The sequence below is a fragment of the Hemibagrus wyckioides genome, linkage group LG19 (genome assembly GCF_019097595.1).
Source record: "Hemibagrus wyckioides isolate EC202008001 linkage group LG19, SWU_Hwy_1.0, whole genome shotgun sequence".
Lineage (NCBI taxonomy): Eukaryota > Metazoa > Chordata > Actinopteri > Siluriformes > Bagridae > Hemibagrus > Hemibagrus wyckioides.
The window spans coordinates 847,539-903,738 of NC_080728.1; the positions used below are offsets into that span (position 1 = coordinate 847,539).

At 40.0% G+C, this 56,200-nt stretch overlaps 1 protein-coding gene across 1 annotated transcript; it reads left to right on the forward strand.

Annotated features, from left to right (window-relative positions):
- Positions 1–324: 324 nt before the first annotated feature.
- LOC131369957 (NACHT, LRR and PYD domains-containing protein 3-like) lies at positions 325–33,461 on the forward strand. Its single transcript, XM_058416878.1, has 11 exons — positions 325–597; positions 5,558–5,692; positions 5,899–6,015; positions 9,272–9,325; positions 9,530–11,347; positions 18,158–18,352; positions 19,728–19,901; positions 22,998–23,165; positions 24,257–24,430; positions 30,468–30,641; positions 31,302–33,461. Exons 2-11 carry the CDS (start codon positions 5,640–5,642, stop codon positions 31,306–31,308), a joined length of 2,934 nt encoding a protein of 977 aa, XP_058272861.1. The 5' UTR covers positions 325–597; positions 5,558–5,639; the 3' UTR covers positions 31,309–33,461.
- The last annotated feature ends 22,739 nt before the right edge of the window (positions 33,462–56,200 follow it).

The window sequence follows — 56,200 nt, forward strand, 5'->3', positions numbered from 1 at the left end:
GTAATGTGTAGAATTTAATACTATAACCTGTAAGATAAAATAAAACATGTAATTTGTCTAGTATTATCCCTTTAAACCCACTGTTCTAACGCTACAGAAGACAGAAATCTGAATATGTAAATGTGAAACTAACTTTAAAACTCTCTTTCCTATGTAAGTTCACTACAGAGAGGATAAATTACTGATAGCGTGTTGCACTGTATGTGATTAAATGCATTAGAAAATTATTTTATCGAAAGGATTACAGGAGTTTAGATTTGCTCGTCAGCTCCAAAAAGATCCAATTCAAAGTGTCGAGTCGACTCATTCCCAAACGACTCATCACCTGTAATGACTCCTCCTTCCTAAAGTGAGAGAGTTTCTCACTCAGACTCGACTCCATTTTTGAAGTATTCGGAACATTTAAGGCAGAGACGGTGATTAATGTCACACATCAAGAACTAGTGACTAAACGTGAATGATTTTCTCTATTATAAATGACTTTACATAAGAAGAATCCGGAGATATTGTAAATAAAACTCGTGTAAAATCAGCAGTAGGAAATCTGCGGCGGTGAGGTACAGGTACAACCTTACCTGTAAAACAGGTTTATATCGGGTATGTACTCTTACAGGCTTCTCGGTTTCCTCTCTTCAATTTTACATGAATATCCAAAATGTTCAGAGAATATAGTTTTATGATTGTGTAACAAACATATTGTATTTAATTTTTACGATATTTGGTCACATTACTCTCAGTTGCAGTATGATATCAGTAGTTATAGTGTGTCTGTAGTCTGTAAACAGGTGTTGTATGGAGTGAAATCAGAGTCAGTGATGGAAAAGTGCAAATTCACACCGTCAAGAATTCACGGTTTAAGAAGCAGTTTCACGTTCAATGAGTGAAAAAACAACACGGTAAGGCTATCCGCCTTTTATTTCCTGGTGTGCCTGTTGTATTAAACAATGCGCGTCTTACACACAAGAAAACAGTGCAGAGTGTGCAAAACACTCCTAGTTAGATCTTATTTAAAAAAAAAAGTTATTTAAAAAAAGGGCTTGAAATAAAATATGGCTTTACCGTGTTAATAATAAAATAAAGCAATATAATAAAAAAAAAAAAAAATAATGAATTATTTTTTTAATTAACATGGAGTGACTTAAAGTAAACATTCAGGATTCCCAGAGAGAGGAGTCAGACTCTAATAGAACTCAATTCTGGCCAATCACAACACACCTGTGAGCTCATGAAGGCGGGGCTTCACTTATTAGTCATATTGTATTGTGAAGCAGTAAAGTGTCTGGTAGTCGAGAGACATTCCAGAATCAGAGGACAATTTAGGCACCAAAACAATTGAACCATTATTTGATCATTTTCTGTTGTGTATTAAAGAAAAACAAGTAATAATCTGTCAAATATCAACGGTACACTTTTTATGAGATATTTTATTTGTTGTGTGCTCTGCTTGGCAAAACACTCAGGAACCTGAAAAAAGTTATTAAAAAAATTAAAAGTTATTAAAAGTTATTGCTTAATAAACCTTTTACCCTTAAGTAAAGAAAGTCACATTCACATTGAATTCTCATTTAATTTCAGATAAGACTTGCATTATATTCATTTAAATGACTTTTGAAATCTATCTGTCTCAACTTTTTGGTAATCACACATTTATTTTTACTCATTTAATTATTTATTTTCAAATATTTGCTCAAACACATTATGCATGTAATCATTGAAACTTTTAAAATGACAGTAGCTTAAACCCTCACAAGCTTAGAAAAGCATTTAAGATTATTTTATTAAAAAATTGATCTGATTGAACTGATGATAACAGGGTTGAAATTAAAGTAACAGGGTTGAGTGGATACATATCTTTTGATTGTAGATCATGACATAAATGTGACAAAGGACGAATGTTATTTAATAATATTCAAGAGAATGAATTCTGTATGAATGAATGATAACAATCAACATGACCACAAACTGGATCCGATCAAATATTCGGACATAGATAAAAAATAGCCATGTTACACTAGGCTGAGGACCTGGCATTAAAATGAATCATCAAAAACGGGACTGAACAGTATGAACTGATCCATATTTTAGAAAGCATATGTTATAATGTTCATGTTTAATTTCCGTGGCTGGCCAGAGTATCCCATATCTCTCTTGCGATGGCCATTTGGCATGAGATAACATTCTCTGGCGGACGAATGAGGGTCAGCACATCGGTTTACCTGCACTCTGTGCATACTCTGTGGGTCTCATTAACCTCTTGGATGATTCCTGGGTAGATAGTGTGGTCATACATCAGGGCACACCATTTCCCCACAACTTCTGGACTATGCCACTGCAGTTCTTCTAGTGTGCTGTACATGGGGCCTTGTGTATGGTCATATGTGGTCAAAACTGAAGCAGTTGTTTTTTTGGCAGTCACTCTCCAGATTCCCTGTTGCAGAACACATGCAGCTGACATCACAGTAGATTATTTTCCCAGGTGAAAGAGTGACCACCTGGTGGAGCCTCATTGTGGATGGTACAGCTGGAAGGTCAGCTGGCATTTCTTTCACTGCATCCTCCACAGCTTGCTCCTGAGTGTAAAACAATTTCACCTTCAATTGTCCCTCACTCAGAGCTTGGTACAGTGAGAGTGGCGTGGGGATATCAACTCCTTGTCTGTCGGCCCTCCTTTTCAATGGGCCACCCACACTATCTGGGGCACCTTTACCATGGTTGGCTTCAAAGTAGTTCCAGGTTCCTTGTATAAACCCCTTCTTGAAAAGTTCAGTACAAAAGAGGTAAAAATTACCACGTTGCTTGTACTGTGTGCAGGGTCCATCGCTAAAAAAAATGGACAGTTGTCACATCTGGGAATTTCTCTCGGATTTCTCTCAGGATGGGTTCCAGGTGTTTCCATATAGCAGGTGGCCCCTTCAGTCTGGATGCCGATACAGTGCAGAAGGAGGTAGGGGCAGATGCCAAATAGTAAACCCCCAGTGTGTAACGTGGCCTGTTGGTGTGATGCAACAGCTTGTACGTCAGCTCTGAACTTGCAGTTGTAGTTCTCCGAGAAGTCAATATAGACTGCACATTCATTTCAATTCAATTCAGTTCAATTCAATTCAATTTATTTTATGTAGTGCCTTTTACAATAAAAATGGTCTCAAAGCAGCTTTACAAAAGAAGAGAAATGGAGAAAGGGGAGGGGGGAAAATACACTACTCACAAAAAGTTAAGGATATTTGGCTTTTGGGTGAAATTTCAGGATGCACCTAAAATGCACTATAACCTTTCCAGGTGAACTTAATTTGACCTTCTCTACACTTTTGAATGCACATGTCCAACTGTTCAGTGTTTCAGTACTTTTTGCAGAACTTGCTGTTCTCTAACAAGGTGCTTAACGGCAAAATTCACAACTGGTGTTTGATCCATGAATCCACCCATAAATTTTCTGGTTCCATTAGAATTGGTATTTAAACAGTCCTCTTCATCATGCTGTTCACATTTTAACATCATGAGACCAAGATGAGATACAGAGAGACTGGAAGAGTCACAGAAAGGCATAGAAGTGGACGTCTTTTGGCCACATCCCATGTTGGTGACCGCTTCATTGTGAACAGTGCCCTGCGGAACCGGATGATGAATGCCACTCAACTCCAGGCACATTTAAGGGAGGTGAGAGGAACCCAAGTGTCACGTCAGACCATTCGAAACCGTTTATATCAGCGTGGTCTGCGTGCTAGACGACCTGCAAGGGTACCTGACCACACCCCCAGGCACAGGCGTCAGACCAGGGAGTATTTATACTGGACGAGGGACCGGTGGGCCTCAGTGCTGTTCTCTGATGAAAGTCGATTCACGTTGAGCAGAAATGATGGCTGCAATGAGGTTGGAGACGTCAAGGAGAGCGCTATGCTTCAGCCACTGTTGTGGTGGTGTTACAGTCTGGACAGGTGTGTCCACTCAATACAGAACTGCCCTACATCTTGTGAATGGTACAGTGACAAGCCAATACTACCTGAATAACATCATTAATCCAGTCATTGTGCCCCTGCATGAACAACACAGGCCTAATTTCATCTTCATGGACGACAATGCTCCAGCTCATCGAGGAGCATCATTAGGGAACGGCTGCTGGAGGCTGGGGTACCTCAAATGCAGACAATAAGTCGACTCGTGAACAGCATGAGACGTCGTGGTCAAGCTGTAATTGATGGTCAAGGGCACATGACAGATTATTGAGACACTGACATTTTTTGTTGTGGTATACCCTCCACTGTTGTTGGCTTTTGTTTCAGTAAATTGTTTGAGATGAGGAAATCACCATTGCAGCTTCTACAAATCAGAAAACAAAACAACAAATCCAAAAACACAGACAATTTGGAAGACAAACTGGAAATGGTAGGTATAGTTTGTGAGTGGAATTCTTACCGCTGATTGAAAGAGACATCTCTCACTCAAGATATACAGGAAGCACAGCTCCTTATATCATTTAATTTAGAGTAGTTTTGTCTTCTAAACATACCTGTGTTCTTCAGGTGTGTTTTTAGAAATCACAAACTAATCTTTATGCCATGATACGCTATCAGTATATCCAAAATCACAACATATGAATGTCTTTCCTCAAAGTAGTAATTTTCTTAGATTAAAAGTTGCACTGTCGAAAAAATTGTTTAAAGTGAACTTCACACATGTACAAGAATTAATGTTGGATACAGTTTCCTACTTCTTGTAGTATAAAGAAAACACATGGCAGATCCTTTTAACCTAGAAGATGCTGGGAATTCGACAGCATTAGGGATAAAGCTACAATGCTGCAGTGAATTAATATATTCTGCTGCAGGAAGATGCAGGACCAGTGTGCTGTAGACATTTCTTATTAGCGCAGCTGGTGTTTCGGAGTAAATACTCCTTTAATATTTCACATTGTACATGTATATGAATGCCATAAAAATACTTATTAATTATTTAATGCCATAAAGTCCAATACAATGTCAGGTCTCTGTTTCCAAAATTAAAATCACCTTCAATATCAAAGCCATCCCCCCCCCCCCCTTTTTTTTTTTTAGAGAAAAAAGTATTTTCCAGCTTTTCTCAGGACAGCAGGGTGTGTGTCATGGGACTGTCAAGAACAATGTGCTGATAAATAACAGAATCCATGTTAGTGAAGGAAATGTGATAATAATAAGTGATAAATCTAGTCAGCAAACCCGTTGTGTTGAATCAGTTAACTCGATTCAACAATGAACAGGCTGCTTATGTTAATTTAAAATAATTTATTGCAAAATTTGACTTTAATATTGACTTTTTTTTAAAAGTTCACACAAAAATGTCTCATTCAGCTGGTTTGGTTTATGAGCTATGTAAATAAATGTTTACTAATAATATAAGACGGGTAGCTCTTGGCCACCTTCATTTTGTCAAAATAGCTCTCAGAGGAAAAAAGGTTGGAGAATTTACAGAATAACATTAATTGAAAATTATGGTGATGAGAATGTGAGAGGTCAGCTCCTGATGTTAAATTATTATGTGAACAATAAATTGTGTGTGTGTGTGTGTGTGTGTGTGTGTTTTCTAGGAGTGTGATCTATTCCAGCAGAAGAGATCAGACTCTTCAGGACTCAGCTGTGTGTTTGTAGAAACTTTACTAATATTCAGAGATGGAGACTCCTGATCTGGACACAGATAATATTTCCCCACCATCAAACAACTGGTAACCTACAACATCCTGGTGTTCTAGTCATTAAACATTCATATCTAAATTATTTAGTGAGTAAATATGAAACATATAATCTAACCCATGGTTTTACTGTTATAAAACTCTAACAGATTTTAGATTCTCTTTATTGTAAGTAAAATTAAGTCTGTATTAAATTAAGAAGTATAAATAAGTAAAGCACTGTGTATAATGTTGTGCAGTAAACTCCAGGGAGAGAGATCAGAATCACCAGCACCCAGCTGTATCTCCATGAAGAGTGATGAGTGTATGGGTCATCCTCTGGAGTTTAAAGATGGAGACTCCTTACTTCTACACAGGTAACATCTCCTCACTGTTAATGTCACTGATGAAGACACACTTAAAGAGAAATTTATCTAGATAAACAGGAAGGCAAACAAAATTCTAAAACATAATAACTGTAACTAAATTAATTGGAAATGTTATTTTTGATGAAGCCAGTATTAAGGTTCCAAATACTTTTTTGTCATATTTAATGTCTATTTTTGTTAAATGTTTTGCTTAAATAATTGTGTACTTATGGTCTCTGAAATAAATGCCACTTGTTTTGGCATGTTGTTTTGTAATGCAGTGAAATTCATACATTTGTAAGTGAGGCTTAAGTGTCCAAATACTTTTTTGCACTGCTATATGTTTGGTCATTGCAGGCTAGACCACCGCTTAGCATCATTTATCCAGTGACAGGATACAAAGCCATAAGGATCTTCCAGAGTTTGGAACGAGTGAAATAAGATGAGGCTCCTTTAAGAGCAGTGCGCCATTTTTTTTGTTTGCTGTGAACAGTATACAGTCGCATGTGCTGTGTGAGCTTTGACTGATTACTGCTGCAACTTGAGTTAGGCGAGCTATCCCTCATGTAATCCTAACTCAGTGTGTTACACGTGGGGCCTGGACTTTTTATCTCTGGCCTTGGAGTGTGTTTTGCGTGGATGCAGAGCCAATTTGTGATGGTCAATACAGAGAATGCCGTAAACCTCCTGCCCTCAGGTGTACATTTGCACTAGGCTGATTTCAATGTATGTGAGCATAAACAGCCTGATGCTGTGGCGGACATTTTGTGTTGCAGAAGTGGGAGCTCTATGTTCACGCTCTAGTGGATTTATGTGGACACGGAAACGATCTTCATTGGAATTAATGACTGTGGTTTGTTAAGGTAATCAGAACCTTGACTGTTTGTGAACTTTGACTATATTTTCTGTGACTTCAGTCAAATTTTTGACATTCAATTGCGGGAAGCTGCATGTGGTTAATCGATTTAAAACTGAGAACATTTTCACACTGGATTTCTCATGGAATTGAACTGTATTTTGAGTTATGGTTTTGTGATTTGAACTGTTCAACACTCCCAGCTGTTGTAGACGGGAAACAAATTACTTCAGTCATCGACCTCTTGATGCGCGCCCATGATCTGCCCGTGGCTCTTGGTCCTGAATGTTGTAACGAACTTGTGGTACAGAAAAGCAAACATGCACGTGAAACTTACTGTGTCAAATGTTCTGCAACTGGCTTCACATCTTGAAACTGTCTGACTTGTAAGTTTGTACAAACTGAATTTTTTCCAGTCACTAAACAACAGAGTAGTCAGGTTTTGAATGAGCGACGGAACACTAATGAGGTTAAGAGCCATTACATATGGGAGCAGAGAGGAGCAAAAACAAAACTCTGTTCAGTAGAAGGTAAACTTCAAATTCAAATTTTATTTGTCACATACATTTACATACACAGTACGACATGCAGTGAAATGTTTTTTCACGACTGTCCGGCATGTAAATATTTATAAAAAGTATGTTAGAAAGAGATCCATAAAAAATAAAGATCAAAATAAAACTAGATTATCTTAAAAGTATAAAAATAGAAAATAAAGTAAAATAAAATATAATATAGATAAATAAAAATAAAATAAAAATATGAAAATATAGGTGAAGAATATGAAAAATATAGGTGTAAGTAGATATATATATATATATATATTTGTATTTGTATACACTAAACAAAGTGGTATATACACATAAATGCAGACATGAACGTGAAGGGATGTTTGTGTATATGGCATATACTGAGGTGATCCAGTGGTTATCATTAAAGTGTCCATGTGCTGGAATAATTGTATAAGTGACTTGGTGCCAGTCCAGTGTCAGTGTCAGTTTGTACAAATGTGCGAGGTTGTGCAAAGTGATGAAAAGTGATGGAAAAAAAGCAGAGACTTCAAAGAGAAACTTAAAAGGGGGATGGACATTCCAGAAAATATGTGCGCCTCAACCTTGTCTTACGTCCCCACCTGAGCTGCTTGTGCTTGGTCATGTGGAGGACCTTACTTCTCTTTCGTTTTGAATACACCATTTATTGTTAGTCAATCTCTGTAACAAAGTGGTGGATGCAGCGCTGGACACAGCTGCCTCACTTTCAGCTGTTCGTACAAAAATGATTTTTGATGTCTTGCAATGTTCTCAGAAAGTCCAGCCTTGTACATTACCCCCAGTTCAGCTTGCCAACAGTGCATCTTGCAGTCCAACTCGTATCATCTGGCTAAACATTGGCCTCCAAAGAAAACGTTTCTACCATCGGTTTGTCATTATCCCTGATATTTCTTCTCCAGTCATGAGGATGGGGATGGATTTTATGCTACGTGCATCAGTTAGCATTCATATCCCATCAAGAACAGTAACCCTGGGTGAACCTACTTATCAGGAGGTTTTGAGTGAGTGGTTAGAGGCACCTGAGTTTGGGAGCTTGATATTCTTGGATGTCAGCCAGTCTGCAATGAGAAGGTTGAGATGGCGGCTTCTGGAGCTTGTTTGATGGACACCTTAGTCACACTTCATTGGCAGAGCATGTAATTAACAGATCATCAACAGAGTGTCAAAAAGCCATGTGGAGATCACAGGGTTTGCATCGACTACAGGGCTCTTAATCACCTTACACTAAAGGATTCTTATCTATTGCCAGCCCGTAGAAAAAAGCTTGAGATGTGGAATGTGACCTGTGTGAGTTTCGACTGATCACTGCTGCAACTTGAGTTAGGTGAGATATCCCTCATGTAATCCTAACTCAGCACAGTACAAGTTACACCAGAATTCAGTCAGTAAATCTACAGAGCCTCTGTGTGATCACTGTAAGAGATGAGCAGGGATGTTTAAAACACTCAGTGGTTAAAATTTAGATTTTGTCTGGAGTTCTGCAGACTGACAGAAAAGCTGCTTTTATTATTGAATAAATGTTATTTTGATGAAATAGTTGCTGCCTCACAGTTCCAGGGTCTCCAGTGTCTCTGTGCATTTCACATGTTCTCCCCTTGTCCATGTAGGTTTCCTCCCACATCCCAAACACATTCCAGTAGGTGGACTGGTGAACATGAATTGCCCCTATGTGTGATGGACTGGTGTCACATCCAGGCTGTAGTATTATACTGGCTATAGTTAGAGATTTTATACCTGTGAACCTTTCTGACAAGATTTCTGAAAAACTGTATCTTTATTTGTTTAGGGCACGTTACCTTTTCATTCTGTTTAAGAAAGTAAAGGTATCATCTTTATCAGTTACAATTTGTGTTCACAGATTGCTACAGAAGGTGGAAGAGAGAGTGAACAATAAAATCCTCACAGATACAGGGTAAGATCAAAACCAACATGACTGACACTGACACACTGGTGTTATAAACCTCTCTGCTGTTATTAACTACAGAGTCATTAGATTATTATTAGATTACTGTAAAACATACAGTAGATAAAAAAAATTAGACAGAAAAATTAGATCTTTAAGTCTAATAATTAAAGCCCATGTCTCACCACATCTTCCTGCTTCACCATATCACAGGAACGACCCTGATCCTGCTGCTGTAAATGAAGTCCAGAAAAAGTTCAGATTAAATCTGATGAAGAAGTTTCAGTGTTTGAATGGAGTGATAATAAACCTGGGAACCCAAACACTCCTGAATGAGATCTACACAGAGCTCTACATCACAGAGGGAGACAGTGGAAAAGTCAATAATGAACATGAGGTGAGACAGATGGAGGCAGCGTCCAGGAGAACAACAACAGAGGAAACACCAATCAAATGCAATGACATCTTTAAGCCTTTATCTGAACAAGACAAACCCATCAGAACTGTTCTGACAAAGGGAGTCGCTGGCATCGGAAAAACAGTCTCTGTGCAGAAGTTCATTCTGGACTGGGCTGAAGGGAAAGCCAATCAGGACGTCCACCTCATATTTCCACTTCCTTTCAGAGAGCTGAATTTGATGAAGGACCAGAAACTGAGTCTGATGGAGCTCCTTCATGTCTGTTTTAAGGAAACAAAAGAAACAGAAATGTCCAGTTTGGAAAAGGTTCTGTTCATTTTTGACGGATTGGATGAGTGTCGTTTTCCTCTAGATTTCCAGAACACAGTGAAAGTGTGTGATGTAACTGAATCAGCATCAGTGCAGGAGCTGCTGATAAACCTGATCAAAGGGAATCTGCTTCCCTCTGCTCTCATCTGGATCACCTCCCGACCTGCAGCAGCTGATCAAATCCCCTCTGAGTGTGTGCATCGAGTCACAGAGGTACGAGGGTTCAGTGACCCTCAGAAGGAGGAGTACTTCAGGAAGAGAATCAGTGACCAGAGCCTGGCCAATAACATCATCACACACCTGAAGTCATTAAGAAGCCTCTACATCATGTGCCACATCCCAGTCTTCTGCTGGATTTCAGCCACTGTTCTAGAGAGAATGTTGGGTGAAGCAGAGAGTGGAGAGATCCCCAAGACTCTGACTCAAATGTACACACACTTCCTCATCATTCAGACAAACATCATAAGAGAAAAATACTCCAAGAAGCAGGAGAGTGATGAAGAAATGCTTCTTAAACTGGGACAACTGGCTTTTCAGCAGCTGAAGAAAGGGAACCTGATCTTCTATGAGGAAGACCTGAGAGAGTGTGGCATTGATGTGAGAGAAGCAGCAGTGTACTCAGGTGTGTGTACACAGATCTTCAGAGAGGAGTTTGGGCTTCACCAGAGTAAAGTGTACTGCTTTGTTCATCTGAGCATTCAGGAGCATCTCGCAGCTCTGTATGTGCACCTGACCTTCATGATGAAGAAGAGAAATGTTCTGAAACAGAATCAGGTCTCTAAAGGGTGGAAAAGTCTATATAAAAAATTTCCAATCTCAGATGTACACAAGAGTGCTGTAGATCAGACTTTAGAAAGTCAGACTGGACATCTGGATCTTTTCCTCTGCTTTCTTCTGGGTCTTTCACTGAATCACTCACTCTCATCTTTTACTTTCACCGATCAGAAACTCTTACATGCTTTAGTAACACAGACAGGAAGTAGCTCCCAGAGCACAAAGGCAACAGTTCAGTACATTAAGAAGAAGATCAGTGAAGGTCTTCCTACAGAGAAATCCATCAATCTGTTCCACTGTCTGAATGAACTGGGTGATGATTCTCTAGTGGAGAAAATCCAACTCTACCTGAAATCTGGAAAACAAAGTGACCTCTCTTCTTCACAGTGGTCTGCTCTGGAGTTTGTGTTACTGACCTCAGCACAGGAGCTGGAAGAATTTGACCTGAGTAAATATTTCAGTACAGATAAGATAACAGAAACTGTTGTTCTGAAGATGATGCCTGTGATTGCAGCATCCAGAAAAGCAATGTAAGTAAATCCACATTTACATTTCTGGCATTTGGCAGACGCTCTTATCCAGAGCGACATACAAATGTGCTTTAAGTCTCTATCATTGAATACATTAACACTGGTTCAATAGGTCACAGGCTTAGGATACCATTAGCCTAAAATTGGATGTTTTTTTTAAACATATAACAATACATAAACTAAAAGCTAAGTCTTACTGTTCTGTTACAGTTTTGGAAAGAGAAAAACTGAAAACACTCTAATATGAAGTTTGGGATGTTTTGACCTTAAAATCATACAGGATGGAGATAGTTATATTGAGAAATTAATGAAAACTTGAACAAATAACTAAGTATGAAGGGCAGCCACAGTATCTCACAAAAGTGAGTACACCCCTCACATTTCAGCAGCCACTTTATTATACATTCTCAAGGGACAATACTATAGAAATGAAAATTGGACATACTTTAGAGTAGTCAATGTGCAGCTTGTATAGCAGTATAGATTTGCTGTCCTCTAAAAATAACTAAACATGCAGACATTATTATCTAAATAACTGGCAACGAAAATGAGTACACCCTAAGTGAACACGTCAAAACTGTGTCCAAAGTGTCAATATTTTGTGTGAGCACCATTGTTATCTAGCACGGCCTTAATCCTCCTGGGCATGGAATTCACCAGAGCTGCACATGTTATTGCTGGGATCCTCTTCCACTCCTCCATAATGATATCACAGAGCTGCTGGATGTTAGACACATGGCACTTCTCCCCCTTCTGTGTGAGGATGCCCCACAGGTGCTCAATAAGGTTCAGGTCTGGAGACATACTTACCACTCCATCACCTTCATCTTCCTCAGCAAGACAGTTGTCATCTTAGCGGTGTCTTTGGGGTCGTTATCATGTTGGAAAACTGCCGTTTGGCCCAGTTTTTGAAGGGAGGCCATCATGTTCTGCTTCAGAATGTCACAGTACATGCTGGAATCCATGTTTCCCTCAATGAACCACAGCCTCCCAGTACCAGCAGCACTCATGCAGCCCCAGACCATGATGCTACCACCACCATGCTTAACTGTAGGCAAGAGACAATTTTCTTGGTACTCCTCACCAGGGCATCACCACACATGCTGGACACCATCTGACCCCAACAAGTTTATCTTAGTCTCATCGGACCACAGGACGTGGTTCCAGAAATTCATGCTCTTGGACAGGTTGTCTTCAGCAAACTGTTTGCAGGCTTTCTTATGAGCCAGCTTCAGAAGAGTCTTTCTTCTGGGATGACGGCCATGGAAACCAACTTGTTACAGTGTGTGGTGTGTGGTCTGAGCACTGACGAGCTGACCACCCGCTTCTGCAACCTCTAAAGCAATGCTAGCAGCACTCATGCATCTGTTTTTCAAAGGCAGCTTCTGCACCTGACGCACAGCATGAGGACTTAACTTCATTGATCGACCCTTGGAGGCCTGTTCCGAGTGGAATCTGTCTTGGAAAACCTCTGTATGACCTTGGCCACTGTACTGTAACTCAGTTTCAGGATGTTACCAATCTTCTTGTAGCCTAACCCATCTTTGTGGTGAGTAACAATCATAATTCTCAAATCCTCTGAGAGTTCTTTGCCATGAGGTGCCATGTTGATCATCCAGTGGTCAGTATGAGTGAATTGTACTCAAAGCACCAAATTTTAAATGCTCTATTATAAGATACACACATTTGTATGGTCCTATCAAGCTGACAAACACATGAACATGATGAATATTACATGTGATTTTGCATGGTTAAACGATGTACAGCTGTTATCACATAGGGTGTACTCACTTTTGTTGCCAGCTATTTAGGCAATAATGTCTGTATGTTGAGTTATTTTCAGAGGACAGTAAATCTATACTGCTATACAAGCTGCACACTGACTACTCTAAAATATATCCAAGTTTCATTTCTATAGTATTGTCCTTTGAGAAGATACACTAAAATATTTGCTGAAATTAGGGGGGTGTACTCACTTTTGTGAGATACTGTATTAAACATGCGGAAGCAGGTGGTTACCTTTGAGAAGAAAGACAAGGACAGTTTTAAATTATGAATTAGTATCTTAAAATAATTTGTAAGTTTCTTAAGGAACTGATATATTATTACTACTAATAATAGCTAATTCACTGATAATGCTGCTTTTACTTGGATATTTGGTCAAATGTTTAGCAAACCTAGCTAAAACTATGTTAACTGTAATGCCAAAAAAAGTTTTTCTTTATTAATAGGTTTTACTTTTGAGGTAGAAATTGCCTTTCATTGAAAACTGAAAAGATTTATACTCGTTAGAGAAACATTTTTTATTTAAAGCAGCTTATTTGTGTGTGTGTGTGTGTGTGTGTGTGTGTGTGTGTGTGTGTGTGTGTGTGTGTGTGTGTGTGTGTGTGTGTGTGTGTGTGTGTGTGGACAGCATCCGAACATCCCAGTATACCAAACAATCTATGCCCTTGAACCCTTCAGATCTGCTCCCTTACCTAAGAATAAACTATTCAGAAAAAGCTTGACTAAACAAATATGTCTTCAGTCTGGACATTGAGACTGTGTCTGAATCCCGAACACTAACTGAAAGACTGTTCCATAATTGTGGGGCTCTGCCCAACGCTCTGCCCACTGCTGTAGCCTTTTCTACATGAGGTAGAAGATGATGAAATTTCTGTGTGAATCAATGAATACACTAAACCCAGTCAAAGTTACAAAGACATTGAAGAAGCAGTAGGTAAAGTAGAAAGCACTAAGGTTGTACAAGTGTTACGTGCGGGCGCCCCCGTGCAGGGTGCGAACCCAGACCTCCGTGGTGGTGCGTGCAGCTGCACTCCATGGAGACAGACCCATTCGGGGGATTAAAACAAGCGCTGCTTTATTAACATAAACACAAGACATGGGGAAGACGAACCTAATAGCTAAGACATGATAACAGAAAACTGACCTAGACAACGAACATAAAACAATGACCGACAAAGACAGGTACAAAATGATCCCTATTTATATTCATAGGAAAGGCGTGACACCAAATACAAACAATAAAGCAGGCTTCACAGACTCACCTGCCAGCACCCTCTCCAGGCCTGGCAGGAAGCTGTCCAGCTCTTCCTGACAACGAGAGAGAAATTATATATCTTCTGTACTGACAATAAACAGCAAATAAAATCTGCCAATCTAAAATCTTTGATGGTTAAAAAAAGTAGCGTGTATGATGATGGAAGAAAGGAAATGGGTGAAAGGAGTCATTACAGGAATGTTTACAGATAAAAAGAAATATTTATGGGGCATCGGTACCGGATGTTAAAAGACTAAAATATGTTAGAAATAATGAGAAAATGGTCTTTCAGTGACAATTCAGTTTTGATGAGTCTACCTTGGGTTTGTTAGTTATATAGTCCATCCCTATATCTCTCCTCCAGTTATATGCAACAGATTTGGGCATGTAGCTGTGGTTTGTGAAACAATGCTGTTCAAGATGTGAAGGTGAACATGAATAAGGAAAATGTGAAAATGAAGTAAACCCAAAGTGTAGTAATTGTGGAGAGGCACGTAGTGTGGGATATGATGGTTGCAAGGCCTGGAAAGAGGCAGAAAAAAAATCAATATGTGAAAGTGTCAAAGAACTTGACTTATGTGGATGCAATCAAAGTTTACAAAGAGAAGAGGAGCAGAAAGAGTAAAAACATTCTGAGAACACAGTGACAAACTCGTGTGGGAATCAGTGTAGAATTAATGACAGTACAATGGTTGTTGATAAAATGTCATTGTTCTAATGGGAGAAGTGATTAATTGCTCTGCACAAACAAAAAGTAGATCTGAAAGGATCAGAATTATAATAAGAGTGGCTGTGAAGCACTTGAAAGTTGAAGGAGTAATGGCCGAAATGTGATGCTAAAAATGCAGGTACGGACAAGAATTTAAAACATGTCTAGATGAATTAGAATATAAATCACATATTTGTATTCAGCAGTCTTGGTTAAAACCTCACCTGAGTTTTGTAGTTCAGGGTTATATGGTTTTACGTAGGGATAGATGGAAATGGTGGAGGGGTATTTACTCTCATGAAATTAGGATTAGGTTTTAGAAAAGTGGAAATATATACTGAACATGAAGCACTTGTGGTAGAGGTGTGGATTGAGAAACAGAAAATAAGAGTAGTTAATTTTTATAATCTGTGTGAGAATTGAAGTAATGAAATGTTGAGTAACATTGGAGACACAGGGATAAGTAGGATTATATGGAGTGGAGATTTTAATGCTCACAGCATTTTTATTATTATTATTATTATTATTATATATACATGTGCCAAATACAAAATTCCATGGACCAAACATAAGAATAAAAAAAACATAACATAAATAAAGAATGTGAAAATATTTACAAAAATACAGAATCACTTTCGAACAAAAATAGATAGTTACTGATAGTTACTATACAGATACTGATCATTAGGAAAGTTGTGGAAGAGATTTGGAGAATTTAATATGAATTAATGATGGAACAAAAATGTATTTGGCAAAAAAATAAGTTTTAGATCTAACTATTATGTCTCAAAATCTAGCTAAATGAGTGATTGGAAAGTATTGAATGGTAATCCAAAGTGATTACTACTTTAACCACTAATTTGCATATAATAGGAAAGTGAAAAAGTGAAGACATTGAGGAATTGTGTCTAATAGTGAAAAGCAGAAGGATTATCTAAAACATTTACTAAAATTAATGAAAATATATTAAAGCATTTGCTGTGGGGCTTTTAGAACATCACCAGTAGCAGTGTTACATGTGGAGCTTGAAGAAATGCCTTTGCTAGTTAGGTAGCAACAACTGAAAATGAATTACTGTGTTTCAGTGAAAGAACACATAAATAGTCACCCTGTAAAAATGTTATTAAGAACTGCTGAGAATATGAATATTCCCATGTAGCCCGTTCCAGGTGGGATGCTGCTAAACTTCTCCAACAGTGGCAATATCAGCTGTACCTCCTTGGTTATTCCCAATGCCGCTGGTTGATCTGTGCTTACTTGAAATAAAAAACCATCAAAGAAAGACTAGAGAAGATTTGTTGGTGAGACAGTATTTAGATCAAGAGTATCATTATTGTACTTAAATATATACTGATGGTTCAAAAGATCCTGAATCTGGGAATACAGCTGCAGCAGGAGTTATTCCAGAGTTGGACATTAAAATAGGTGAAAGAACATCTAATGTCTGTTTATTCTTCAAAACTGATTGCACTTCATCTGGCCCTTCAGTGGGTAGAAGAGGTTCATCTGTCTCTAGATGTTGCTTGCTCTGATTCTTTATCAAGTCTTATAAATGTAAAAAATGGGAAGTCTGACACAAGACAGGACATTCTAATAGAAACTCCAGACACATAGGAATTAGTTTTCTTTTTGTGGATTCCTGTCCATTTGGGGATTATGGGAAATGAAATTGAGGATGAGTTGGTAAAAAGGCTTTGAAGTATTCAAGACTAATTGTTGATGTCCCTTTTGGGAAAGCTGAAATGAAAGGGTTAATTAAAAAGGTAATTTAAAAAAAGGGTAAGAGTTATGGACACAGGAAGGAAAGGGAGGACACAGGAAATAAATAAAGAAGTAGGATATGTGAGACAGGTTTATCGCAAGAGAAGGAATGACATAATAATATCACAACAGTAATTCAACAATGACCAAAGCATTATTAGATTATCTGATTAGAAGAATGTAGTTTTTTTTATTATTATTATTTTTATATTTATTTTCTGTCTACACCAACATGTCCCACTCCACTCCAGTAAATGCTGGAAATGCACCAAAGCTGGTTTACCAACCTCTCTTAAATCCAGGTGAAGTAGAAGGGTGATCGCTAGTTCGCTAATTTTCATTACACACATGATACACCTTTGTTAGTATGGTGTGTATGTACTGACTGTCATTATCCTCTTCTACGATGTTGAATCATTGTTTGAGTATCAGTGTTATGTTCTGTAAAGTTTAATGTGAGAGCTACCGCTAAGTTGCTACTACTTAAGTTGGTAGCCCGATGCTAATATGTGACTAGCTCATTCACAGTTCATGTGGGGATGTGAACATGTGACTGAGTGAATCAGAGATCTCACACCATACAGGCTTAAGTTTAATACACAGTGAATATAATATGTAATGATTTAAACTTTTAGATTTAATTAATAAACTAATCAATGTTAAGAAGTTGAATGTGAGCTCATGCAGCATGTGTACATGCTAATTCTTGTGAAACTGGTTTAATTTTGTAAAAATTAAAAGTGTATGTATACAATAATGTGTATGAGAATACAGGACAAATCACATCCAATATTAACTCAATAAAAGACACAGTGGTTTATTTTTAATATGAGACCCTACTCTAGATACTAGCTAGTTAGCTGTAATTAACCACTAACTTTACCCATTTTAATGACATCAACATATGGAAGCAAGAAAGTGAATAAATTGACTAAAAGTAAGTAATTAATGTAAATTATTTTACTGGTGTTTTGGGTTTTCTGTTTTTTCTTTGTTGTGTTTTAACACACCAGATATATCACCAAATGATAGTAAACTTATGGTGTCTCCTGGTGGTCCAGGGGCCCTAAGTTAACCCTTACACCAATTACAGGAAGAAACGGCCCTAAGGATGTTTACAACAGATGTATTGATGGTTCAGTTTTAGATGTTGTCTGCAGTGTCCCTTTAATCATATTGTCTAACTGGTGTTTGTACTTTCAGCATTTATGAGAATGAGAAGGTTCAGTGAAAGCTTTGAGAATGTGTTTGATCATTTGCACTAGTGTGAGTTCATTATGTTTTATTTTATTTCCTTCAGTATCAGCTGTGATTCACTTGGAGTGAAAAGTTGGTCAGCTCTGGACTCAGCACTCAGATCAGAAACCTCCAATCTGAGAGAACTGCATCTGACTGTGAAAACACTGGATCTGACCTGGTATAAACTAGGAAAGTCAGGGGTGAAAAGTCTCTCTGCTGGACTGGAGAATCCTCACTGTAATGTGGAGACACTGAGGTAAGATCATCTCTCTGAGCAACAGTAACTTTGTAATGATTCGCCGAAGGCCGACTGTGTAGGATCCATAAGCGTTTATTAACAAAAATGGGCAAAAGACGTAGTAAGGAAACGTAGCGAGGATCAGAAAACCGGAAAACAACACACACTCAATAAACCAAAACCGAAGACAAAAAACGAAAGCGAGAATCCGAGAAACAGCCAAGGCCATACACAATAAATCCAATCAAGAGAAATAGCAAGGCTTGGTAAGTTTAGCTAGAGTGGAACGATACTTCGCGTGGTGTGCTGTGTATGCCATGCTTATGTGTGGAAACCCAGAAGTAAGTTTCAAAACTCAAGAGAGAGCTCCCTCTGATGTTCAGTATCAAGACGAGATGTGACAAACTCACTAAAAGCAGCAGTTATATACAGGGTTGTTTTCTACCTGAGATTTTCTGTAACAGTACAACATGCAGAACAAATAGATTAGTCATTAAGTGATAATGCATTAAAGAAATAAATTAAGGAGAGAAAAACCTGACTAACTGGCTACAAAATATCGCTGGGTTTAAAAATAAAGTAAACTTAATATAAATAATTCTAAATAATAGCAGCAGTGGTGGAGCTACAGGGGCTTGGGCCCAGCCATTTGGAGTCCTGGCCCACCCAAATAAGCTCTGTTATAATGTTACCATTATTCATAAAGCCTGGTTCTCACTCTCTAGGAGCTGCTGCTTTAAGAAGCTGCATTGAGTGATGTTGCTCAGTAATATTTCTGTGTGGTATGTAGCCGTGTAGCAGACTAGTTCTCCTAATAGACTGAAAAGAAAACAATTTGTGATTTCTCAGTCTCTTCTGCAGCAATAGTTTTTTCTAATGTCATTGGTTAGATTTTCCCTCATGATTTAACATCATAAGCTATAAGAAACTTGCTGTGTTTGAACTGATAAAGCTGCAGATGTTATGTAGACTATGTTAAGTGTCCAGACACACTAATGTTAATATGTTGAAAGGTGACACAACCCTGTTTTGTTTATGTTGTGTATTTATTAATTGGGAAAGCTGCTCAAAATGTGTGAATTATTTTCATTTAAATTACATTCTAGTTGGTTTTAATGTCAAAGCAACAGTATGTCTGTGTGTATACATGCTACATAAACAACTGGTAAATGAACAAACCTCTTTCAGCTCATTGGTGACTTTTTATAGTCATATAAATTCTTTTGAGTGACTGCTGGCTTTTGAGTTTCTTTTCAAACCTGTGCCCACCATGTTTTCCCCAGACCCACCCACTGTTCACAATCTGACACTAATGTTACGCTCAGTGTTAATTATACCTTATACTGTATAATAAAAATCTGTTGATAAAGAGTGTCATTGTGTCTCTCTACAGGTTGTATGAGTGTGGAGTCTCAGGTGAAGGCTGTGCTGCTCTGACTTCAGCTCTGATATCAAACCCCTCACACCTGAGAGAACTGGATCTGTCCTTTAATAATCTAGGAGACTCAGGAGTGAAGAGTCTCTCTGCTGTACTGGAGAATCCTCACTGTAAACTGGAGATACTGTGGTAAGATCATCTCTCTGAGAGTCACATGACCTGTTCCTCAGTAAGACACATGCTCTAATAGTGAGACTGGAGCAGAAGTTTTAGGTTCATCATCAATGTCCTGAGGAGGAAGATTGTTTCTTTTCACTGCACACTGATGATGTTTCACAGACTCTGATGTGACTGCAATGTGTCTGAAATTACTGTGAAATTTACTAAAACACTGTAACTAATCACACAAACTGCAGTTGAGACATAAACTAAATGTACTGTGTGATCTGCAGTTCTTTAAAGCTGCAGTGACAAAAAAATAACATGGAAACTAAAATTAAAACAAGAGGCTCTGGTCAGCACATCACTCTCCATCAGTGGACAGTTGGGCTGCATGATTATTAAAATGATAATCAAGAGTCAGTTATCTGTCACATATCAGCTTTTTTTATTTCACTTATTTTCACATATGCATTTTCTATAGCCAAATCAGTAAAACTTGTGAAACAGAAACAGTAGTTTTCTGTATTTAAAAAATAAGAACATGTAAATGTCTGTTTACAATAAAAGTAGGCCTGTTTTATACACTAAGCGTTAATAACAAAATTACATTTTAATAAGACTTCACTGTGGAAAACAGAATGATTCAGTGATGAATGCACAAAACCTACACGGTACATGCATGTATTTGTACTATACATATGTATTGGCAAGCTTTTTGGTTAGTCTATCAACATGATGGAGCTTTAGTGAGGACCACAAGTGAGTAATAATATCCCCCCAGTACTAAAAGCCCTCTCTAAAGGGGAACTTGAGGCTTTTGAGGTTAGAATTTTGTTGATCCCACCATTTTGGTGGATCTCACTCACTATCCAGGTTATGTGACTAAACTACACTTAGCTCCTGGTGTTAGATGGACTTTGTAAGGTTTGTTCAGTAGTCTTCTTTTTCTTTGGAGTGACTGAATGAAACAATTTGCAGCCTGAATAATGAACAATTTACAGCTTCACCAGACTGATGATTTCTGCTGCTAACACATCAGTATTGCAAATGATTATGTTTAATTAAATGTGGCAGGCAGAAATCATGATCTCTGTTAAAATATTATTAATGGAGCAGCTGTAATGGACAGAAAAGGTTTATTCATGTCTTACACTCAGAAGCTGGGGTCTTGTTGCCAGACTCTTCTGATATTTCAAGAAGAGCATTATGAAGGACTGTATAAGCATGAATTCAGGCTTGAAAAAGCTGTTGATAAAGTCTTGATAATCTCCCTCAGGTATCTGAAGGCTTAGCCAACTAAGCACAGGTCGCACTTTTTCTTTTTTTTTACCAGAAAACTGAACTAAATTATACTAAAAATTGGAGACTGGTGAGTTTGTTATGCAGAGATTATAAATTGCTCTCCAAGGTTTTGGTCAGAACAAGTCTTCCATCCTGATCAGACAGATTGTGTCCCAGGAAGATAAATTTTTGAAAATTTTTCTTTAATTAGGGATATTTTGGATATCAGTAAGAGTCTTAACCTGGATTTTGGTCGTAGACCTAGAAAAGGTTTTTGATTCAAGCACAACTGTTTATGGAATGTGTTCACAGCATGTGGTTTTAGCATGAGATGTTAGACAAGGTTGTGTCTTGTCTGGTATGTTGTATATTTTAGCAATAGAGTCACTTAAACAGTTTAAGAACAGATTTGTATGGATTATGTATTAAGAATTGTGTTTATCAGCATATTCTGCTGCTGCGGTTTTAATTAGTTGTCAGAAATTTGATGTTGGAAATATTATGAATTTAAAGTAGTTTCTGCCACAAAAATAAACTGATTTAAATGTAAAGCCATTTTGGATGTAAAAGTGTGCTATGGGGAGTAAAACCTCCTGGAGGGTGTAACTTCGACCAGAGAGGGTTTTAAATACCTGTGAGTGTTTTTAGTAGATGGAATGTTTATGCAAAAAAAAAAAAAAACCTTTTGAAGGAGTTCCTGAAAAGGAAAAGGGTCGCATTGGAAATTACAAAAATGTCATAATATACATAAAGGCCGAATATTTATCATTAAAAACTTCGTTACATCTGCTATCTGGCATCAGCTAGCTTGTGTTGATCCTCCAGCATTACTGCTGGCAAAAATACATATAAATTTAGTTTAGTTCAAGTTTAGTTTAGAAATTGCAGTGGGTTCAAAAAACTTCTGCGAGTTTACCCAAAAAAGAAAGAGGACTTTGTCTTGTTGATATGCAGAGCAGATCAGCAACCTACTTTGCAGGGCTTTAAATGTCTAGGCCTGGACACCCTGGTGTACTGTCCTCCATTTGGAGGAGAATGTGACACTGGAGTGGAGAGCCTTATATATGTCACCTTTGTCTAAGAAAGTGGGAGACGTACAGTGCACAATTCTTCATGGTGCAGTTGTGGTTAATGCATTAGTTTGAGTTATAAACCCTGGTGTTAGATGTTGTGTATTGATGTGACATCATCACCCACAGGGGGTTTGGGTGGGAGTCATGTGCTGAAGGAAAAGGAGTAAAGATGGCTTTGAGTTCAATCTGATATCAATAACAGTTTACAGTCTTAGACATGGATGTCCATGTTGTTTTCAGAGAGAAACTGTGTTCATGCTTTTTTGCACTGTAATAAACTAAAACCTGTGTTTATTGTTTTAAACAGTCTGTTTGGTGTGATGAAACATTCTGACTGGAAATCTTTATTTGTAGTTTTAAATAGACTCAGAGAGTCAAGCTAAAATGGCACAATAAGATACTAGAAAAAAATTAAATTGGTCAGAACTCAAGCTATAATTTAGAAATAGTGTCTTTTAATCTGGTGTAATCAGGAATTTTAAATGATTTCCAGTATAATAAAACCATGAAAGATCTTGTTTCTTTTTATTTTAGTGTTATTAAGGGCTTTGTGTGAAGTAACTAAAGTTAAAGTTGATGGTCAGTCTGCTGCTCTCTGTTCAGCTTCAGCCGCTGATAGTTTAATATCACACACAACAGAGAAACTATCCAACACTAACACTCTAACACTCAGTCTGATCATTTTAATAACAAACACGTCATCTTTAAATTAAGTCTTAAACCAAGATAAAAATCTGTTGATAAGGTGTGTCATTGTGTCTCTCTACAGGTTGTGGGAGTGTGGTGTCTCAGATGAAGGCTGTGCTGCTCTGACTTCAGCTCTGAGATCCTCACACCTGAAAGAACTGGATCTGTCCAGGAATAATCTAGGAGACTCAGGAGTGAAGAGTCTCTCTGCTGCACTGGAGAATCCTCACTGTAAACTGGAGATACTGGGGTAAGATAATCTTTGAAAACATTAATGATAAATCATGGTCTAATCTTCATCCAGGTCATAATAATAGATAAAGACATTCTGTATAAATAACAGTCACAGTTGTTCTTGTCAATACTGAATAAACCATTTACACTTTCACAGTCTGGGTTTAAAAAATACACCAATGATCTAACAACTTCTCCAAAAACTAATTAGAGTCTGACCCTGTTTTAGGTCTGATTACTGACAGTCTGATCTTCTCAAGAAAGATCTGTTCATGTGAACACTGATTAAAGAAAAGAAAGAAAGATTATATATGTATAAAGCAGGGAAAATGTTCCTGATAGGTCAGTGTCTGATGAGGAAGATTACTGTAGATACGTCTGAAAATAGTCTTTTCTCTTCAAACATTTACATTATTTACATTAAATAAAAGTCTGATTGTAACAGCAGGTGAAGCGAAAATATCCTGTGTATTTTCAATCATAAACCCCGCCCCCTCTCACTGTGCCCCGCCCCCTGACTGTACCTCTCTGCTACAACTTTGTAGCTGAGGACTGAGGAGTTGTGGACTTAAGGTTTTCAAATATATTTTTAAAAATGTGTAAAAAGTTTATGTAGACAATTTTAGCAAAACCCCTTTACAGTAAACTAAAATGTAAAATAGAGCAAAAACAAATAAACAAACAAACAATTAATTGAGCAAGTAAACAAATAAGTAAATAAATAAAGAAATATTCTCAATGTAACCAGAATCGAACACTTTATAATTTTTGTCATAACTAATTTTTGTAACTTCGACCAGAGAGGGTTTTAAATACCTGTGAGTGTTTTTAGTAGATGGAATATTTATGCAAAAAAAAAAAACCTTTTGAAGGAGTTCTTGAAAAGGAAATGGGTCGCATTGATAAATGGAAATTACAAAAATGTCATAATATACATAAAGGCCGAATATTTATCATTAAAAACTTCGTTACATCTGCTATCTGGCAAATAAAAAGACTTTTTGCTTTTGTAAAATTCCCGTTGGGCCTGTGCTCCAGTACTGATCAAACTCTAGAAACATCCCTGTGTACAACCAGTGAAGAGTGTGTCATTGTGTCTCTCTACAGGTTGTATAATTGTGGAGTCTCAGATGAAGGCTGTGCTGCTCTGACTTCAGCTCTGAGATCAAACCCCTCACACCTGAGAGAACTGGATCTGTCCTGTAATAAATTAGGAGACTCAGGAGTGAAGAGTCTCTCTGCTGTACTGGAGAATCCTCACTGTAAACTGGAGAAACTGGAGTAAGATCATATTTTAAAACATTAATGATAAATCATGGTCTAATCTTCATCCAGGTCATAATAATAGATAAAAACATTCTGTATAAATAAAACAGAATAAACCATTTATACTTTCACAGTCTGGGTTTAAAAAATACACCAATGAACTAACAACTTCTCCAAAAACAGAAAATATTTGTAATTCAAATTTTAATGTCCCAAAAAATATACATATGTGTATGTTTGTGTGTGTATGTGGTAGGGACAAGGGACTATGCTATGCTAGGAATTTCATTCAAAGAATTAGCATATACTACCCATACTAAAAGCATGCTCAGGTTCAAATCACCAATAAGAGTGATAATACACACACACATCAAATCATAGAAGAATGGAATAATTTTTGGGCTGTGTTCATTAGGCTCTGTTAACCAAACAAAAAACTACAAGTAAAGCAGAGACAATGTTAATGTAAGGAAGCACTCGCAGGAGGCGAGGCAAAATCGTAAACGAAGTGGAAAGGCAAAAGGGTCAAAAACGGGAAACTACACTCACTAGAAACTGAAACCAAAATCACTAAGCAAAACTCGTAGTCAATAGAAGAACAGGCTAGGATCATACACGTGGAAAACAAAGCAGGGAATAATGCAAAGCTCGGTACGTAACGCAAGGGAACAATACTTCACAGAGTGCAAAAAGAGTCACGCTGTTTTAATACCCGAGCAAGCCGGAAGTGAGTTCATTGTCGTCAATGCGATGGTTCCCTCTGGTGTTCTGGTTCCGTATGCGCAGTGACAGAACCTGCCCCCTAGGAACACCTCCCGGTGTTCGACGACGTCGACGCTGCTGTGGGCGAGGGGCGGGTCTGTTCGGGAAATTCTGGTGAAACTCCTCTGTGAGCAAGGGATCAAGAATGTCCGTGGCATTTACCCAGCAGCGTTCCTCGGGGCCATACCCCTCCCAGTCCACCAGATATTGGAGACAACCACCATGACGACGAGAGTTGAGGATGGCGTGTACCTGATAGGCCAGGGAGCCATCGATGTCCAGCGGAGGGGGTGGCTCGGTGGCGGTGGAATTGGGAATTCGAGGTTCATGGAAGGGTTTCAATAGAGATACATGGAAGGTGGGAGAAATGCGATAGGACGCAGGCAGTTCTAGGCGGTACAACACTGGGTTCACTTGGCGTATGATTTTAAACAGGCCGACGAACTTAGGGCTAAGCTTGTGGCATGGGAGTTTTAACCTCAGGTTCCACGTTGAGAGCCACACTTTCTGACCCACACTGTACGCCGGGTGAGGACGCCGCCGACGGTTCGCTTGGATCTCTTGATGACGGATAGCCCCCTGGAGGGGCACATGAGCTCTCTCCCAGACCTCTTGGCTTTGTCTCGATCAGTCATCTACCGTGGGCACATCAGAGGGTTTCCCAGACCACGGAAATAGCAGAGGTTGATATCCCAGCACACATTGGAAGAGGGTTAAGCCAGTGGAGGAGTGCCATAAAGAGTTCTGCGCGTATTCGGCCCAGGGAAGAAACTCACTCCAACACTGCTGTTCACGGCAGTTCCCCAGTTCTTCATTGAGCTGTTCCACTTGGCCATTGGACTGGGGATGATATCCTGAGGAAATCCACAGATAGGTGAGACCAGGGCCGACGTGATCGGTAGTGGTTCTAAAAGACCTTCTGGTAGTTGGCAGCTCATTCGTGCTTGTGCACAGGTAGGGCATCTGTTTTCCCATTCTTGGAACCAGGACGATAGGAGACAGAGAATTTAAATTGTGTGAAGAACAGAGCCCACCTGGCTTGGCGAGGGTCGAGGCGTTTTGCTTCTCGAAGATATGCGGGATTCCGGTGATCTGTGAGAACCAGGAGCGGGTGGCGGGCCCCCTGGAACCAGTGTCTCCATTCTTCCAAGGCTGCCTTTATAGATAACAGCTCCAGATTTCCCACGTCATAGTTGTTTTCAGCTGGCGTGAGTTTACGGGAGAAAAAGGCGCACGGATGTAACCTGGTTGACGCTGGGAAAGGACTGCCCCAATACCACAGTTCAAAGCGTCCACCTCCACCACAAATGGCAGCTCAGGGTTAGGATGGCAGAGAATGGAGGTCTCTGAAATGCCTCTCGGGCTTGATCAGTCCATTTAAGTTTCTTGGGCTTGCCTCTCAGCAGGGAAGTCAATGGGCTTGCTATAGCGCTATAATACTGATACTGATAAAGCATCTGTAGAAATTCGCGAACCCCAGGAAACGTTGTAGTTCTTTGACAGTGGTGGGTTCGGGCCAGGACGAGATGGCAGATACTTTAGCTTGGTCCATCTCCACCCCCATGAGCGAGATTACGTACCCCAGGAAGGTTATGGAAGATTGATGAAACTCGTATTTCTCTAGTTTTACGTACAGGTTGTGTTCTGCAAGGTGTTGAAGGACAGCACGAACATGTGAAATATGTTGCTCTCAGCTGGTCGTGTAGATTAAGATGTCATCAATGTATGCAATAACAAATTTATGGAGCATGTCACGAAATACCTTGTTGATGAGGGACTGGAAGACAGCGGGAGCATTCGTGAGTCCATACGGCATAACCAGATATTCATAGTGTCCGTGTGTAGTGTGGAACGCTGTCTTCCATTCATCCCCCTCCTTTATCCGGATAAGGTTGTATGCACTACGCAGGTCTAGCTTGGTGAAAATGTTCGCCCGCTGTAACTGTTCGAGAGCTGCGTGAACCAAGGGAAGGGGATATGGGTAAGGAACTGTGATTGCATTCAGACCTCTGTAATCAGTGTATGGATGAAGGCCCCCATCATTTTTTCTCCAGGAAGAAGAACCCCGCTGCTGCCGGTGATGTGGCGGATATATCCAGTTGTGAGGGCCTCTTCTATATATTCCTCCATATTTCTCTGGGAGCGAAAGGGGGTAAACACAGCTCTTAAGTGGCATAACATTGGGAAGGAGCTCAATAGCACAGTCCCATGGTCGGTGTGGAGGTAACTTGGTGGCCTTTTCTTTACTGAAGACCTCCTGGAAGTCTTTGTATGCACTGAGGAGAGTAACTTGGAGGGAAGACTTGGGGCTCTCAATGGAAGTTGAGAGGCAGGGCCGGGTGCAGTGATCATTAAAACAGTTCTTGGGACAGAAAGAGGACCACCTTTTTAGTTCCCCTTCCTTCCAGGAGATTACAGGATCGTGAAGCTGAAGCCAGGGAAGGCCTAGGATGACAGGGTTAGATGGTGAAGAGATGATGAAGAATCTTAATTTTTTATGATGAAATAGTCCGATTTGAAAGTCCATTAGTGGTGTCTAGTTGGTGAGAAGGCCTTCCCCAATAGGTTGATCATTGATTGCAGTCACTCTTAACGGCGGGGTGCATGGAATGATGGTAATCTGAGCTCTTGTACTAGGCGGTCGTCCATGAGATTGACCGTGGAACCAGAATCAATTAGCGCTGTGACAGAGATATGAGAGTCAGCAAGGAGAAAAAAGGCAGGAAGGAGACTTTTGAGGCCAGCTTAACGATTTCTACATGGGATGTGGTCGGCTTCTCCGGGCATTCAAGCACTCTGTGACCAGATTTCCCGCAGTAAAAACGGGCTGTTTAAGCTGTTCTGCTTCAGAAACACGTGACCTCCCGAGTTGCATTGGTTCAGCTGTTTCCTCCCTGGGGCTGTGGAATTCCATTGTGCGGGGCGGAATGAAACACAACGCGAAGGCTGGAGATCGGTGTTGACTTCGGAGGTTGTCAAGCCGAATAGCAGTTGTGATGTATTGAGACAGTGTCATGTTGGTCTCCCGGCATGCCATCTCCATTTTCAGCTCCGGATTGAGCCCTTCACGTAACACCGCTAGAAGTGCAGTCTCGTTCCACCCTGACTGAGCCTCCAGCGTGCGGAATTTAATGGCAAAATCCGCCGCCGTATCCGCCCCTTGGCGTAATTCCAGTAACTGCATGGAAATGTCCTTTCCCCACGCTGGGTACTCAGATACCTCTTTGATGAGATTGGCGAAATAGTCAGCCGATGTCTTGACTTGAAGATCAGAGTCCCAAGCAGCTGAAGCCCAGTCTAGCGCTTTACCCGTCAGCAGAGAAAGCATGAATGCGCACCGGATTGTCTTGCTGCCGTAGACTTCTGGCTGTTGCGAAAAGAAGTTATCACATTGGCGTAAGAATCCTCGGCAGCGATTGGCGGTACCATCAAACTTCTCAGGTAGGGAGAATCGGGGTAACTCACTGCGCGGAGGCGGCGCTGGCGCTGGTGCTGGTGCTGTAGCAGCTGCTGGAGATTGTTGCTGTAGCTGGGCGTTGCTGGCTTGTAGCTCCGCCCCCTGATCTCGGTACATGCGAATCATGTATCCCTGGCGGACGATGGTGGCACGTAGATCCGCTGGATTCCCGATTGGCAAAGTATCCTGTAAGGAAGCACTCGCAGGAGGCGTTTTGGAATCCATATGCAGATCAGTTTATTCACAAAAATGGCAGGCAAAATTGTAAACGAAGTGGAAAGGCAAAAGGGTCAAAACTGGGAAACTACACTCATTAGAAACTGAAACCAAAATCACTAAGCAAAACTCGTAGTCAATAGAAGAACAGGCTAGGATCATACACGTGGAAAACAAAGCAGGGAATAATGCAAGGCTCGGTACGTAACGCAAGGGAACGATACTTCACAGAGTGCAAAGAGTCACGCTGTTTAAATACCCAAGCAAGCCGGAAGTGAGTTCATTGTCGTCAATACTCAGGTGATGGTTCCCTCTGGCGTTCTGGTTCCATATGCACAGTGACAGTTAAACACACAGTAGTAATTAAAGTAAAGCAGAAAAACCCAAACCCAGCGAGTGTGTGTGTGTGTGTCAGGCTCTCACATAGAGAATATTTAATAAAATTATTAAATACAGAGCAGTGCTCCTAACACGTAACTCTTATAACTACAAGCAATTAGCAGCACGTTTTCCCTATCTTCCCTACGTTAATGCTAACAATGTAAATAACGAAATAATGTAAATCAGTAGATCAGTGTCTGATGCGAAAGATTACTGTAGATACTGAAAATAGGCTTTTCTACTCAAGCTTAACATTTGCATCATTTAAATAATTTAAAACATAAAGCATGATTGTAACGCCAGATGAAGCAAAAAATATCCTGTGCATCGTCATCAATAATACACCCTGCCCCATGACTGTGTCCCACCCCTCGTCATGCCCTGCCCCGCCCCCTGACTGTGCTTCTCCTTCTTACACTCTTCCCAGTGGAAACCTCAATTTGCAGTCAGATGATAATTAATAATAATGGAAAACTGGACTGAGGATTTGTGGATTTTTTAATCTATGATGTGTATAAATGTGTTATCTAAATCTTCTCAAGAAAGTTTTGTTGAGATCTATGAAGCAGGAAAAGTTACTGAAAACACTTAAAATTCAGATTTTCTTTCACATACATAACTATACACAGCATGACATGTGAAGTGCTATTCAACTTTGAAAATAGAACTTCAAATATTAAACTAGAAAACAATAAAATATTATGCAATGACTTGACAATGAAGTGCTGATGCGTGCAATAAGTGCACATCATTGATAGTATAACACTATAGCTGAGGACTGAGGAAAGGAAACTACCAGACTAACACTTATCTCTGTGTTAATGAGTAATGCGCAGTATGTTACTTACATAGATTTGAATAATGTTAGCTTGTTAACTGATAAAAGAATGCTTACTTATCTATTTTCATTTGTAAAATCTTCTAAAAGCTATGGGTAATTTTAGTCATCAAGCTTTTTAAACTGATTTATTTATACAGGAGTTAGTTTGCTAACAAAAATACTGGTTGTGGATTTTAAGGATTTTTTTTTGTAGATTTGTAATGAAATAATATGAAGCACATATTTACATTAATGTCTGTCACAAAAACAAACAAATAAATATTACTCCAAAAGTCCCCAGAACTAAATGCTCCTCAGTTACAGTTATTGTGTGGCCTGTGCTCCAGTAGTGATCAAACTCTAGAAACATCCCTGTGTACAACCAGTGAAGAGTGTGTCATTGTGTCTCTCTACAGGTTGAGTGGTTGTGGTATCTCAGATGAAGGCTGTGCTGCTCTGACTTCAGCTCTGAGATCAAACCCCTCACACCTGAGATACCTGGATCTGTCCTGTAATAGACTAGGAGACTTGAGAAAGAAGCTGCTCTCTGCTCTTAAGAATAATAAACATTACAAACTACAGTATCTGAGGTGAGTAATGACCTTTTAATAAAAGTTCAGCCTCATTATCATTAGTTGTACATTTCTCTTTATTTCCAATAAATATCAGATTATCAGGTTAGGAAATAAAACCAGTTTTAGAAAATGTCACTATATTCTATTTAATGTGAATTTTTCTAACAATTGTCTTTAATGGTGTTTTGTGTTCAGTAAAGTGTGTTGATTTAAAATTCATGTGAAGACAGAAAACAGGGATTCAGACAGAGTCTACAAAATGTCCCAAATGAGTGCATGAGAGTGATTGTAAATGAACATTGTGTCTTCTGTCATTCCTGTAAAATTCACCTCAGCTTCTTCTTAAAGTCTGCACTTAAATATAAATGTAGAACAAGAACTAAATGACACAGTAGTGTTCGTTATTTAAAAAAGCTCCTGTGATTGGATAAGAGCAGTGATGTGATGGGTAAATATCTGCTCATTATCCTGTTAGAACTTGTGGAAGTTCTCATTTGTTCTAGCTAAATGTTAGAACACAGATGTTAGTAAGAATGAAGAAATGTTGAATGATTAATTATAAACAGGAGATGATGATGTTTCTCTTGGAGCAGAGATGATTACATGATGTTGATCATGAAGTACCACAGTCCACTTTGTGCTGATTAATTCACATCTTTTTTCCTTTATATTCAGGCTGTAATGAATATCTGTGTGTGATGAAGACTCCAGTGTTCCTGCATGTTGGGGAATAGAGAAGATGTTTAGAAACACATCAGTCATTTAGTTCTAACACATTAAACAGATTCAGAGAAGTGAGAAGTGTGTGTTCATCATGCAGAGTGAATCAGACTGTACACAATTCTACACTGAGTGTATAACAACCTCTGATCCCTGGATAAAATTCCCTGGATCTCAATCCCATAAAAACCTGAAGGATTATTTAGAACAGCATGTGAAAAACCACACAAACTCGAGCTGAACCCAGTCAGTGGAAGAGAGAAATAAAATGGACAGGAACAGTTTAAGGACATTGGTGGAATTCTCACCTGATAGAATTGGAGTTTATCTGATGAGTTCATCTGAGGAGTTCAATTCAATTCAATTTATTTGTATAGCGCCTTTTACAATGGACATTGTCTCATATCAGCTTTTACAAAAGAAGAGAACAAAAAAGGAGAGAAAAAAAATATTAAATTAAATTATTCTATTTTATCCCTAATGAGAAGCCTGTGGTGACGGTGGCAAGGAACAACTCTCTGATATGATATGAGGAAGAAACCTTGAGAGGAACCAGGCTCAGAAGGGAACCCATCCTCATTTGGGTGACACTAAACAGTAAATAATGTAACTGTAACTGATTAATGTCCTTTCTTCAACAGCAGTCAATGACCCATGAGGAACTATTAGGTCAGTGTAGTTTCTATGGTCATTATAGACACTAATTCCTTGCTGTCACAAGCTGACAGATGAAATGGCAGATCTGTGATGGTGTGAAAGTCCCCAAGTGTCTCTGTCCACGGCTGTCTCCTGGGTCACAGGCTGTCCACACAGATCCATCCACACCATCAGTGAGCACCACCAAGTGACCAGACTCTGACCAGGGGTAGAGGCAGTGGTCACACTGGAAACTCAGAACACTGGGAGCTCAAGATTGGGATGTATAGCTCCACAGAGAGAGAAGGGGAGAGAGAGTGAGAGAGAGAGAAGGATATTATGTATGCATGCTTGTGATCATGTGATGTTTAAAGACAATGTAGAATTAAGTGTAAAGTGCAGGCAGGGACTCCGGCAAGACTAGCTATGACATCATAACTAAGATGGAGAGCCAGAAGGTCACAGACATGAAGGCTTCCCGGGACATAAAGCATCCAACCACTTCAGTCAGTGACCTGAGTGACTTGTGAGGGTGGTAAGATGACAGCATCCAACACATCCCAGTCACCAAACACTCTATGACCATGAACCTTCCAGATCTGCTCCTTTACCTAAGAAAACTATACATTAAAAGCTCGACTAAACAAATGTGTCTTCAGCCTAGACTTAAACATTGAGACTGTGTCTGAATCCCCAACACTAATTGGAAGGCTGTTCCATAACTGTGGGGCTTTGAAAGAGAAAGCTCCGCCCCCTGCTGTAGCCTTTGCTACTTGAGGTACTACCAAGTAACCAGCACCCTTTGATCGGAGTAGGTGTGGCGGATCATAAAAGATCGCTCAGGTACTGCAGCACAAGACCATTTAGTGCTTTATAGGTTAGTAACAGTATTTTATAATCAGTGCAAAATTTGACTGGGAGCCAATGTAGTGTGGCTAATGTAGCGGTATTACATAGGGTCTGGGCTGAAATAACCCAACAACCTTTCTTCCCAAAATTAAATTTGAGCTATTGCTGAATATAACCGACTATGCCATCCCGGGGGCCTATTACCGGGGACTCACCCTTCACTTAAGTTCACAGGACACACAGGTTTAGTTACGGCTGAGTCAGGTATCAGACGGAGTTGACAACACAATAAATTTTATTTCAGATAGCAGATAAAATCAGTTTACATAAAACAACCAGAAAATCGCCATTTTTACCTCTCCAGAATTGGGTGCTGGTCTCCCTAAGCCAGAGGACACCAACTCATGTGCACCCCAACACCACAGCACATACACAACACCACTGTGAGCACTGCAGCTGTCAGATACACCACCACCACCATCTTTGGCCACCCCTACTCTGAAGGGAAAGATAGCACATTTCAGTTTTCAGACATTTACACACACACACACCATTCATTCCCAAACCAAAAAAAAGTTTACAATTATTAGCATGACAGGTACCATGAACAAAAAAAAAAGGAAAGGAAAACAGAAACCAGTAGCAAACTGAAAATTATTTTCACACAGTCCAGCATCCTAATAGTCACACAAGCGGACGCCAAAGCAACTTTCTCAGATGGGCATACAAACACGAAAGCCTGCTGCAACGTCGTTAAGCCAGCCGTTAGCTGGGTAGCTACAAAATTAAAAGATTGCTAATTAAAGGATTTAAACAAATCTTTATTAAAAATAATGACATACCTGATAACTGTCAGTTTAACCCACTTGAGGATGCTCTTTAGCCTTGACCAATACAAGCATCCCGTCTGGCTCCTCGGTGTACACTAAAAATAAAGCAGTCTCAAGTTACCCTGCATAACAAACAGTCCACCATACAAATGTACCAAACAATTCTTACCTCACTGGAAATCCGGAAATGAGGCAATGCTAGGTAGGGGTGCTTCCCAGTGATGTCACTTCTGCCAATTTTATCGCCTCGGAACAAAAGCCCAATATCTGCCCTGATCACTCTTAAAGCGACAGTACTGCTACACTAAGATAGGAGTGATGTGTCCATATCTTCTGCTTCTAGTTAGGACTCTAGCTGCTGCGTTACATTGTTCATCTGAGGAGTTCAGCTGAGGAGGTCTACTTGTTTGGCTGAAGTCAGAGATTTTGAAACAGTTATATCTGAGAGACCTCTCCTTTTCTCTATAGACATAGATCTCATATTAATCGAGTTCAGTTCCTCATTACTCAGTCCATCTTGTATTGTGGGCGGTGGGGAGAACAGTGAATATAAAGGCAGCAGAAAGAACAGATATTGCTGCTGGTAAGTTGGGCGGTCTGCAATAAAAGTTAAGATTCATTTTTTATTGAATTTAATATATGTATATAATTCATAGCGATTGTAAAATATCCTACCTGCTGTATAACTCGCATTTTATAGAAATTCATGCTTATTTATAACTTTTATTTCCTTATATTGTTTGTACCCTGTGTAGTTAATTATTGATGTTTCATAATTTGTTCATTGTCTTAAGAATTTACATGCATAACCACGGCTAACATGTTGTAGAATGAAGTGACTAGCATGGCCATTGTCAATTTATAGTTTAAGATAAAGTACAGGGTTTTTAACTACTAGAGTGTAGAGGTTACTGCTATATTATTATTTTTCCTTTAATATGAATAAAAAGGGTAAAACCTGTTTATTATCTGTATCCTGTCTGGTGGTTGTTTTTTTTTTTTTGCTGTATTTGAATGTTTTTATTATTTGACTACATACATAATAATATGGGCCCACTATATGGTTAGAATATAGGAATTTCCAGGTATTTAGGTATGAATTGGAAATGAAACTAATTTACTTTGTCATGTATCATACTATATCCCCCAGTGGACAGTGGAGCTGAGACATTCATAACACATGGACAAATCGATTGAATTGTCTGTCATATGCCGAAACCCATCTACTTAACTCAGTGAATAATTATTTCAGCTTAGATTACCAAGAACTGAGGCATGCTGGAGGGTCTTCTGGGAAACCTGAAACCATCAAGAGCAAAGTCTGGAGTAATATATCAACATTTCAGTTCCATGTGCTCGAGGTGTTCCCAAAATGTTTGTGTATTTGTTCTATCGCTCCATGGAGACAGATGGACAGTGGGTTTTTGTGTATATATGTTATTGCTGTTTATGACTAATACACGGTGTTTGAGTGAACATCTATCTTGGTTTTGACTATTTTATTTGTTATTTCATGCTGTTACCTGACCCGTAGCAAGTTGTAGCCAGGGCCTCTAGGAGGCGAGCGTTACAACACACACACACACGCACTATTTATCCTAGAAAACTGGTGTCTGTATATTTAATTTTTATACTGGATACTTGATAAGACTGTAACACATTGATAAAGACTGAAATCTACAAACTGTAGGTAGCTTAGACTCGTTATATTATATTAATAATGGTGTGTGTGTGTCCTGACCTTCCTGGACATGTTCCTGTAGGCAGTCTTCTCTGAGCTGTGGGATTCAAAAGTGTCCCTGATGACCTCAGGCTCATCTCAGAGGAGACACACTCTTGCTGCACAGGAGCATCACACACACACACACACTCTCTCTCTCTCTCACACACACACTCTCTCTCAATACAGAGCCAAAACCTAATCACACAGTTGTCATGGATCATTTGGTCCACAGCACTACTACTAATCATAGTAAAGTGGGCGTGTCCTTACAGCAAGTGCCTCTGCCAGTTTCCAGTGTGGGAGTTTATTCTCCTGTTGGGGAATATTCTCCGACAATCCCAATACAGAGAATATTAACTTTTCTTTATTATTATTTTTCATCACTTTAATTTCAACTGCATCGTTACAGTCACCTGACCATGTATCAGATACTTAACTGAACTAGAGAGTGTGTGCTTGTGTGGGTGTGAGGTTATTTATTCACCCAGGAGCTGGACTTTTCTGAGATTTGGTCATGAATTGGAGATCTCATGTTGTCTGAGTCAAAAATTGCCTCCATTTTCAATAAAAATCTAAGTCTAAATTTTACTCTCTCACTCCGTTTGACTGATTTTGATTCGCAGGTTTGCGCAAACGCTGACACTTCTGGAAAAGGCGTGACCTGAGTTTGTAAGCACCGCCCACAAAAGGCTTGTTAGGAAAAGAAACGAGCGGCAAAACTACTACTTTTTATTTTAAAAAAGTATGTAACTAATAAAATAACAGTGTTTTTGCTGTGGTGTTGCAGATTATTGATTATATTTTTGTTTTACCTTTTTTTCTTATAAACACAGTTTAATTCTGCTTTCTACAGTATTTTTTTTTTTTTTTTTCAAAAAATGTTGGGTTAAAAATAACCCAACTAGTAACCCAACAGTGGGTTGGTCTAGCACCTTCCCATCTGAGGGTTATTTTAACCCAGTGAATTGGGTTAAAAGTTTCCTAACAGTTGAGTGAATTATTTATATTAATTCACATCAGTATTTTTTATTAATAAAAATACTTACTAAAATACATTATGAAACTACTTTGTTGTAAAATACAGATTTTGTTTATTAAAATATGCAAATATGTCTATGTTGGGTGCACCATTTTTCCATTTGTGAGGTATGGCACAGAGGGCAGGATGGTGGGAAGGGTTTTAAAGGCAATTTCTCAGTGGTGGACCTTCAGGGTCAGTAAGTCCTTCTCTGCTGGCCTAAACAGCAGTGATCTGAATCACTGACTTGCATTTTAATATATTTAATATATTTTTCCATGAATGTGTATTAAATTATTCCCAATAGTCTATTCTTTACATTTCATAGCTTTTCTCTCAGTTGCGCTGCTTCCAGTAGTGTATATTTATGATAAGATAAATAATATCGCCAACAATTTAAACCTGGCGTAATGGTATATGGTGATTTCAGTAACATACTTAAGTAGACCTATATACATTTCACCACACATTACTAACATTATGTTACTGTAATACACCTCTAAACAGTTTCACTACAGTGACCTAACTGGGAAAGCTATTCATTTATAAATGAGCTCATTCTCCGGAGTACAATACACTGACTAAAGGGAACCCAGCGGGCACGTTGATATCAATTTGACATCAAATATAAGTCAAGACTTGATCAAGATACTGTATAAAATCATTTTCAATTCAGTTTGGAAGGTAATTTCTTCCAGTGGTAATTGGTTTAAAATAGGAAGTTAATTCTACACTGAAATTGGTTTATTATATATGTAGGCCAAAATGTTTGACATTCAATTTACATGAAATCAGTGTCATGTGTTAGTCGTGAAATTGATGTCTTATTGACATCAATAATTCAGCTGTATAAATAGCACTTTTTTTATAAGGCCTCATCATTTTGGAATCTATTACAGCTGACTTTCTCTTTAATCTCAGTCATTTAAAACACAACAAAAAATATTTCTATATAACTATATAATCAGTGGTGTATAAAGTACCCAAAAGCCACACTTGAGTAAAAGTACAGGTATTTTGTTAGAAAATGACTCGAGTAAAAATTAAAGTCAACCATTATAATTCTACTTGAGTAAAAGTCTTAAAGTATCTGAAATAAACTGTACTTAAGTATCAAAAGTAGTAGTTTCATGAATGTTCTCAAGTATGGAAAGTAAAAGTAGAAGTAAATTAATAAAAAAAAAGCAAGACTGTAAGAATTATGAATTTTTATTCTGTTTTGCTTTCTTTCTTAAACTTCTTAATAAGTGACCACCAAAAAAATAAGACTTGTATGAAAGAAAGAAGAGGCCTTTAGAACTGTATTGTAATGAAGTGTACAGTATGAGTGTTTCCATACATGTGCACTTGGCCTTAGTTACATGTCCACTCATACCCGGGGATTTTTAAGAAGGGAGATTTTTCTCTGTGTTTTGACCTTTCGTCCACATGATAATGCAGTTTGAGGTCGGTGAAAACGAAGCTTTTGGAAAACTCCTTCCAAAGTGAAGATTTTCCAAAACTCCGTTTTCAGTGGTGTTGTATGGACGGGGGAAACGGAGATTCTGACGAATTGACCTCATTGTCTGTGAGCCGGTCTCCTTGATTATGAAGATATTTTGTGCAATAGCAGACTTGTGTAAACTAGTGACTGTGTTAACGTATCTTACTGGACTTTTTCCATCTCTGTAAAAAGTCTCAGTTTTTAAAAATCCCCAGCTCCGTGTGGACATGGCCTAAAGTCATCACTAACCACAAACTTCCGTTACTGCAAATTTGGACGCAGGTTTTTTTTGTAGAAAGTAACAAAAATGCCGAATAGAAAATGTATCGGAGTAAAAGTATAGAATTTGTTTAAAAAAAAGTAGTGAAGTAAAAGTTGACAGAAATATAAAAACTCAAGTAAAGTACAAAAACTCTCAAAAAATACTTAAGTACTGTAACGAAGTCATATTACTTCATTACTTTACACCACTGTATATACTGGTTATTATTTTTTAGTGATACCATAATGCTGTGCAATTACAATACATCTGCTGAAATTACTATATTTTTTGTAATGTTTTTGTAATAAAAATAACAGACAACCCTACAAATGTGAAATTAATCTAATATTTATTTATTTATTTTCCTGAAATTATTCCTTTTCGCATTGAGAAATTTCTTCTCTGCTGTTTACCACCACACCTGTAGATGGCGCTTTGCAATGGGGGAAGGGTTACGAGATCCAGTCGAAGACTCCAGAATCAATCCTACCTTCCCTTTCACATTAACGTGAACTTGTGTCAGGCTCGTTGACTTGCTCTGTGTCTTTCTATCAGGTGCGTAAATGTGTTGACAACTCTGTAGAACATAAATTATGTTTGGCAACTTTTAACACCTAGAAGAAAATGTTTAAATGAAATATGACTTTGTGCAAGGACGTTTGGTACTTTTTGTGTCTGCTATTTCCCCACCATTTTTATAGCCTGTATTAGTTAGCTTGCTGTGTGTAAGTGCTGAAAATGTTTGTTTTTTATTTTGTATTGTGATTTTGTACTTCCGGGTTTTTGGTCACATGGGTGGTACAGGTGGATATTTAACTGATGGTGTTTCCTGTTTGGTTAGTGAGTAGAGAGGGGGTGAGTAGAGAGGGGGTGAGTAGTGGGGGGTGTGTAGAGAGGGGGTGAGTAGAGAGGGGGTGAGTAGTGGGGGGGTGAGTAGAGAGGGGGTGAGTAGTGGGGGGGTGAGTAGAGAGGGGGTGAGTAGAGAGGGGGTGAGTAGTGGGGGGGTGAGTAGTGGGGGGGTGAGTAGAGAGGGGGTGAGTAGTGGGGGGGTGAGTAGTGGGGGGGGTGAGTAGAGAGGGGGTGAGTAGTGGGGGGGTGAGTAGAGAGGGGGTGAGTAGAGAGGGGGTGAGTAGAGAGGGGGTGAGTAGTGGGGGGGTGAGTAGAGAGGGGGTGAGTAGTGGGGGGGTGAGTAGAGAGGGGGTGAGTAGAGAGGGGGTGAGTAGTGGGGGGGTGAGTAGTGGGGGGGTGAGTAGAGAGGGGGTGAGTAGTGGGGGGGTGAGTAGTGGGGGGGTGAGTAGAGAGGGGGTGAGTAGTGGGGGGGTGAGTAGAGAGGGGGTGAGTAGAGAGGGGTGAGTAGTGGGGGGGTGAGTAGTGGGGGGTGAGTAGTGGGGGGGTGAGTAGTGGGAATGCTCACTTTCTGTTGACCGTTTTATCACATTCTACGTTCTGTCATGCTCTAACTGTCCTTAATCGAGCATTTCTTTGTTGCATCATGCTAATAAATCTTCAGTGAAAATGCAAATGAATGGGATCGTGTCACAGAGGTATTCCTTCTACTTAGCCTCTCAATGGCTATAGGCTGCCGCTATACTATCTCATATATGAATAGTGGAATTCTCTTTGTTAAGCTGGTTTTTCATGTCAAAGGGTTAATGTTAATTTTGATGTCATTTTAATTTTACCTTTTGTGTTCAGACTAAGAAAGTGTTGGCTCCTGCATTTTAGATTATTTGAACCGCTTTCTCCATCTTAGATTATAATTGCTATCCTGCTGCCTCCACGGCAGTCCGGTATGAAAAATTATAACACTGGAGTGTACGTTTTTCATTCAGTAAATAAACAAAATGTATTATGAAATGGAAAAACAAATATAATAAAAATACAAATTAAAGAGCATATTGCAAGTTAGATTTTTTTCAAGATGAATATGTAACATATGAAAATACCATATGAAAAGTTAATGCAGGATTTAAAATGTTTTACAATCTCAGAGGGCAAAAATTTAGTAGAAAAAGTGACAGTTTCTTTGACAGCTCTCAAAAAACGTTTTTTTTTTTTTAAATCACGTCATTTTACGTCATGAGAGGGAGATATTTTGCTGCGCTCTGTGTTCACACAGTGCAGAGCGGCCGTGAGGACTATCTTCTGTGACAGGGTGTGTTTTGTGCAGGTGAAGAGACGGGATTTCACTTCTGCATTGACAAACGTGGTGGTTTTGTTATTATTTAGTGCTATATAAAAATAAAACTGAATTATTGTGTGTTTGGGTTGTATGTTATAAGATATGTGGAAGCACAATCAAAACATAACGTTTGATTGACAAAAACGTTGGCTTATTTTTTTAACCCAACAAATGGGTTACACGTATTGGGTCCATATATTTTTCCATGAATGTGTATTAAATTATTCCCAGTAGTCTATTCTCTACATTTCATAGCTTTTCTCTTGTTTGCGCTGCTTCCAGTAGTGTATATTTATGATAAGAGTATTTATAGTATTTATTGCTCTGTATAGGAGCATCTGCCAAATGCCAGAAATGTTATCCAATCATATTTCAGACAGTGGCTGACATCATGTGTCGCCCGGCCGTAAGGCCTCCAGAATTAATAGTGCAGGCGCCCGGAGCTTAAAATAAGTGGCAATGAAACTGTTCCATTAACCAATCAGATTTGGAGTTTGTGTGACTGAGGCCATCTAGCAGGAGTACGATTACATCAGCAATTTCCCGTCCTTTGATTGGATAATTGGAGTAGTCAGAGGCAGTGACCCGCCCATATACAGTGTTTCTATATTCGCTGCGTCTCGTTTCGGATGCTGCGTCCTCCGGAGATTGCAGTTTGCTGCATACGGCATCAAGAATGTCTTTATAGAGAAAAGTAACCGTAATAAAATGGACTATTCCTTGTGAGGTGTGAAATACTTTAGAATAATTTCTTTTTTACTTTGTTATTTAATGGGAGAGTAGTATTTATTGCCGTGGCATCCAGGGGTGATTCTAGAATTTTCATTTAAGGGGGGTTCAGCCCCCAATGAGGGTATAATAGTAAAAAATAAATATAATAAAGGTTTGACTAACAGGGTAGGACGGTAAACTTGCAGCATTCCACTGTATTGCACAGGTGTGTATAACATTTGAGTACTGAACAAACCAAATACGAGTCTTCATGATCGATCACTCAAACACACACGTCCTCTGATCCTCGCTCTGTGACGCCGTGGTCTGCAGATTGAAGAACAAGCTGAAAGATGGGGAGAAGCCGAAGAGCCGCCGTGTTCATATGAAATTTAAAGGGGACTGAGATGATCACTTATTTGTGTAGAGTTTATGGAGAATCGCAGAATTTTAGGAGGGCTGAGTAGATAATGGCCTGGCCACGCCCATGGTGGTGTCATAATGATGGTATAGAGGTGGATTAATTCAGGAAGGACACCAGTGAAGGCCTAGGTGTGAAATACACGGCCCGCCACTGATATGCATGTATGTGTGTGTATATATATAAAAAAAAATATATATATATATATACACACACACACATACATACACTTGTATAGAGAGAGAGAGAGCGCTGGAAAAAAAAATAAGAGCCCACTGCAAAATAATGTTTCTTCTGTTTTTTTCTTCCAGGGTCATGTATTGGTGGGATGAACAGTTTTGTTTCATTTTTTGTGAACTGTGACAATATTTCTCCTAAATTCAAAATATAACTATTGTTATTTAGAGTGTATATTTAAAGGAAATGACATCACATCAAAATAACCCAAGATCATGCAGTATTTGCAGAGCTTTAATAACTCAAATAAAATGCAAATCATTTGTAAACAGATTGTGTTAATGCTTTGTGTAAATAACATTAAGAGATCAGTATTTGGTGGAATAACCCCGATCTGCATGGGTTTTGGCTCCATGATCTCCACCAGTTTCTCACACTGCTGTTGGGGAACTTTATACCACTCTTTTTGCAAAAAAGCAAACAGCTCAGCTTTACTTGATGGTTTGTGATCATTCATCTTCCTCTTGATGACATTCCAGAGGTTTTCAATAGCTGAAGCATTAAGAGTTCCTTTCACTGAAACTAAGGGGCGGAGCCCAACCCCTGAAAAACACCACCTGAATTTGGTGATTTTGAGGGGTGTCCCAAATTTCAATAAATGTCACTAAATTATATTTGAATTATATGAAATTAGTATGGTTTACATCAGGGCTGGGCAATTCATTTCTACAGGGGGCTGCTGGTAATCAGAAGAATAAGGATATTCTGTAAATATTTATGTAAATTTATGAATTGTTGTGTAGGTCAAAAAGGAAAATAATCCTATAGAAGTAATAAACAGTTTAAAACAAAAGCAATCATTGCATTACTGTTTCATTTTTTTAACTTGATAAAAATAGGGGTATGTTCTCAAATGCCCCCTTTTTCTCTGGGCATATCAGGGCAGCAGAGTCCACCATACACTCCTTAATAAACTCTCCATCAGAAAACACTTTATTTTTCTAGTGATTTTGTGAGATATGACATGACTTGTCTTGACAGCTGCGTCTCTGGGTGTGTGAAGTTTTGTAAAAAGTCCTTGTCGGGTTTGCAGCGTGGCCACAGCCTCCGACTCTGTGTGCTCTTCATCAGTTCTTGTATTTCTCCTCGTGTTTGGTCACGTAGTGGCGATTCAGATTGTGATCTTTGAACACAGGGACCTGTGTACCACAAACTAAGCACACGCTTTACTTTGGATTTCTGTAAATAAATATTTTGCAGTCCATGTCTTGTTGAAAACGCGGCATTCGGAATCAACTTTTCTTTTTATAACAGGAGCTGACATTGTTAGGGGTATCTGACCAGCATTAACGTGCAGCATCACCTGTTACTGTTCAGACACACACACACACGTCCATACGGAAATAATAAAACTCCAGGCTTTTCCAAATAAAAGAAACAGTTGTATTGCATACACAGCATAAATACTTCACTTATGTTTATGACTGACTTAACGCAGGCCGATTTGTGACCTGCGGGCCGCAAAATGCCCAGGTCTGGTTTACATGATTAGTGCCAAGCTTCAGATTGGCTACAGCATTAACAGATTAGCAGCACAAGCTGACCTCTATTTTCTTGCAATCTTCAATTAATTCATAATGTCTCTATAGACATTTAATGGTAGGTCTTTTAAGACAGTATATGAAGAAAACAGTTATAAGCCAAGGAACTCATTACCGGAAACAATTTATGATTGAATTAAAATTCAGTAACTTAAATTTGTGAAAGTTAAACTGTTGTACATTCCACAGAAGATATTTTACTTTGGTTATTTAGCTTTGGATCAATTAGTCAAAACATTTTGAAGCTATTTTCCCTAAATAAAATGGCTTAGTGTTTAGCATGTTCGCCTTACCTTAGACCTCCAGCATCCCGGGTTCGAGTCTCGCTCCCGCTCACTGTGTGTGTGGAGTTTGCATGTTCTCTCTGTGCTTGGTGGGTTTCCTCCCACAGTGCAAAGACATGCTTCTAGGCTGATTGGAGTCTCTAAATTGCCCGTAGTGTGTGTATGCCCTGTGATGGGATGGCACTCCATCCAGGGTGTGTCCTGCCTTCATGCCCATGACCTGATGATAGATCGGATAAGCAGTACAGACAATGAAAAAAAAATTATATTAGAAGCAATTTCTATCAATCAGTAAATAAAATTTAAAAAATCTGTTTTACTCTCTAAACAAACAGTGTAGTATTTCCTACAGAAGAGACTCATAATATTGGAAAAAAAAAAAAAAAGTTGTTTTGGATCAATAGGATAACCATATAAAAGCTGTTTTTTAAACCACAAATGAAGCCAGCTGCTTAAATCAATTACTAGGAAAAATAAATAGTAGTATGCAAGTTACATGATCAGATGTAGCTGATGGGTTTTCAATAATTTACATGTTTATACACTGTAAAGTCATTTTGTGGGTTTGTAGATTTCACCAAATTTAATATGTAAACTAACAATTCATTTTGATTTTTTTAATTAAAATTAATTTAAAAATGAGCAAAATAAAATCTACTCAATTATTTTGTTAAGGATTTAGCTATTATTTTTGAACAATTCCAAAAAGAACAGAATATTGAATGAATTGAGCATGATGACAATGAGCTGTATTCAATTTCCTGTTACAACAGGCGGTTTAAATCAGCTCATGAGCACGAGGCACGCATGCACTGGGCTGACAACTTGAGACATGAAGAGGGACTGCTGCAGCCTGGGACACTTCCTTCAGGTCTAGCAGTTCCTTCATGGCAGTCATGAGTCTATGGGTGGATACTAGACTTCAGTAGGTGTTTGCTGTTCACATTCTCCACCAGTGTGACGCTCAAGGCAGCAAGAGGAACACAGAGTTGGGAATCAAAAGGTGTTGGCAAGACAAAAGGTTTATTGAACAGCAAGTTATTAATTGAACTGTCTTCAGGATGTTCTTCAGGAGTTCTTCAGTGTGCAGATGGTAACAGCTTTCAGAACATGGCTGATACTCTCTCAAACAAATGATACTCACTCATCAGTTTCTTGGAGAGTGAACCCAGAAACGGTAGTGACTGCGCGCTGGGGCTGAGAATAGAACAGGGAGTGCTGAGAGAATCCAAAACAGGAGAGGACTCCCAAAATGGTGGACAGGAGGGAGATACACTATATTGCCAAAAGTATTCGCTCACCTGCCTTGACTCGCATATGAACTTAAGTGACATCCCATTCCTAATCCATAGGGTTCAATATGACATCGGTCCACCCTTTGCAGCTATAACAGCTTCAACTCTTCTGGGAAGGCTGTCCACAAGGTTTAGGAGTGTGTTTATGGGAATTTTTGACCATTCTTCCAGAAGCGCATTTGTGAGGTCACACACTGATGTTGGACGAGAAGGCCTGGCTCTCAGTCTCCGCTCTAATTCATCCCAAAGGTGTTCTATCAGGTTGAGGTCAGGACTCTGTGCAGGCCAGTCAAGTTCATCCACACCAGACTCTGTCATCCATGTCTTTATGGACCTTGCTTTGTGCACTGGTGCACAGTCATGTTGGAAGAGGAAGGGGCCAGCTCCAAACTGTTCCCACAAAGTTGGGAGCATGGAATTGTCTAAAATGTCTTGGTATGCTGAAGCATTCAGGGGCCACGCCCAGCTCCTGAAAAACAACCCCACACCATAATCCCCCCTCCACCAAACTTTACACTTGGCACAATGCAGTCAGACAAGTACCGTTCTCCTGGCAACCGCCAAACCCAGACTCGTCCATCAGATTGCCAGATGGAGAAGCGCGATTTGTCACTCCAGAGAACGCGTCTCCACTGCTCTAGAGTCCAGTGGCGGCGTGCTTTACACCACTGCATCCGACGCTTTGCATTGCACTTGGTGATGTATGGTTTGGATGCAGCTGCTCGGCCATGGAAACCCATTCCATCAAGCTCTCTGCGCACTGTTCTTGAGCTAATCTGAAGGCCACATGAAGTTTGGAGGTCTGTAGCGATTGACTCTGCAGAAAGTTGGCGACCTCTTCGCACTATGCGCCTCGGCATCCGCTGACCCCGCTCCGTCAGTTTACGTGGCCTACCACTTCGTGGCTGAGTTGCTGTCGTTCCCAAACACTTCCACGTTCTTATAATACAGCTGACAGTTGACTGTGGAATATTTAGGAGCGAGGAAATTTCACGACTGGATTTGTTGCACAGGTGGCATCCTATCACAGTTCCACGCTGGAATTCACTGAGCTCCTGAGAGTGACCCATTCTTTCACAAATGTTTGTAAAAACAGTCTGCATGCCTAGGTGCTTGATTTTATACACCTGTGGCCATGGAAGTGATTGGAACACCTGATTCTGATTATTTGGATGGGTGAGCGAATACTTTTGGCAATATAGTGTATATTCTGATGGCTAGGGTAACAGAGAGGCAGGCAGAATACAGGCAGACAGAATCCAGGTTTGATAATACTGGCTGGGGTCAGAACCAGGTATCAGACAAAGCAGGCTTTCAGGTTATAAATAGAATCCAAGTCTTAATTCAGAAAAAGTTCCAGGGTTTAATCAGGTACCCATGGCTGGCAGAGATCAGGTAGAAGATAGGTCAGAAATATAGCAGGATTCAGAAGCGCATGGCTTCGGGTGGCTGGAAGATGTTGGGTCTCAGGCACAACACACAATCTGGCAGAGAAACAGGTCTAGAGAAGCTGCTTATATAGGAGAGAGCATGCACAGGTGAAAGTCATTAGGTAATTACAGTGGCAGAGTGAGCAGACAGGTGAGGGAGGGGAGAGAGAGCGCAGGTGAAAACCAGGAACTGGAGTAGCAGGATCTGGGTGAGGCAGCGGAGCAGGGGTCATGACAATCTCCCTCCTCCCATCCCGACTGTGTTTTACAGAGGGACCATCAAGAGCATCCCGAGCAGCTGCATCACTGCCCACTGTCTCGATGAGAACATCATTGCTGTTTTTCTCCCCTCTGTCATGGATATTTACACCACCCATATTCTTACTGTTCACATGATATTTTTTTGCACATGTACACAATTGCTGCTCTTGCTGTTTTGCAAACATTTCAAACTGCCACCAACTGCTTGTATACAGAAGTGTAAATGTTTACAAGAACCCTCTGATGACTCGTGTGATATAAGTAAAACTGGCAAACAGTCCATCTTTGTAATCGGAGGCTTTATTGAACGTGTAAGCACATCACACGACAACTGCATAACAACACACCGCTATCTTCCGGAGGGGAGGGGGTGTGGCCAGGTAGAGAGAGACCTTGTGATCACATGCGATAGTGATGTCACATGTATTGCTGTACTACATCCCCTTTTCTAAGCATGGTATTAAACATAAAACAGGATTAGACTCATTAATATCAAAATTCCTCATAATGAACATTGAGTCAACCTTTTGTTACTTCACTAGAACAACGAAAGTCATATTAAGCAATGACTGAAAAGTAACTATTGTGTGCTGTGAACAGACGAATAAAGTTTATTGCACAATAACAAAATCTGTATCGTTATATTAGATAAACAATGGAACAAAAATGTGCAATTCAGCATCATATCAAACACTTCAGTCCATGTATTTTGGGTTAGGGTTAACAGTGCGTCCAGATCATGTCACATAAGGACTGGCTCTCAATTGTGTGCGTGTGTGAGAAGTTCATTGGCCTGTGGTTGTTTGAATGAGTACTTCAGGTATCTTTGGAACTGGATCATTCACTTTTGTTGGAGCACAGATTACCTGATAGCCATCATCATTATCATCCTGACCTGGCCTTGGCTCTTCCACAGATAGGAGATGTCTGCGGTTTCTCCTATACTCCTTTCCTCCCGACAGGACAATGTAAGATCTTGGTTCACTGCAGAATTCCTCTGCTGTCATAACCATGAGGAGTTTGCATCCTCACTACTTGACCTTCTGAGAGTGTGCTCAGTTGTTTGCTTCTTTTGTCATAGTTGTTCTTTTGACGCTATCTTTTTTTTGTCAGCTGTGCATGAATCTCTTTAGAGGCCAGAGGAGAAGGTTCTAGCAAGGAGCTGTGCAATGGCAAAGTGGTGCAGGTTTGTCTGGACATTAGTCTCTGAGCTGGAGAGCCAAGCTTTGGATCTCGTGGAATACTTCGCAGATTCAGTAAGTTGAGATAGAGGTCAGTGCCATCTCACTTGGACTTTTCCATGAGTTGTTTAGCATTACGGACTGCGCGCTCTGCTAGGCCATTTGACTGAGGGACTACTGGTCTTATGAACAAAGTCCCAGGCCCTAGCGAAATCTTTGAACTCATTGCTCACAAACTGTCTCCCATTGTCTGTGATGAGGGTTTGAGGTGATCCATGAACAGAAAAGTGTCTTTTTAGCTTTTTGATGACACTCGCTGAGGTCAAATTCTGGAGCTGGTCAATCTCATACCAGCCTGAATACGAATCAACAAGCACCATGTAGTGGTGACCATTCATTCGAAGATATCAGCTGCTACTGTTGACCATGGTAGGCTGGGAACTGTATGCAGCTGGAGGGGCTCCTTTTGCTGGTGGGGCTTGGTGCTGTTGCATGTGGCACAAGATGTGATGTAAGCAGCAATGTCCTTTGTCATGGTAGGCCAAAAGAATATGCCACATGCATGTTGTTTTGTGGATTCAGCTCCAGGGTGACCTCTATGCACAATTTGCATTTATTCCAGATGAAGTGTTTCTGGGATAACCACTTTGTGTCCCTTCCACACAAGTCCATCATCTGTGATCAATTTGTGTCTGTAAGGGTGAAATGGCCGCATTGCTGGGGGAAGACTGTGCAGTTTGTTTGGCCATCCTTGTCGAATTGTATTCACGAGCATTTGTAGAGTGGTGTCATCTACTGTGTGGTGTTTGAGTTCATCCATGCGTGACGATGAGATATTGCAAACATTCATCACCTTAAAGGTGTTTTGTTCCATGGATTGTTCATGTGTGGAAGTCTGTGGGGCTCGTGACAAAGTGTCTGCTATGTACATGTGCTTTCCTTTTTTGTAGACTAGGGTGATGCTGTATCTTTGAAGCTGAAGCAGCATTCTTGAAGTCAAGCAGGAGTGCTGTGGATTGGACAGTGATGGTCCACCAAAGGCTGATGGTCAGTCTCAGTGGTCACTGGCTTGCCATAAATGTAATCATTGAACTTGGTACAAGCAAAGACTACAGCAAGGAGCTCTTTTTCAATTTGCGCATAGCGCATTTCAGTGTCTGTGAGGACCCGTGAGGCATAAGCGATAAGTTTATTGTCCTGTAGGCACTCTGCTCCTAAACCAAACTGTGAGGAGTCACATGTTAAGGTGACAGGCTTGTTGACATTGTAGTAAGGCAAGACAGGAGGGCTGGCAAGGCATTTTTGTTAAAGTGTTGAAAGCTTCCTGGTGCTGCTGCAGCCAACACCATATGTGTCTTTGTGTGTTAGCTGGCGAAGTGGGGCAGATACACTATATTGCCAAAAGTATTCGCTCACCTGCCTTGACTCGCATATGAACTTAAGTGACATCCCATTCCTAATCCATAGGGTTCAATATGACGTCGGTCCACCCTTTGTAGCTATAACAGCTTCAACTCTTCTGGGAAGGCTGTCCACAAGGTTTAGGAGTGTGTTTATAGGAATTTTTGACCATTCTTCCAGAAGCGCATTTGTGAGGTCACACACTGATGTTGGACGAGAAGGCCTGGCTCTCAGTCTCCGCTCTAATTCATCCCAAAGGTGTTCTATGGGGTTGAGGTCAGGACTCTGTGCAGGCCAGTCAAGTTCATCCACACCAAACTCACTCATCCATGTCTTTATGGACCTTGCTTTGGTCACTGGTGCACAGTCATGTTGGAAGAGGAAGGGGCCAGCTCCAAACTGTTCCCACAAAGTTGGGAGCATGGAATTGTCCAAAATGTCTTGGTATGCTGAAGCATTCAGAGTTCCTTTCACTGGAACTAAGGGGCCAAGCCCAGCTCCTGAAAAACAACCCCACACCATAATCCCCCCTCCACCAAACTTTACACTTGGCACAATGCAGTCAGACAAGTACCGTTCTCCTGGCAACCGCCAAACCCAGACTCGTCCATCAGATTGCCAGATGGTGAAGCGCGATTCGTCACTCCAGAGAACGCGTCTCCACTGCTCTAGAGTCCAGTGGCGGCGTGCTTTACACCACTGCATCCGACGCTTTGCATTGCACTTGGTGATGTATGGCTTGGATGCAGCTGCTCGGCCATGGAAACCCATTCCATGAAGCTCTCTGCGCACTGTTCTTGAGCTAATCTGAAGGCCACATGAAGTTTGGAGGTCTGTAGCGATTGACTCTGCAGAAAGTTGGCGACCTCTTCGCACTATGCGCCTCAGCATCCGCTGACCCCGCTCCGTCAGTTTACGTGGCCTACCACTTCGTGGCTGAGTTGCTGTCGTTCCCAAACACTTCCACGTTCTTATAATACAGCTGACAGTTGACTGTGGAATATTTAGGAGCGAGGAAATTTCACGACTGGATTTGTTGCACAGGTGGCATCCTATCACAGTTCCACGCTGGAATTCACTGAGCTCCTGAGAGTGACCCATTCTTTCACAAATGTTTGTAAAAACAGTCTGCATGCCTAGGTGCTTGATTTTATACACCTGTGGCCATGGAAGTGATTGGAACACCTGATTCTGATTATTTGGATGGGTGAGGGAATACTTTTGGCAATATAGTATATCTGTAATGTCGCGGGTGCCTGCTTAGGCAAATCCGCGGTTACTGGCGTGCCTCTTTATAGTGCTCAGCCCAGCACAGGCAATTAGGGCTAATGCGATATTTAATAATCTAAAGAACATATAGAAAGTTATTTACTGGTGTTGCAGGCTGAGAATCAGCCCACTGACACTTCCTATTTATTAAGCCAGACCCCGACTCGGTGAGGGAACTGCTTAAACGGCCAAAGCTTGCCGTGACAAGCAGGCGCTCCCCCTTGCCTTGTGGCGTCTGTGTGCGCTGTCTGACGCGTTCCCAACCCACCTTTAATACACCAATCCACATTTAGGTTACACGGCCTGATAGCGTAGTGGGGAGGGTGTTGGGAAGTCCACTGTGGCGTTGAACTGGTTCACGCCCCACTTCGGACAGTTTCTTAGGTTTGTATTTTTGTTTGCCTATTTCTGCTCATTATTCTGCCCGGCTCCCTGAATTTTCCACCTGCTTTCATCCATTTGGGTAACGGGTCTAGCTCAGTGCTCACCCCCTCACTTAGTGCTGAGCCCTTCATCCCCGTAACAATATCAAGTCTAAAATCATAAGCAGCACAGATTTATCTGCAGGTACCAAATGCCCAATTATAAGTGAAAGTAATCTTAACAGACACCAATTGTCATGTGCATTGCCACCAATTGCTTTCTTACTCCAAAGTTTTGAGAGCATGCAAAAGAGGCTGCAAGACTTTCTCAAATCCACAAGTCTTCATGTCTTCAGTCTTGCATAAAATGGGGAGATAAATTGACAATAAATTTATCAAACAATAAATTTATCAAACAAATTGATAATAAATTAACATGCAAATCACCCTGCGCCTAGCAGTTTTACTGCCGTTAAAATTCAACAAGAATTCCCTAATCTAAACCAAATCAATGCCTTGACCGGGGGATGACCAAAGTTCTGACTGAAGACACACACACACACATACACACACACACACACACACACCCAAAGCGTCTGGAAACGCCTAACACACCTGTATATGTATTCCCCTTTTGCCTTTATATTTTTATGGTTGTATTACCACTCATGACCTGTTGTTCTGTGTTTTCATGAAATAGAACATGTTTTATAAGATAAGAATGTATGTTTTATTTACCTATACCCAGTTTCCTTTCCTCTCATACTGTTTCTTTCGTGTCTACTATCAAAATGATCCGCTTTTACTTTTATAAGCAATAGTGTAGGCCATGTGGTCACCCAAGTACATAATATGAGCCTACGATACTTTAATTGAATCTTTATCCATTCCTGACTTCACCATAAAGTATGCAAATGAGTGACCGAGTGGAGACAAAGAAACTTTTCACTGGGCACGACCAAGGGATGAATAAAAACCCTAAGCACCCATCTATCGAAGCTTTTTTTTTTTGCTCAGCTTTTTGCTCGGCTTTGTGCTCAGCTTTTTGCTCTGCTCAGCTCGGTTCGGCTCAGCTCAGCTTGGCCCCACGGGGTCCAACCTCCTCTCCGCTCTGCGGTCTTCTTCCCGGCACGATCTCTTCTATCGTCACCCGACTTGACGCCGATCTTTCTTTGGGACAAGACTTTCACTTTCTCCTGAGACTTTGCCGGCAGCTTCAATCGAAGAACTTTGCCCCACCGAAACCTTTTTCGCTCCAGCAGAATCTCTCGCTTACTCCGAGGACTTCGAATCTCCGAACCTCCTTGATCCACTACATCAGGACTCTTATCAACGAACCAATGCAAGTAAATTAAGCTACTAATTATTTTAGATCCGCAATTTTAAGTTGAAGCCCCTTTATTAAGGCGAATCCTAATTACCTTGACGATTCTCACACATGGTAATCAAAACTCGATCTGAAACTTGCCACATTTGATCTCTTCTCTAGTTCCTTATCTCTCTCTCTCACTCTCTCTCTCATTCTGATTTCCTCCGTATTCCCTTCCTTAATCTCAATCTCTCTTTGCCTACTTATCCCCTCTCTATAATTCTTATCCTGTCTTTTATGTACGTGTGTCGTAGTTAGTATGTGTTGTGTGTTTTTGTTTTATTAAATGCATTTTATTCACAAGTGATTGTCTCTGTGCTTTGCTCACAGTTTCGGGGTCCCTGAACATTGCTCTTGCTACGTGCTAAATTACAGCTAGTACTTTATAAAGTAGTTATTCTTTCTTGGCCAGGAAGATAACTTTCCCTGGAATTAATACATAATTATACTGTCTGTTCGCTGGATGAACAAATCAAATAACTGTGTTATTGATTCTCTGACAGTTAGTTCTAAGAACCCCCATTTGAATATTTATAATTAATTATAACCAGTTATAATTACACTTAAATATTTAAATTTTGAGCTAAATTCGCTACACATGACTTAGGTGAACAATGGACCAGAACAGAGGAAGACCTGCCAGTAAAGAGTTGCAGTAGTCCAGTCTTGAAATAACCAGAGAATGAACAAGCACTTGAGTAGCCTGTGTGGATAGAAATGGTCGAATTCTTCTGATGTTGTACAGAAGAAACCGACATGAGCATGTCACAATGGCAACATGGGAGGAAAAGGACAGTTGATTGTCCATGGTTACCCCAAGGCTGTGAGCAGTGGCTGAAGGGGAGATCATTGAGTTGTTCAGAGATAACGCAAGATCCTGGGCTGGGGATGAATCACCTAGGATGACCAGCAGTTCAGTTTTGCTGGGATTAAGTTTCAGCTGATGAGCTGTCATCCAGGATGAAATGTCCGCCAGACATGCTGATATCCGAGCAGAAGCTGTGGTATCTGAGGGAGGGATGGAGAAGATAAGTTGGGTGTCATCAGCATAGCAGTGGTATGAAAAACAGTGTGATGTGTGACTTGCCAAGAGTGTGGGTGTCGAGGGAGAAAAGGAGAGGACCAAGTACTGAGCCTTGTGGGACACAAGGCTCAGTAGAGAGTCTGCGTGGGGCAGATGTCAATCCCTTCCATGATACCTGATATGAGCGACCATCCAGGTAGGAAGCAAACCATTCCCATGCTGTTCCACAAATTCCTGAGGGTGGACAAGAGAGTCTTGTGGTTTACTGTACTTTATTGTAATTTATTGATATCAGAGGGATCCAAAGCAGGTTTCTTCAGTATAGGGATAACCCTTGCTTGCTTAAAGGCAGTTGATACCTGTTCTGATCTTATGGATCCATTGATGACTGTGGTGATGGTCAGGTGAGATGGTCTGGAGCATAGTGGAAGGGATTGGATCCAGTGGGCAGGTGGTGGGATTGCAGGAGTGAATGATCTGCAAAACCTCTTCTGCTGCTATGGTTGAGAGATGCTTCAGTGAAGGAGTAGCTGAGTCCTGGGTCTGTAATGTAGATGAAGTTGGGGCAGACGTGAATGTCTGGCAGATCTTCTCAATCTTCTCTGTGTAAAAAGTGGCAAAATCTTCAGCGGTCAGGGAGGATGGAGCAGGTGGAGTCGGTGGGTTGAGTAGTGCAGAGAAGATGTTGTGGAGCTTTCGGGGATCTTGTGCAGAAAAGACAGGAAAGAAAATGTCTATAGCTGAGTCTAGGGGTAGGGAGGAAAAGGAGTCATAGGGAGAGATGAAAGAGTGTAGGAAGCTACAGAGGAAGAAGAGATAAAGTGAAGGTTCCGGCGGATGAGAGAGGGATGCTGGGAGTTACGTTTGGGTAGGACAGAGAGAATGATAGTGAAAGATACCAAGTGATGATCTGAGATGTGAAGTGGGGTACCAGTCATGTCTGTAGCTGGGGAAGGGCAAGTGAACACCAAGTCCAGGACGTTTTCTCCCCTGTGTGTTGGAGGGCAGCTGTTAAATGACAAGGAGAACGAATTCAAATGAGTCAGAAAGCCAGAAGTCTGAAGCTTCTTGGATGGGAGGTTGAAATCTCCAAAGACCGCCAGAGGGGTGCCGTCAGAAGGGAGGACACTGAGGAGTGTGTCCATTTCTTCCATGAAGTCTCCAAGGGGACCAGGAGGGCGGTAGATGACAATGATGGAGAGGTTGATTGTAGATGTAACTGAAACTGCATGGAATTCAAAAGAAGAGATGGTTAGATGAGACAAGGGGAGAGGTGTGAAACACCATCTCCGGGACAACAGCAGACCTGTACCACCACCCCTGCCTGATTCTCATGGTGAGTGAGAGAAAGCATAGGCAGAGGATAGAGCAGTCGGTGTAGCAGTGTTCTGTGGGGATATCCAGGTCTCGGTTAGTGCCAGAAAATCAAAGGAATAGTGGGAAGCTAAAGCTGAGATGAAATCAGCCTTCCTTACAGCAGACTGGCAGTTCCAGAGCCCACCTACCACCGCTGTTTGAGACTGAGACAACAGGGGAGGGTAGATGAGATTGCTGGATACATGACCTCTGCTTTGTGGGTGATAATGCCTGTGTCTGTAAGAGGTAAGAACAGAGATGGGTTTGAGGCACATGTCTGTGGTTTGGTCAAAGTGAGGTTAAGTACGAGTTAAAAATGTAACAGGACAAGAAAGTATGATAGTAGACACTTACTATTAACAGGTCTTGACCGGGCTAGATGCAAACCGCTACAGAGAGCCTTCAATATAAATTAGTAAGCCCTGCCCACAATTCACACCTTAAGGGAGACTGAAACTACTCTTGATTAATCACCTGAGACAACTAAGAAGCATAGACCAACACTAAAGGATCAACGAGCTATACCATATAACAGTTCAAATAACTCTAGAACCAACCAAGTTAAACAAATAGTACAAAAAAGTCAGAATCCTACCTTACCAGATGGAATAGATACAGATGAAGAGCTAAAGCACACACTGAAGTGTTTTGCACAGCTTGTTAAAAACACTCAGTTTTTGCACTGGCTCTTAAATCTTATTACCTTCATTACCTTTAGATTTTTAGTATTTAGTATTTTTTAGTACTTATTCCATGCATTTTAACTATGTTTCTGGATACTGCTGGAAGTTCTAAATTTCCCATTGGGAAGAATAAAGAATATCTATCTATCTATCTATCTATCTATCTATCTATCTATCTATCTGTCTATCTGTCTGTCTGTCTGTGTCTATCTATCTATCTATCTATCTATCAGTATTTTTAATTTTTTTTACAGATTGCGACATGTGCAAGCGGTGGTACCACAGGATATGCATTCAAATGCAAACAGAGGCATATGCATGTGCAAAAAAAGAAATTTGGAAATGTGTTCTCTGTTCTTTAAATCCTTTTTACATATTTAAATATTTGTGTGAGAGGGTAAATTAAAAAAAATTGTAAAACAGCATATGTTGGGCTTGCTGATTGTGAACGCTCAGAACTCAAAATTACTGATCACTTGAATTACAACCAAAAAACAAAAGAAATTGCTGATTATGCAGCCAAAAATGAAATATGCAATATGGAATAAAAGAAATATGTAAAAATAAGTGATTCAGTTTTATCAACTAGAAATTTGAAATATGCATTTTACAATGGATAAAGTGTCCTGGAGCAACTATATTGGCAGAGACGGTGATTTTGAAGGGAAATTAAAAAGAAATTCCACAGTAAAATTGTATGATCTTTATTGAGAGCATAGAGTAGGTCCTGCTGAAGTGACCTGATGGGTATTAATGAACTAACATTTTGAAATATCTAGTTTATAATGGATTAAAAAGTGCCATTTGGTGCAATTATATTAGCAGATATGGTGACTTTGAAGAGGAATTATTAAAAAAAAAAAATAAACTGCTTTCTGGATATATTACAATAAAGACATAGTGACTTTTGAAGATGAATACCTTCGTAATTCTACAGTTAAATAAATTTCTCTTTTTCTGGCTTAATACAATTTCGTGTCTCTTAAATCTTATTTTCCCCATTCTTAAAATGAGAAGGGTTATAAAAAATCTTTCATCGCTATTAC

Bases quoted from the DNA above. Each gene is read 5' to 3' on its own strand.
- LOC131369957 (XM_058416878.1), top strand. From the start codon at position 5,640: ATGGAGACTCCTGATCTGGACACAGATAATATTTCCCCACCATCAAAC. The intron at 5,693-5,898 runs GTAACCTACAAC...AATGTTGTGCAG, and splicing joins TCCCCACCATCAAACAACTG to TAAACTCCAGGGAGAGAGAT. The intron at 18,353-19,727 runs GTAAGATCATCT...GTCTCTCTACAG, and splicing joins TGTAATGTGGAGACACTGAG to GTTGTATGAGTGTGGAGTCT.